Raw genomic sequence first — 72,089 nt, forward strand, 5'->3', positions numbered from 1 at the left:
TGACGTGTGACACGATAAACAAGGTTAGTTTTTCATATTTTTTGAAGATTACAGACATTTATGTAAAAATATCGGAATGCATTTAGCTAGCGATGTATTTTCCGCGTATGCACATGTTAAGATATTGTATTGCCTGATGGTGGACAATTTGATGGAAATACCATGCGACGCAGTCACTCGGGGTGGCTGGAAAACTGGAGACAACTTCTCTCCAGACCAAATTTAACATTGAAAACGTCGATTCTGGTGACGTTTTGTGCATTCTAACCTAAAACAGATGCCCACAAGACTTCAGCGTAAATTATTATCTGAAAGTCTTCATAGAAACGAAGATAATTACACCCTTTTTTGCTTTAATCCTCGCTGTGAGCATCATAACCTCGTTGTGAGCAAGACAAGCGCAGTGCGTGTCTGGTTCAAATGGCGAGAATACCATTTTACAATCTACCAAAAGCAATCAAAACGTTTTTGCACATTTTTTTCTTTGCAATATTTCTTCCTTTTCTACATAACTTGGCCAGTCTAACATGAATGAAGCTCAGGATTAATACATGCATGTTTATATCACACAGACTGTCCTCGATGTTAACTCTGGCAACACGCGAAGTATATGCAATTAAATACATAATTTACCTCCCCTTATTAGTTTACCAGCATTTGCACAAGGTGCTAGTGGCATTGATTTGACCTAAAATGTGTTTGACCTTGTTATTTATACAATAAAATATCAATATAAAAAAAAAAAAAATAGAATTTTTTTTTTCACTGTTATATTATTATAGTCTATAATAATATAACAGTAAAAAAATTTTTTTTTTTTTTAATATTATGATATTTTATTGTATAAATAACAAGGTCAAACACATTTTAGGTCAAATCAATGCCACTAGCACCTGTGGTAGGTATATGTAGCTTTTTTGTTTACCATAATCTATTAAGCTAAGAATATACTTGTGTAGTGTTAAAAGTTACAACACACTAAATTGAATAAGTAATCCTCCGCGAAAAAAGGTAAAGGCCATTCAGGGGTCAAGGTAAAAATACAGGTCCGTAGGAAGGTCATGTGCTAAGGGATGTTGTGTTCAAATATGAATCAAATCCGTTTACTAATAAGGAAGGTATGGCCAATGTTAAAGTTTTCGGACGGATTGACGGACTGACGGACGGACAGTTCAAAAGTAATATGCCTCCCTTCGGGGTATGCACAACGTCTTTCAAAATAATGCTGCTGTGCAAAAACGTTTTAATTGCTTTGGTAGATTGAAAATTATATTTTCACCATCTGAATTACATATTAAAACCAGACACGCACTGCGCTTGTCTTGCTCACAACGAGGTTAGGTGCTCACAACGAGGATTAAAGCAAAAAAGGGTATAATTATCTTCGTTTCTATAAAGACTTTCAGATAATTATTTACGCTGAAGTCTTGTGGGCATCTGTTTTAGGTTAGAATGCACAAAACGTCACCAGAATCGACGTTTTCAATGTTAAATTTGGTCCGGAGAGAAGTTGTCTCCAGCTTTCCAGCCTACCCCGAGTGACTGCGTCGCACGGTATTTCCATCAAATTGTTCACCAACAGGCAATATCTTTACATGTGCATACTCGGAAAATACATCGCTAGCTAAGACTTCAGCGTAAATTATTATCTGAAAGTCTTCATAGAAACGAAGATAATTATACCCTTTTTTGCTCACAACGAGGAACGGAATTTTACCGATGGACATTTTACACTCGTTGTGAGTTAAACGGGCGTGATATTTTGCCGTGATGTCAATTAGCGTTATACAGGTGCGCTAACATTTTATCCTATAGGCGCGTCAATGAAAATGACTTTTTTTCACTTTAAACGGTCTTTATTTTGGGTATGTGACAAATAGCGTAACTTCATTTCTGAATTTATTGAACTCGGTGAATAATATTATGCTCGCCAGACGCTCGCATAATATAAATTTATTCAACTCGTGCAATAATTTCAGTAGTGAATATATTATCATACTCGTTCAATATCCTCTATATCTTATTTTTCCGTCTTAAATCAATACACACGATTTATTCATTGGTGAAGTAAAACGTGGTTATACCTGTGCTTTTTTATTTTGGTGAGATTTGGATATCAACAAAATGTGAAAAGCGGCTATTAAAGTTTTGGAATCCAGAATAACTACGACCAATCCCAATCAAATAAAAGAAATACAGAACAAAAACAAATATTTAAATTTCATCAAAAAACGAACTTGTTTTGTAGTTAAAGGTAAATGGACGGATAGATAAAAAAAATATGATGCTTATAACAATACAACGCAATAGTTTTTTTTAGACCAATACAAAACATTGCGCGACGTGTTTTACGTTAGCCTGTTTCCACGATAATAATGAGGGTCCATCCGCCAGTTAAGACACAAAATGCAGCTTTCGCTGCCGAGTACGGACTCCGGAAATGTCACCGGTCTTGCCTTTTTTTTAAAGAGTTAATTTTGAAACACAAAATGGTGATAAGTAACCTACATGCAATTTCCACAGAGTATCAAATGGAGGTTAGTCATGAAAAGATCTGTTTGTGCCGGCAAAGGGCACCGCCGTTTAAGCCGTTTAGGTAGTACCTTTTCTCATCGCCCCTGCCTGCCTTCTCTGTCTCAGAACATCGGCAGATTGCGATATAAAACTAAACCAGTCCTCCAATAATAAATTGAGCCGCGTCATGACAAAACCAACATAATGGGTTTGCATGGATGCATGGATCCAGACCAGCCTGCGCATCCGCGCATCCATGCTGTTCGCTTATATGCCCTTTTACAAGTAGAGAAACTGATAGCGAACAGCATGGATCGTGATCAGACTGCGCGGATGCGCAGGCTGGTCTGGATCCATGCTGGTCGCAAACGGATTACGTTGGTTTTGTCGTGACGCGGCTCAATTATATATACAATAAAGACGCTCGGCTCTTAACCAGTCAACGTGTCCTGCACATTGGATTGACATGTGTATGTTCAGAATTATTCACTACATGTATTTAGCAATGAAAATTAGTAAGCGGTCGGATATCTCAATCGGTAGACCAATCTTCCGACGGTCCCGGGCTCGAGTCCCGGCCACGCTGCACATTGTTCTCATCCTGTGACAGACTTGACCCTAACTGATGAATGTTTATGTCCATAGCACAAAACTTCATTTATTACAAACTTGAAATATTTTAACAAAAAAAAATATCATTTTTCTCAAGCCGTCACTTTTAGCCCCCGTACAAATATTTTATGAAATTGCGAAACGAGATAGTATCTCCAGTAAATGGACAGTTATCAATAGCAATGAATTTTCCTTAATTTGCGAAACATAAATATATCAACGAAGATTATGATCCTCCCGTAGTAATCAGTAATTTTTCCATTTCTGCAGCAATCTGTCATCACTGGCGCAACTAATATGGCGTGAGTCTAAACATAGTAAAATACATGTCTGCTCTTTTTGAAAAAGCATAGTGTGCCTTTAAAGGAAATAAACTTTCGTCCACATTATCGATGAAATTAAGCCCATCAATGCACATTTAAGATTAAACTTACATTAGATTATCATGGTGGCTGATTTGTGCCATTCGTGTCGCCAAGCGAAAAGTCATTAATAAACAAGTTAAAATGGCGGGGCGCGGAGCGAAAACACGCTAATTAGCGAGGGCGCGGCGCGAAGTTTAATAAATAAAACTTTTCCCCGCGGGGGCGCGGGCGAGATTAAAGAAATTAAACCACGCTTATTATCTCCCCCCCCCCCGCTAATAAGCGTGTTTTCGCTCCGCGCCCCCGAGGGCGCGTGGCGAAGTGTTATTTATTTAACTTCGCCCCGCGCTCCCGCTAATTATCGTGTTTTCGTCTCGCTACCCCCCGTTTAATTTCTTAAATCTCGCTCCGCGCTCCCGCTGGACGAAGTTTTTTATTTAACTTCGCCCCGCGCCCTCGCTAATAAGCATGTTTTCGCTGCTAGCACCCGCCATTTTATTTCTTAAATCTCGCTCCGCGCTCCCGCGGGACGAAGTTTTTTTATTTAACTTCGCCCCGCGCCCTCGCTTATAAGCGTGTTTTCGCTGCGCGCCCCCACCATTTTATTCCTTTAATCTCGCTCCGCGCCCCCGCAAGGCGAAGTTTTATTCATTAAACTTCGCCTCGCGCCTTCGCTGCGCGCCCCCACCATTTTAACTTATTAATTTTCGACTTTTCGCTTGACAGGGTCGCGGGACGAAAACACGCTAATTGGCGAGGGCGCGCGGCGAAGTTTTATTTATTTAACTTCGCCCCGCGCTCCCGCTAATTATCGTGTTTTCGTCTCGCGACCCCCCGTTTTATTTCTTAAATCTCGTTCCGCGCTCCCGCGGGACGAAGTTTTATTTATTTAACTTCGCCCCGCGCCCTCGCTAATTAGCGTGTTTTTGCTGCGCGACCTCGCCATTTATTTCTTAACTCTTGCTCCGCGCCCCCGCGAGGCGAAGTTTTATTCATTAAACTTCGCCCCGCGCCCTCGCTAATAAGCGTGTTTTCGCTGCACGCCCTCGCCATTTTAACTTGTTAATTTTCGACTTTTCGCTTGGCGGGGTCGCGGGGCGAAAACACGAATGGCACAAGTCAGCCACCATAGGTTATTGAGAATACAGGATTTACAGAAATGTGAAAAGGAAATGGGCACATGCTGTTCATTTTTAAAGGAAGTTAAGTTGACTTGTGTATATGAGCAAATATTCCAGTGCATCCGGGCGCTTTAATTGTGAATTATTATTATAAGAATAGAACAGAACAGAACATTTTTAACTATACAATATGTCTTAAACCTAAATGCAAACATACACATTTAACATTTTGATATATCGTAAGATATTATGTGATTCACTCAACTCACTCGATTTCTGCTTTTCGGGTTCTGAGATGCTTACCAATCTTAGTTTTATTTAAAAGCCTAAAAAATACTACATAATTTTTATTCAGTTAGAAAGGACAAACATGAATTTAATAAAGTTCAAATAATGGTTCGAGAGAATGTTAGATGATTGTTACCTGAAGACAGTAGCGATAAATGTGAAATATTTTGTCATAAAAGTAGCAAAATGTAAACAAATGACAATATACAACATATTTATTTGATAATAAGGCAATAATCATTTAACGTTCCACGATTAACATGATTTGATATACCGGTATACATGTACATGTACAAATAATATGGTATATATTAATATCTGTGGGCGTAATGTCTGTATCGTTGTATCCCAACTTGAACTCAATAATGTGCAAAAAATTATTCAATTTTGTTCAGCGTATACATTATGTCTCTAGAAATTAATTGTACTTATTATATATAATTATGTATGTATATTTTTATTCAGGTTTTTAAGTGAACAATTATAACTGATAGGTAATTCAAAATGCAAATTAATTAAGATTTTACAAGTTTAAAAGTACTTGTTTGTTAAAAATACTTTTTTTTGTGAAAAAAAAATCATCATCAAACTAAAGTTTGCACTTCAGAAAACAGTTGATTTTTCTCTTCGCCAGAACCATTCTAAACATCAATTGATACTCCCTTGATGATATGGTCTTAACAACACTAATCTTTGGTTGTCGGCACCGAAAAGAAAGTGATTATACAGTTTAATTAGGATATAGAAAATGTACATTAACCCCCCCCCCCTCAAGCAAATAAAAAACCATTGTATTATCACATCATGGTATGGGGAATACTTTGTTTTTGAGTATATGCATTACCAACTGCTAAAATTCTGTGTCCCCTCTTGATAAATGTTTTTGATCCGCGCCTGATTCAGACACTCAGATACTTTAAAACATCTGGTGACGTCATCAAACATCGGAATCGTATTTAGAGACGTCCCTATCTCACAATGATCGCAATTTTATCAGTATTAAATGAACTGTCAGTACATCATCGTTAACTTGAAACAAAAAATAAAGACGTTATGTATACGGGATATATACGTGTACACGAGTATCTATCAGTCCACGCCTGATGATTTTTTTGCACCCACACACAAAAAAGTAAGTGAATATCAAAACTTTGATCCATATATTGAAGGAAAATGGGCTCTGATCCTACCCATGAGCGAGTCCGGCACGGAGTTGGTGGTCAACTCATGACCCATCTTTTAATTATTTGCCTACTAAATGCAATTGAACTTGAATATCAAATGACTTTTCTTTGATGAAAATCATACAAAAGCTTGCGAAAATCCGCAAAATTTTACTCATGACGGTAAAATGCGCCCCACCCCCTCTCAATATTTTACGACCCCTTCTGATAAATAAATCCCGGTGACGCGCCTAGCTGCAACCTTGATCCGCGCATGTCACCGAATCTGAACACAATAAAAGCCATGCTGGCGCACGTAGAATTTATTTTAATTAAATGTATTTAAATTAATAATGTAGATCTATTTTAAAATTAACAGTCGGCTTGTGAAAGCTACGTAACTCGTACCGATAAAATAATTATACTTTGACCAAAAGCACATTTTATATATTTTTATGCGAAACGATCAATTGTGCTAAATTCTGTTTAATTTATTCTCATTTTACATTCTTACATAACATCTGAAATGAAAATACAAAATGCGCTTAAAAACACCTGCACAACACGAACGCGTCTTTTCTACTTTCGTTTTAGTCGCTGCAGCCGTGACGTTACCTCCTAATTTGCATAAAGATGCTTCGCGGATAGTTTTACCAGCATCCCAGCCTCGTTATCGAAATCACGAGATGCTCATTTCCGTATTGGAACAAGTTAACAGTAGCGAATGAGTGACTTCCTACAACCATGCAATGAATCGGATAAAAATGAATATGGAAAATGACTTAAGTTTAAGACATCTTCAACATATACTAAACTTCTTTTTCGATATAGTCTAGCAGCCAAATTTGGCGCAAGAAGACAGGTGTCTCCATGAAATGCCGCAGTGAGTACGCGACCTCGGAATCGGGATCCAAGATGGCGGTGTGTGGAGAGGAGGCTATGGACAGAAGTACTAGCTCGGCAGGCACATACCCGGACTTTGATGACCGAGGCCACGGGCATTTTTTCGTGAAAAAGACTTTTCACAAGCCAACATACTGTCATCATTGCACAGATATGCTGTGGGGACTTATAGGACAAGGACTTGTGTGTGAAGGTAGGTCCGATTTTTTCTTGGATTTTAAGGAGAAAAGATGCATATTTCAACATGACAGATCTGTAATGTACTTGAACTTTCTATTCAAACTGTAGTGTTATCAATAAAAGCTTTGTTTGGTTTTTGTAAATGTGTAAAGCCCATACAGTGTGAAATATATGCTCGGATTTTGTATGCAATGAACAAACTGCTATGGTTATTGATTTTTCTAGGCCCTGGCCTTGATTTTGTCAGTTAAAGAGACTATTAACAGCCAGGGATTAAAGGGACTTGAAACCTTTTCCATTCACTATTTTAACACATTTTACCTCTTAACACAGTATCTGACCGACCACAGAGAAATAAATATGCAAGAGAAATACCTGCAACTGGTTTTAAATTTCCGGTTAAGATTATTGATAAAATGTCTGTATTAACATGGTTCGTAATTTATGTGGATATATAGGAAACAGGTCAACACTCTGTATATTGAATAAAATAAAGACATTTTTTTATAAACAGAATAAAAATTCAGATTGAATATTGGTAAGAATAGTAATAAAAAGGATGACAAAAACGGGTAAAATATTTCTCTATAACAGCATAAGTTGTATTAACGGAGATATTGGATTTTTCAATGGGGGAAAAGCTGAATTGACTAATGTGTATAAATGATGTTGTCAGATAATGAGAAAGGAGATCAATAAAGTAGTTTTATTCTATCATTGATAGAACTATAGCTCCATTCAAACATACAAATATCATACGAAACTCAAAGACTGCTCCTGTGACCATACTTAATACAATATAATATTCATTTTAGGCTTTTGATGCTTTAATCTCCAATATAATTATGATTATAATTTATATAGACCAAACACTGCAAGGTTTGTGAATTAAATACTAGAAGCATAGTTACAAGCTTAACCTGTACTTTTGAATGGAAACCATTTTGTTGATTCCTTCCTATCATAAATCTGGGTGTACATACTTTTCTGTTTGTTTTAGAAAATATTTGAGTTGAAATTACATATTTTTGTAAGTAGATCTAGCAAGATTTTTATATTTTTAAATTTATGAAATGTTTAAAGTGAATTGGCCAGTAATACCATAAATATTTATGTTGATAATGTTTCTAGTACTGTATCATACATCAAACACTTGTACATGAAAATAAACTACAAATTTATGAATATCATATTGGTGTTATTGGTAAGTATGATGTGCAAGCAGCATAAGCTACATATTATACTTATATAGATAATAATGAATTGTTAAAAATTATTAAATATTATTTTTAATCAAGAAAATGTTCTGAAACTCTTATGAACATTATTGTATGAAGAAATTTTATGACAATATTCAGATGATACATTTCTATCCTTTTCATCAATATTTGAAATGCTTACTATCTTAAGAAAATATGGCTAAAGTCCTGCAGACAACTTTTTAAAGGGGCTCCATTTTTCTTTTTTAAATTCATAATAGCTCCAGATAATTTTTTTGGCCAAGGGGTTTTTACCACTTAAAATCTAGAGTGAGTGGTAAAATGCAAATTCTGAAATATGTAAGGGGTAAAATCTGTAAAAAAAATGCATTTTGCATTTTTTTATAATAAGCAAATTAACTCATTTTTTTTTCTTTTTTTTTTTTTTTCTTTTTTTTTTTTTAGAAAAACTTTTACAAATAAAATATTGATTCAATGTGAAACAAGACAAAACATGTAAAGGCAGACTTCCCAAGGCTAGAGCATACTGGTTCTCAAGTTTAGAACACACAGCAAAATTATATATTTAATGTCATTATTATTTTTCTTTTTTTGTTCCATGATAAACAGCTGAATTTTTGTTCAGGAATATCATTGTATTAAGCTGAAATTTGCATTCTCAGTAATTCATGATTACTTTATTTTTAATTCATGATTTCTATATTTGTTTTCCTATTTTCTCTGATTGTTCAACTTCTGTATTTAAATTGAAAATAGAATATTGTTAAATTAAAATACTGGTCCTTTTTGAAACAGTATAAATATCATTGGTAATTTTTGAAAGGATAAATAAATCAGGGTCTTCAGAACTGTAGCACTAGTTATCGATATCCAACACTAAATGGTCAGGGCTCTAGCAACTGGCCGATTAAGTCACCTACAGTAAATGAACTTGGGCGAATTTGAACATCAAAGCAAAATCGACTTCTACGCGCTTTTTTACTTACTGCATAAACAGTTCCTTACCAAATCACATAGCGCTTGACTATAAATTAAATCCTTGCCTCTGGGCGTAAGTAAAAAGCGACTGCCGATAATTCAGTCATCAAATTTAGCACTGGCCCGGTGGCCCATGGTGAGTGTAAATTAGTTTGGGCCAGTGTAAATTTTAAGAAAAAATAGTTAAATATATAGTAGAATAAATCCAAAACTAGAATTCGGGCCAGTAAATTAACTGCAATTAACACATCTGTGTGACATGATATGCAGCTCTAATGATTTTCCTGCTTATGTAACAGACTCTGATAAAAGGCCTCTTCCCAATTGAAATTTTCTTTACAATCATGCAGTTTTCCTAAAAATCTGAACTTAAACCTGCCTGTATTCTTCCCAAATTAGCAATTTTAGCGATAATTTTCCCCAAAATCAAGAGGTTAAAGCCTCTTCCCAATTAAGTGAGAAAAAGCACTGAGCTCCATCAGACATATTGCCAACTAATTTGCCGATGTAAACAACCAAATTAATAATGCATAACTTATATAAAGGGGAAAATATAGTGTGATAAATCAGAAAGAGGGGGAAACCTGAAACCAAATTCCAGCAACTGAAAATGGAATTTACCTACAATTTTATGAGAGAAAAAATAATTTCAATTCAATGTAACACACATGGTACATAGCATCTAGCAATTTATAGGGATTATAGCTTTCTGTCTTGTAGCTGTTAAAGTCAGATGCATTTAAGTCATGGTTCTGGTAAGGAAGAGCAGTGTCTATTCTAGGAGGGGGATGGGGGGATTCACTCATATTTTTGATATTTCCCCACTATTTTTTCAAAGACGGGGGAAATTTTACTTGGAGAAAGAAGAAAAAAGTCAATAAATGTAAAAAAATTCTCACTTTTCGATACAAATCCCCCCTGTTTTTCAAATCCTAGAATAGACACTGGAAGAGCATAAGGCATTTTAGGGGAAAACATTAGCATTTTTAGGGGAAAATATACGTATTTTGAGCTAGAAACACATGGTCATATAGACTTAAATCTGAGCATGAGGACCATTAATTCATAGAATGCTGCTAAAAATTAAAGATAGGGAGTAGGGATAATTTTCATTCATGATATCATTGATATGTTGATGTCAAGGTCTCAGAATATTTATTTCATAAACAATAACATTTTCATTTTCTCAACTTTTTTATTTACATGTAAAAGGGATATGGAGTATAATTAACATCACAAAGAAGCTTGAAAATTACTTTAATTTAATAATTAAATAAATCAAAATAAGATTCCTATAGAAAAAATAAATACATAATGAATAATGCTGCTCAAATGCTTTAAAAGTATTGAGTATCGGTATTGATAAAATACCGTATCGTGTTTCACAAGTATCCGTATCGTATCGTATCGTTTCCTTCTGAAAGATATCCAACCTAACAGGTAGTAAAGATATATCTTTATATATATCAAATATATTCATGAAAACATTTCTTGAATGTAAACAAATACATATTATTTCATTTGTGCCAATGGTGAACAACATTCTGAACTTCAAAATCACACCGGCAAAAGCAGGCAACATCAAAAGACAAAATCAAAAGATAGTCTTGCATACCTATAGGCATTGGCGCTGGGCGGTAAAGGCTTGGCCTTTTATGATTTAATATTCTTTTAAAAATCAGTAAAAAATCAAGCCGCAATTACAACAAATACAAGCCACGCAATCATTGTGCAACAAAACAATGATCTACTGGTGCCTGTGCTTGACTTTTCTGGGTACTTAGCGATACTCGTTTGACAACTGGTGCCTGTTTGGGCTCCAGTCGGGGTTCGGGCTATGTCCACTTGGATGCCTTTAAAATCGGACGAATTATCCGACAGCACCCACCCAATGAGCAAGTATTTCAGCTGCTGCTGTCCAATTGTCACGGTGGCTTGTCTGATGCCTGCAGATATTACGATTTTTTGAGAAATAGACGCCTGTCATTTGTGACTGAGGCATTATACTATCTGCAGACAATCAATGGTGGTGATTGTACATTGCAAACAATCTGATATAGAATAGATACGAAGTTAACGTCCGGTTATAGCGTAACAGACGAAAAATGCCCTCCATGAGTGGTAAATTCTTTGTGAAATACCTGAAAAAGGGTCATTTGGTTTATTCCGTTTAGATCTATTTTAATTTTCATTTTTAAGAAAAAATACACAATTAGGATATTTTTTTTTCCACAATTGTCATGGTACCGAACCCATTCACAATATAAGGGAAAAATATTTTTTCGACTCACTTTACAGGGCTCATCCGGAAGGGCGATTCAGGCGATAACTTCGCCGTGTATATTCCAATTTCGCTCTCCCGATTGATCAAAGAGAAGTCAACATCGCCGATAAAATCTTAATTCCCAAATAGTAATTACTTAGCGATGTAAAGAGCAGAGATTGTATCCGCCCATATGAAGACCGCTAATTATCATTATCCAATCAGAGCGTCGCTTTATACTACCCTTCTACCTGTAAGCAAAGCGATAGACCGCCTACTCTAAACAGTAAATAATGAGAGCATCGGCCCGAAACGGTATGATAGTTTTGCGAGATTAATACGGGATTTGGCGATAATTATAGATTGTTTTTTCCCCGATTATCTAAACACGTGCAATCTTCCCTAATTGATATACACGATGCACTTCGATGGTGGGTTTTTAACCCGAGTACAGGGCGATGTGTAATGGATTTTTCACGGCTATCACAAAACTGTTAGTCAATTAAAAATAATCAATTTCATTAATGATCAGCGACACGATTAAAAACTTAATCATAGTTTTGAATGATTTCCGTCTGTTAACATCAATTTTTACTGTAAAATTGTTATGTCGCTCACGTCATGGCTACAAGGCGAATTAATGCCGAAACCGAGCAACTTAAGAAAGTTATGATTACTGATTCTGAATGATAGTTACACCTACGCGAAAATTTAAGAAAGCCAATTCGCAAAAATCTTGCGATTGGTATGTTGTAGACAGTGGGTTGTTCTCTTTGTAGAAATGCCAAATTTGACACAGTTTACGCATGTGGGCACGACATCCCGGCTAAACTACATATCGGTCGTATATCATGTAACGTATATAACAACACAATTTGTCAGGAAAGAAGTGTTCTTTTTTTTCAATATATATATTTGTTTTAATGTCGTAAATTACGGTAAATATGATGCTCAGATTAAGATTTATCAATATTGTAAATTTTAAAAAAGCATTATTTATAAAGATATTACCGAATTTAACATTTCATGAAAATAAAGGGAGGTAATTAGAAATTAATTTTCTACAATTTCTCAGTCAAATTTTTCAATAAGAAATGAATGTATGTAATTTTAGTGATCAAATATAATGTGCACAAATGTTTGCAGTACATATTTTACATATTATTTGATGTTTGAAAATTGTTTTATAAGCATAATTATATGCATATAAATGTGACATTACAACATTCAGGAATTTGAAAGAAATTTCTGTCATTTGAATAGAACAGATATTATTAATAAATATCCAATGTGACCTCAACTTCTGTTAAAGAGTGAGGAAAGTAAAGAATATAAAATTGATTTTATCATCATATCTTTTCCTTACACATTATCATCAACAAATCTACATGAAAATATATAAACACATATTTAGAGAAAGCTTATAAATAGCTGATCAATAGATATCAAAAATAATTTTTTTTATTCATATTTGCAGCTCAAAAACATTTAGATGCCATTGCCAGATCTACTATTGATTAATCTACTATTAATTAATACTACTATTAATTAATCTACTATAACTATTAATTAATAAGCTGGAGAAATATTATATGTGATGTTAATTGTGTTTATATCATAATTAAAGGATGTATAGCCATGCATGTTAATGCATACACATTGGGTTGTTTCCATTTTCGCGAGGAAGTCACTTCTCCCTAAAATTTCCCCCCAGGATGAGCCCTGCTTTATCGGTCTCTATGCACTCTGCCTGTGATACTGCAGATAAATAACAACCAAAAATAACAGTGTAGCTTTTTTTTTTTATGCCATCGCAGCATCTGCGATGCGGTGGCATATAGCGATTCACCTGTGTGTGTGTGTGTGTGTGTGTGTTTGTTTGTTTGTGTGTGTGTGTGTTATATAGATTATATAGTGAACTTCAAAAATCTTTTTGTGAAAAACCACTAGTCCAATTTCAACCAAACTTGGCAGGATTGATCCTTGGGTGAAGGGCTTCCAAAGTTGTTCAAAGAATTTCATTCCATGAAGAAATCTGGTTGCCATGGCAACCAAAAGGAATTATAAGAATAAATTAAAAAAATCTTCTTGTAAAGACCCAAAAGGCCTAGAGCTTAGATATTTTGCATAAAGCATTGTCTGGTAGACCTCTACCAAGATTGTTCAAATTATAGCCCTGGGGTCAAAATCTGCCCCGCCCCGGGGGTCATTGATTTTCACTATATGTACATATAGTAAAAACTTAAAATACCTTCATGTAAAGACCCAAAAGGCCTAGAGCTTAGATATTTTGCATAAGGCATTGTCTGGTAGACCCTTACCAAGATTGTTTTAATTATAGCCCTGGGGTCAAAATCGGCCCCGCCCCGGGGGGTCATTGATTTTCACTATATGTACATATAGTAAAAACTTAAAATACCTTCATGTAAAGACCCAAAAGGCCTAGAGCTTAGATATTTTGCATAAGGCATTGTCTAGTAGACCTCTACCCAGATTGTTCAAATTATAGCCCTGGGGTCAAAATCGGCCCCGCCCCGGGGGTCATTGGTTTTTCTTATAATTTTTTATGTATACAGTAAAAACTTATAGTAAAAACTTAAAAAAAAAAATTCTAGCAATTGACAAATGCTAGAGGTTAGATATTTTGCATGAAACATTGTGAAGTGAACCTCTAGCAAGATTGTTCAAATTATAGCCCTGGGGTCAAAATTGCCCTCGCCCTGGGGGTCATTGATTTTCAATATAAACATATAGTAAAAAATCTTATTGTCTGAAGGTACAAGGCTTAGAGCTTTTATATTTGTTAAATGATATCATCTATAGGTACTCTACCTAAGTTGTTCAAATTTTGCCTCTAGTGTCAAAATTAGCCCTGCCCCGGGGGCCATAGGTTTTCCTTATATGTATATAGTAAAAACTTAAAAATCATCTTCTCTAAATTTACAAAGGCTAGAGTTAAGATATTTTGCATGAAACATTGCGTAGTGAATCTCTAGCAAAATTGTACAAATTAAAGCCCTGGGGTCAAAATTGGCACAGGGGTCATTGATTTTCACTATGTACTAATTAGTAAATATAGTAAAAAAAAACTTCTTGTCTGAAGGTACAAGGCTTAGAGCTTTGATATTTGGTATATAATATCATCTATGGGTCCTGTACTAAAGTTGTTTTAATTATGCCCCTAGTGTTAAAATTACCCTGCCCCAGAGGCGATAGTTTTCCTTATATGTATAAAGTAAAAACTTGAAAACTTCTTCTCTGAATTGACAAAGGCTAGAGGTTAAATATATGGCATAAGACTTTATGAGGCTTGAACCTCTACATAGATTGTTCAAATATAGCCCTGGGGTCAAAATTGGTTCCACCCCAGGGGTCATTGATTTTCATTATGAACATTTAGTAAAAAAAAAAAAAATATTTTTGTCTGAAGGTACAAGGCATAGGGCTTTGATGTTTGCTATATAATATCATCTATAGGTCCTCTACCAAAGTTGTTCAAATTTTTCCCTTGGTGTCAAAATTGGCCCTGCCCGGGGGCTGTGATTCTCATTATGTACACATAGTAAAAACAGAAAATAAAACAAATGTTTTCTGAATGGGAAAAAGCTACAGCTTAGATATTTGACTTGAAATGTTGTTTGGTGGACCTGTATCAAGATTGTTTTGAATTAAACCCTTGGGTCAAAATTTTGCCTTGCCCAAGGGGAAAGTGACCTACTTTCTTGTCCTTTGATGTACAACAATGGAATTTTGACCATGTGCACAGTTTAAGTTGTAAAATTGAACTTTGATATCAGGTGACCTAGATTTTGATGATATGACCGACTTTCTTGTCCTTTGATGTACAGCTATAAAATTTGAACCATGTGCACAGATTAAGATGTAAAGTGAACTTTGATATCAGCTGACCTAGATTTTGACAAAGTGTCTTACTGTGTTGTCCTTTGATGTAGTCATGATATTTAGGCTGTGTGAAATATGACCTTCTCCACCAAATTCACCAGACTCAAGTGCATTGATATATTCCTACTCTGATCTTTTATTGGATTAACAATAGATTTAACCACTAATCTGATAATAAGAATTAGATAGGTCAGGGATCTATGCATAATGACAATCTTCAATTGTATAGAAACGAGAAAAAAATCTGTTCCTACACTACTATTTAGTGTTGTATTAATGCGGTGGCATAGCATTTTTCTCAAATGCAATCTTGTTTTTGGCATGCAGTCGTTTTAATGTAAAATAAAAATTTCAATTTCTAGTTCTACACATTCAACTTTTATGTTTTACATATGGATAACTCAAAAGAATGCCTAGTTCATGGTTCGGTGATTTTTATACGCCCGTTTAAAAAAACTGGTTGCTTGTATTACAGTTCCCCCCTTGGCAGGCGGGCTGGCAGTGGTCGGCGTCCACAATATGTCCAGAGCATATCTCCTACACGCTTTGAGGAATTTTAATGAAACTTCATACAAATGGTAACCAATATGAGAAGTTTTGTCGCGCACATAAACCAGCTCTATAGGTCAAAGGTCAAGGTCACACTTAGAGGTCATTTAAAAATGCTTGTCTGGAGCAAAGCTTCTACATGCATAGAGGGATTTCAATATAACTTGGCACATATGTTCACCATTGTAAGGTGGAGTGTTGCGTGCAAAATTTAGGTCCCTTCGGCCGATGTCAAGGTCACACATCATTGATTTTTTTTCCAATTTTCATCACAACCTGTGCCTTTCTGAAGGGGAAAATATAGTGCAATAAATCAGAAAAGGGGGAAACCTGAAATCAAATTCCAATAACTGAAAATGGAATTTACTCACACATTTTATGAAAAAAATTAATTTCAATTCAATTTAACATGCATGGTACATAGCAGAGGCTATCTATAGGGACAGATTTCTGTCTTCTAGCTGATGCGCAGCTGTTAAGTCATGGTTCTGTTTAGGAAGAGCACAAGGCATTTTAGGGGAAAAAATAAGCATTTTTAGGGGAAAATAGGCCTATTTTGGGCTAGGGGAAACATCCTTTATTCAGCTGTAAAATATGGTGAAAAAAATCACTGCTCATAGGGGTCAGAGTTCAGTTAAAAATATGAAAATGTGTATTTGGACACAAATAGTCATTATCATGACTATGGGTGTGAAACATGTAATTTAGGTTAATATATGCAAGGTCAAGGTCACTAAAGATGATTGAATAATGAATATAGAGATTTTGTCCAGAGCATATCTCATACAAATATGAAGGGATTCTAATGAAACTTCATAGAAAATCAAATGTTCATCACTTTGAGAAGCAGTGTCATGAGCATGGACCAGATCTCTAGGCCAAATTTCAAGCTCACACTTGGAGATCATTGAAAAACACTTATCCGGAGCAAAACTTCTACATGCATAGAGGGATTTCAATATAACTTGGCACAAATGTTCACCATTGTAAGGCAGAGTGCCACATGTGAAATTCAAAGGTCAATAGCACACATAAGGGTCAAAGTTCAGATAGAAAAAAGAAATGTGTTTTGGGACCATTAAGTCATCATTTATTGAGGGATTGAAACACAAGTGGTTATTATCATGACTACCATTGTGAAGCTTGGTATTGTGCACATAATTCAGGTCCCTGCTACCAAAGTCAAGGTCACATAGAGGTCAAAGTTTGTGTACTCATCATCATTTATTGATGAGTTGTAACACAAATGTTAACTATCATTACTACATTATTAGTGTGACACATTATTTGTAAGGTCAAGGTCACTAGAGATTATAAAATATCTAGATATTGTTTGAATATTTCCCAGAGCATATCTCCTATATGCATATCTATAATGCCCACATCTCTGACAAAAGCTTATGTCAAGGGCGACAATGTTGCCTTTGTTGGCAGTTTTATGCCAATTAAACTTTAAAACAAGTAATAAATTTTCAGTTTCCGTTCATTATTTCTCCAACAGTTGTACACATTCAACTCAAATTTGACATACACGTATGGATACATTATAGGAATTAAAGCAGGTCAAGTTTGAATTTGGTCATGGTTGATGATTTTGGACAAAGTTATCTCTATTAATGTTGGAAAAAAATTGTGGAAATTTTCATTTTCGAACTCTCAATTTACAGTTTCTGCTTTTGTAGGAATGTACGAGCTTGACATAGCATGTGCTGGTGTTTGACCAGAAAATACAAGTCAAGTTCTAATTTAATCATGACAGTTATACCCGTTCCACTTGGAAAAGATATAAAAATTCACAATTTCTTGTCATTATATCAGCTACAAATATGCACTTTGCAAAAGGTTAACACTGAATAGTTTCAGGGCCTTGAAATTTGTATAAAAATGATTTTTATTAAAATGATTTGTGTAAACATTGATTTAGTTTAAGAGCCTTGAAGTGCAAACAAATCTGGAACTAATTGAACTAAATAGTGTTAAAACATTTGAAATTTTGACGTACAAGTCTTAAGTAAACTAGATGAAAAATGTTTTGTAAACAATATTACACTCTTATAAACAAAAACAAAAATTAATTTATAAAAAAAAAAATGGGTAAGAAAATAATTTTAGAGGCAAAACGCTTGCAGTATGAAGTAAAACGGGTATGAATATTGTCAATGCGGTTATACTTGGTTTTTATCACCTATCACATGCAATATTTATCAATGTCAGAGGGGAATTTGGGGAAAATGTCAGATTATAGAGGTGGAAAGGGAAGGTCTGTGGGTTGGGGAGATCCTGGATATTTGGCATATAAAACAAAGTCAAAAAAGGGGAGTTAACAAATATAAGTGTCCAGTGTGAGTCAATTACTGTCGCGAGTGTTGATTGTCAGAACTGGCAAAATTAAAGTAAATTTTATAAAACAGTTCAGCGTTTACAGTAACCTGGTGCTAAACTCTAAAAGGTCATACAGTAAACTCAGCTGATAACAATATGCAGGGGACCGCCAAATTATATCATATAGATATATATTTTTATTTAAAGCTACAGTCTCACTGACATCCAGGCAGAGCCCTGGTAGATGTCCGGGGTGATCCGGGAACAACCGGGATACATCCGTAACTTTGCTGGCAACGTCCGGGATGATCCGGCATTTGACCCTGGATGGAATAAGATATTAAATATTACCGGGGTGGGCTGGGATGATCCAGGAAGTATAGCTTTGCCAGCTTCATCCTTAGCTCTGCCGAAAACATTGGGGGTTACATCTGGAAGCACCGTAGCTCTGCCGGCACAAACCGGGAATGATCCGGGGTATGATATAGCCAGTAGAGCTATGGTAGAGCCCCAGTGAATGCCGGCAGACCCCCCGGAATATGCTGGCAGAGCCCCAGAGGATGACAATGGAGCTACAGTTAATCCCTGTAGAGCCCTGGCAAAGCCCAGTTCATTTAAAAAGAATCACGACAATTTGCGATGATTGCATTGATTGTATTAAAACTCTTCCCATTTCCCTTCTATCCAGTCTTGCATAAGGATTTTTCAGAAAATCATTATGAATTACTATTCTGGAACAATATTATATTAAATAAAAATTATGTATCAATGTATCAGTAATCATTTTCGCATGTTTTCAATCCACCAGGGTTCTACTGGGGCTGTGCCTGGATTGTCCTGGGCTCTGCCTGGATCGACTGGGGCTCTGCCTCGGTCAACCGGGGCTCTTCCAGCGTCATCCGGGAACGACTGGGGAAGCACCGACATGAACCGTAGCTTCACCTGGACTCTGCCTTGATGATCCTTGAGCGCATCCTGGGTGGTTAGTTAGGAATTACTATAGTATTGCCTAGGTTAGTGTAACCGCAACAATAATTTCACCCCGGATCATCCCGGTAACTTACCGGGATGGTCCTGGGCTCTGCAGGGAGTGAGACCGCAGCTTTAGACTCAAATTATGATATCAACAGACTGATCTCGACAAGTTATAAGTTCAATAGTTTGATTGTTTTAGAAACAAAAGTATTACACACGATAAACTCTTGTTTTTTTTTCAGTGTGTAACTTTGTAGTACATGAGAAATGTTTGAGAACTGTTGTATCTGCCTGCTCTAGCATAGCGGCTACCCTCATCAAGAACCCTGTGGCACACTGCTGGTCAGAACCAGCCCAATTTAAGCGGAAATTCTGCAATGTTTGTCGTAAGAGGCTTGAAGATTCACTAGCTGTTAGATGTGAAAGTAAGTCAGTTTTTTCTCTCTCCTAGTCTTAGTTTAGAAATTGATTTGATTGAAAAGAACTTTGTGCTAACAGATGGCAAAACTTGGATTGAAAAATAAAATTGATAGAAATTGATTTGATTGAAAAGAATTTTGTGCTAATAACTGACAAAACTTGGATCGTTAATGAAGACCAGGGTTCCAACGTTGTAAGAGAAAAGTCAGGTAATTTTGATTATCTTCTTTGTGGGAACCCTGAAGACTAAAGCAAACCTTGAGTATATATATATATATCTGTGTCCAGGGGACCCTAGCACCAGAGGCCAACTATTCACTATAATTATTTAAAAAACAGCTCTTAGGTATGTTTTAATGAACTATGATGAAATATCTGCTAAATATGAAACACTTATATTACTCATTTTATAGCAAATTATACTAAAATGATTTTTTGTGTGTTTGCTTTTACAGTCTGTGAATATTATGCACATTTGGACTGCCATGATTTTGTTGTCAGTGACTGCAAAGAATGTGCCACATACTCCCCTACTATCACAAGGGTAAGTTCTCTTTAAAAAAAAATAATAAAAAAAATAAGAGTATTTTCTGAGACTGTTGTTAAATTGTATGCTAATTGCATGTACGATTTGTTTCATTGTGTTTTATGAATGGACACGTATATAAAGGACATTTTTACAAGGGCGTCTGTGGCTGAGTGGTTAAGGTTGTTGACTTCAAACCATTTGCCTCTCACCGCTGTATGTTTAAGTTGCACAGGCATTTTCAGGTTCTTTCATGTGTGAAAGCTATCCAGCTAGCTTACGGAACGTGGATGGTTCTACTTAGTTGCCTGTTTGAGCCTGAAATAACACACAGAGTGGCAGCTGAGGTCTTCCTCCACCAGTAAAGGTGGAAAAAACACCATATGACCTGTAATATGTTGGTGTGACTAAAAATCCAATAATGATAAAAATACATGTATAAATGGTATTTCACTGAACAAGCTATTATAGTAATAAAACAATGATATATGTTTACTTTTATTGTTTATACTTAAGTTTTGAAGAATATATAATTATATTTGTTTGTATTGAATAATATTTAGCCTAACAGAAATTCTTTACCAGATATCATTGTTTTCTTTGGTATACATTGTTGTGTTACATGATCTTATGACTGTATATTGCTTTAGGCATGACTTTCAGTAATATATATACACATGTATCATGTACAAGAACAGCAAAAAAAAATTGATGGCAATTATTTGTTTAGTCCTGAGGGGTAAAAAACGCATAAACAAAATGGCAGTGTGATTTTTTTTATGTTTTTAAATAGCCTACATGGACAGATAAATGACTTTGCTACAGTTTTTCTTAATATAATAAGACTTTGGTACAGTTTTTCGTCATCTGGATAGAACAAAGATTTAGAAGATGAATATTTCATTAAATTTTCAAGTTGCAAATATGTCATATAAAGTTATAAATGAATATTTCAGTCAATTATTACTTTGTTATTAATTACAGGAGTCTGTTATACATTATCACCATTGGCGAGAAGGTAACCTTCCGGCCAATTCTAAATGTTTGGCGTGCAAGAAAACATGTTGGTCATCGGAGTGTCTCGCTGGTATGAGATGTGAATGGTGTGGATTAACGGTGAGAAACAACTTCTATTACACTATTGATGTATACCATTTTCTATTAATGTGCAGAGAAGAGGTTTTTTTCAAACAAAACTTTTGGAAATAGAAAACTGTGATGAATTCCTTTCCAACTAGGTTAAGGTTTAGATGTCTATTTCAAAAAGGCCTGTATTCAGCTCATGGAAGTTGGATATCCAGTTAATTGATGGAAAGTTTGTGGTTATTTACAGATGCATTTTTGTACTTAACATTTATGGCACAAGCGACACAACACATACTTAACATTTACAGCACAAGCAACACAAATGTTTCTGTTTTTGACTTGTTTGCAAATGTCCGTACTTCGACAATGTTGTAATACATGGAGATTGAAATTTTAATCTTGCACATTCCTTCTCTCTGTGATACACAGACATTTAAAGCTGCATACCTAAAGATGAGCAAAAATATTTCGATAAAATCAAACCTGAGAAAAATGTACGAAAAGAATAAAGATTCAAAATTGTAGTAATAAATTACATGTTATTACATGAGATTAATGACCAATTTTTCAGTATTTATAACTGTATTTCTCCTGCTTTACTAACACAGTAAGGGCTATTTTTGCCTATTTTGACCTCTTTATGGTAATTTACATGGGTTGTAAGTGCCATTGATAATGTGTAAATTGCATTCATTTGGTAACTTCACAATATTATACTTTTAAATACATTTTCAAATTTTCATGAAAATAAGCATGAATCTGGAGGTTTGCAGCTTGAAACCATTTAAGTAAAGCTGTTGTTTCTTATGTTACAGGCCCATGCGAATTGTTACCGACTTCTTCCAGCCGAGTGCAACTTTGGTAGTTTACGAGAAATAATGTTACCTTCTAGTTGTCTGTCAATGCCACGAATGGACCTCAGTGTAGAAACCATGATGGGAATGAGTAAAAAAACAAGTGAGCATCATATCTATAATATTTTTATATTGCTGTTTTTATCTACTTGTCATTTTAAGCCCTGCAAATCCCCTCCTACAGACACGCAGCAGTGGGGGAGGAGTGAGAAACAAGTTTTAAACTTCCTTGTGGCCCTACACTGGCAAAATAAATTTGATGGTTTTTTGTTCAACATATACATATTTCCAAGTCATACTGGGGTGTGGGGTTGGGATGGGGAGAGTATATCATTTAATTTACCATCTGTCTGTCAAAGCAAATCAGGATTTGGTTTATGCTATGAGCTCTTGAATCTGTTCCTAGAACAAACCAGTACTGAGCACGTGAGTGTGAAGTTTCTTGCTCAAGGAAACAATGGCTCGCCTCTGACAGAGATTGAAACCAAGAAAATAGTAATCCTGAGATAACTAGTCTCACATGTTAACCAGTCGGCCATGCAGCAACTTGATAATCCAAAATTCAAAGTCCCCACAATTTCTTTTTGGGATTTGGTACATTATTAGATATAGTTATTATATTTGAAAAAAAGGACAAAATGAACCATCTAAATTGTATAACTGTATGTGTATTAGATGTTTGAGTTCTTTCATCTAAGGATGCTATCTAGCTAGCTTATGGAATGGTAGTGATGGTTTCGTCTGTGTGGCTTAAAAAATAACTTTGGTGTTTCTACTTAGGTGCCTGTTTGTGCCTGAAATAATGCATAGATGGACACTGCAGGCTCACAACTGTTTGGTTGCTCAATTTTTGTATTATGACCATTATTGCAGTGCAGATGTGACTTAGACCTCCTCCCTGTACACCTCCACCCCCCCCCCCACACCACACACACACACACACACATGCAAAAAAATGGGGGAGGGGAAAAAAAAAATTATATATAAAACATTGATACTGAAATAACTTAATTTGAATGGACTGTTCCAGATCAAAAGCTTGGCTAATACATCACTACATACACATTCACACATGTTTCAATTTCAAATCTGTAACATAACATGTATAAATGATGTCTTGTATTTCTTTGAAAATGAAAATATAAGATCAAACATTTTTGTTTTGTGCTTCCTGTGGATAAAGATATACCAAGTAAGTATTTCTTTCTTGTCATCAGAGAATTGTACGCTGTAATGCTGTTTTAAAAATTCAAATTGCAGATGTTTGAAAATTTGACTTATCTGCCCTACTTGACCCAACCTTGATCAAAAAATTATTGAAACTTAGTTTTGTTGTTAGTGTGTATGTGTAACTTTTCACAGTTGTTATTATAGTCAGTAACTTTCACTATAAGCCAAAAATGTTTGACCTGTTGTGAACTGGTCCTGAGACACAATATCTCAAGGTCAAATCTCATGGAGAAATTACCCTGTCTGAGGATCGAACCTGGCTAAGGCTTTGAAAATGTTGTGTGTAAAAAGTATTGTATAATAGTACATAGATTCAACATTCAGCAATTGAGTCATGTGATATTGTAAATTGAAAATAAAAAGAATAAATAAAATCTCAAACAGTAGGGAAATTTTGAGTATGTAATGTGTGAACATTTCACATATGAGCCGCGTCACGACAAAACCAACATAATGCGTTTGCGACCAGCATGGATCCAGACCAGCCTGCGCATCCGCGCAGTCTGATCAGATCCATGCTGTTGGCTTACCAACCCTTTTACAAGAAGAGAAACTGATAGCGAACAGCATGGATCCTGATCAGACTGCCCGGATGTGCAGGCTGGTCTGGATCCATGCTGGTCGCAAACACTCTATTTTGGTTTTGTCATGACGCGGATTACTTGTTTTACTGTACAAAACACCACATAGTAATTAGTATTTTCTAAGTTTTGTTTGCGCAAATATGTATAAATTTGATTATTTTCTTACTGGAATAGCACGAACAATCTCAGAAGACTGGTCAAGTAGCGGAGACTCGAGAAACGATGAAGAGGATAGAGAGCATCGATCTCCGCGTGATAAAGATGGCAAAGAAAAAGATAAAGATACTGAATGTAAGTGTAGAATTCTTCATCAATATAGAGCTAGGTCTGCCAGCACTCGGTCCGTCTGACCTGACTCTATGCTAATAGAGCTGTCATCCATAGAGATGATATCAATGTATCGTTCTTTTTTTTCTGTCAATCAATAATCGAGACATACATTTGAAAAAAAACGTAGGTTTTGATTAAATATTAAAATGCCTGGAAATTATAAAAATTCACCAAAAACATTGGCCATGTCTAACACTAAGATGTTGTTACATAATGGACACATGTTATAGCAGTGATGACAAAAACTGGTGAGATAAAAATCATGCAAAGATCATTTTTAAACAGGACACAACATATCTGTACAAAAACGACATGTATTTTACTAGAATCATTTAAACGGTTATGAAAGCAAATAATAAACAAGAAATTAGTAGCAATTATCGATAGACAAGTGTGTTGCCAGTATTTTCATCAGATATCTATGTATTATCAATATGCTTTGACAACTCTATATGCTATACACTGGCTTTATAATTAGGCAGTCCTTGCAATACGTACGGACTGTCTTGTCATAGCAGGATGAGTATGTTTTAATTAAAAGTTCAGCTACGTATGTGTTCAGAAAAAAGCTGTTTATTGAGTTTTTTATGTCACTTTGTAATCTTGAGAGATCAATATTAGGGATTGCAACGTTCAATGTTGAATGATCTGATTGTTGGCATGTAGAATTTTAATATATTAGGGTTTTTTTTTACACTTTAAAACAAGGGGTCTTTGAAGAAGGCTCATTCAAAATTTAAGAAAAAAAACTTGTAATCAAAAATTCTTTCTGCCATTAAACATTATTGCAACAAAATTGCAAAGTATATTTAGCTGTATATTTTCACCTTTATATACCTTAAGGTATTCCAATTTACAACAATTATAAAATCAGAGCTATTTATAGGTTGAATGCCTCAAGATGAGCCAAAAAATTTCAAGAAAATCGACTTTTGCAAAAATGAACTAAGAATTTAAAAAAACTAAAAAATAGTCACAATTCAAAAAAAAAAAATTACATTTTATATGCAATGTATGACTGATTTCACAGCACTATTCACCATATTTCTACTGCAAGACTAATGCAGTTAGGGATATTTTTGCTTTTCCATTACTTGATATTTTTAAGGGATTAGTAAATTTTCTAGTGTATCTTTTAATATCTGTCAGACTATGGAAATATGCATTGGCTGAACTTAACATTTTCAAATGAGTTTGGGCTCAATCCATCAGCATCCTGATTACTTTGTTTATTGTACCAGCCTATATTTTTTCATCAATGGGCAAGACCCTTGATATACTGAGATTAGCATCGTAATTATGGGGGTCAGCTTAAGTAGCATGTGGTGTAACAATAAGTATAAATTCTAAGATTGATAAAATGGTTATATTTCCAGTGAAGAATTAGGGGGAGGGGCATAAAGTTTTGCCCTTGTCTGTCCGTCCTTCCAGTTGTCAATCTGTCCATTAAAAGACTGTCCATAATAAATGCAGTTGCGGGCATTTGTGACCTACGAATGTATTTCTAGTTTTTACTGAATAAAATTAGGTCTTTTGTCAGACGCCATTAGAATAGAGTTAATCAGTTAGAATAGAGACCCTTTTTTATGTGGCCTTGCAGTTTTTTGAGTTATGATGGTATTTGATTTGAACTGCCACTCAAAGACTTTTCAAACTTTTGTAGGTTTTCATCCCACCTGTAAAAGAATTCAATTCTCCAATTCAATTGGTAAATATTAATTAGGTTTATACTTTTGATAGACCAATAAAAAATTCTTGCAATGGAAGTGATATGTTTCTGTGAAATCAGTTCTTAGAAAGAAAAAAAGAGAGATTTTTTTTTTCATTTTCAATGCACTGTGTCCTCTATACCAGATTTAAAAGATTTCACCATTTTAAAGAGCAATTGACATTTAATTTTTGCATGTAATTTTTCTTGGTCTACAGAAATAGTTATTTGATATTCGATTTTTTTATATTTTTTTTCCATGAAGATTTCTGGGGAATTTGTTGGTTGTTCCGTTATATTCAATCACTTATTTATTTACAATAATTATATAATCTTCCATCATTTCTTAATTCAAATTACTGGATACATATCAATTATTCTGAAGAATACAATTCTTGTGATGAACTTAAGAATCCAATCCGATACTTTTGATTCTTTTATGTGTGGAAACTAGCTTACAGAAGGTTGGTGGTTCTACTCTGGGTGTCCCCTTGTGCCTGAAATGATGCATGACACTTGAGGTCTCCCTCCACCAGGACAGTATCACCTTTGAAAAGTCATTGTGATGACAAACCAATCCAAAACAAACAAAATACTAAATTATGGTCACAAATTGGACCTGCACTTATAGAAATAGGAACTTAATCTTATGTGAATATTTTAATGTATGAATTTAAAACGCTTTCTCTTAACTTATATCTAAGTCAATAGCTTTAAAGCTGTTTGTATTAAATTTTATGCTGTTTATGCTATTAGTTGTTTTTATTATATAGAGCTTTAAGAGTTCACTGTTAGATATGCAGAATTTCTAGTAGTTTGGTTTTAAATGAGTGTAAGGTATGGTTCCCATGTAAGGCATGGTTTCCATGAATATGGTAAAGGTGCCAATATTAGGAAATGATAAGGTCTTTTATCGATACTGTGAAAGTGAAACATAGAATTTTTGGTATGTTATTTCTATCAGTTCTGTCACTTAAAAAATCCAAATACACTTTGAAAATTGAAAGGTCCATTATGCCCCAGAAATGCTTTTATTTTCATTTCTCAAAAGCTTTTTATGCCCCTACAAACAAAGTTTAGGGGGGTATATAGGAGTCAGCTTGTCGATTATTCGGTCCTTCCTCAGTCGTTCACATCATGGTTTCTTGATAATAACTAGAGTTAGGAATGAGGTATTGTAATCAAACTTGGTATATAGCAACCTCTTGTGGAACCCCTTGATGGTATTGCATTTGAACCCCATGGGGTCAAGGTCATAATTTCTATAAATAGAAAAATGGTTGCCAGACAATATCTCGAGTTAGGAATCAAACTTGTTTTATAGCAATTTTATATGAAGATCCTGGTTGGGATTGCATTTAATTAAAGTATTTTTTGTACACAGTTGATAATTCATTTATTATAGGTTAAGTTCAAAGTTTTTTTTCAGACCATGTCAAAGTTGCTGGTTGGGGTATTAATCACCTTTAGTGATAGCTCTAGTTATTGTGTCGCCTTGAAAAGGTGACATATAGGGGTTACTTTGGTCGGCGGTGTCGGCGGCGGCGGCGTCTGTGTCGGCGTCGTTGTCGTTGTCGGTGTCGGCGTCCGCTAAAGCTTGTCCGGAGCAGAACTCAGTCACTATAAGTCTGATTGACTTCAAACTTGGTATGCATGCTTCTTTCAATAACCCGAAGTGCAGTGCACAAGGACCGGTACTCTGCAGTTCTTATTTTTTGAGTTATTGCCCTTTGTTAATTTTCATACTTTAATTTTGTCCGGGCCATTTTCTCTTCAACTAAAAAAGCTATAGACTTGAAACTTCATAGGATGATAGATCTCATTAAGAAGAAATGCAGTGCACAAGAACCAGTACTCTGCACTTCCTAATTTTTGAGTTATTGCCCTTTGTTAATTTTCATACTTTATTTTTGTCCGGGCCATTTCTCCTAATGTATAAAAAGCCATTGACTTGAAACTTCATAGGATGATAGGTCTCATTAAGAAGAAGTGCAGTGCACAAGAACTGGTACTCTGCATTTCTTATTTTTTGAGTTATTGCCCTTTGTTTATTTTCATTTTTTAATTTTGTCTGGGCCATTTCTCCTTAAGTATAAATGCTATGGACTTGAAACTTCATAGGATGATAGATCTCATTATTAAGAAGTGCAGTGCACAAGAATCGGTACTTTGCATTTCTTAATTTTTGAGTTATGGCCCTTTGTTAATTTTCATACTTAATTTTTGTCCAGGCCATTTCTCCGAAAGTATAAAAGTTATGGACTTGAAACTTCATAGGATGATAGATCTCATTAAAAAGAAGTGCAGTGCATAAGAACTGATACTCTGCATTTCTTATTTTTGAGTAATTGCCCTTTGTTGATTTTCTTACTTTATTTTTGTCCTGGTCATTTCTCCTCAAGTATGAAAGCTATGGACTTGAAACATCATAGAATGATAGATCTTATTGATAAGAAGTGCAGTGTACAGAAATGCTGCTCTGCACGTATTATTTTTTTAGTTATTGCCCTTTGTTATTTTTCATATTTCATTTTTGTCCTGGCCATTTCCCCTAAACTACATTGTTCACAAGGCGACACATCCGACTCGCGGAGTTCTAGTTTTTGGAGTTTTCAGTACGTGTAACATTGGTCAATTACCTGAAACCATCTTTTGCCTCAGTTGCTTTTTTGGTTTTGTATGGAAGTCAAAATACTACTTTATTTACATTTTATTGCTTTTATGACTAATAATTTCTCATTCAGTGCTACTGTTTTTTAGGTTACATTTCTAAGTACTAGCCCTGAGGTTATAAACAAATTTCTGAGCTCCGTCTCTAATCTTGGGATCAGTCTGTGCGAAAGTCCGTCTGTCCTCGGCTGAATAAAAATCATGCGGTCCGAGATAAATTTCCGTTCCGTCAGTCCTCATGTCCGAATAAAATTTCAAAAAGTTAAAAATATCAATGACCTGATTGATAACAAGTTCCCTGTGATGCATAGAATTTATTAAAGAAGATATTGACCAACTTTAACCCTATTTTGTACATGTCAAATAAATACCAGTCAACTCTGTCTTCAAAAGTTTCATCAACAACTGTAAATTTTGCCATGAATTACAAATTTGAAAATTTTGTTTTACGATGCCTGTTGAAGTAGCCGAGAGTAACAATCTTAAAATAATAAAAAAATATTTAATCTAATTTAATCAAAATCAACAACAAGCAGAATTGTGAATAATTCTGCAGGAAACAAACATTTTTCAATTGTCACATATTTTCGCGATGCCACTTTTTATAATTAAAAAAATTATAACCAAAAGTAAGATATGTTATGTTAAAATGTGTGTAATAACACTTAAAATGTAGTTTAGGAATTAAAATTACTAAAGATATTGTTCACATTAGTTGAGATGGAGGTATTTAACCAGTATGTGTTTGTCACATACAATGAATATTTTCTTATGGGAGGGGGGGTGTATGGGAAAACAGCATAATGGTCTGATGGTGTAGGGTTTTTGAAATTTATTTCAAATCTTTTCAATCAGTTTTATAGTACAGTGTTTTCCATTTGGCCCATATAACCATTTTCCTGAATAAGCTTTTTCTCTGTTCAAACTCCGACTCCCCAACCCCTTACTCAACTATATAAGTGCAGCAAAGATGACTTAACATATTAAACGTGATCTGGAACTCCTACGTTTTTGTGCTTGGGAGTCCCAGGACTCCTACTTTGAAAATCCTAGTGAGAACCCTGATTGGTCAGCATCTTCTTTTGTTTCAATATGATGGTCACACTAATGATAGTCACACTAATTTAAAGAAAGACAATCATTTTTACATTCAACTGAGTTATTATAAAATAATGCTTGAAATATCTGGGCCGGAAAAATATCATCCGCGCCGAAAATAAACCTAAGGGTCTTGGTCCTTGTGGCCTGAAAAAAAAATTGACTTTCGCACAGACACTGGGATGTTCATTGATCAATGTACATTTTGTGTTGGTTTCTGATCAATCAAATACTTGAGATCTGAGTCTGAGCTTAGAAAATTTCTTTATGACCTCCAAATCTGGTTATTGATATCTAACCTTACCCACAATTGAGCCGGGTCACGACAAAACCAACATAATGGGTTTGCGATCAGCATGGATCCAGACCAGCCTGCTGCGCGGATGCGCAGTCTGATCAGGATCCATGCTGTTCGCTTACGAACCCTATTACAAGTAGAGAAACTGATAGCGAACAGCATTGGTCCTGATCAGACTGCGCATCCAAGCGCAGGCTGGTCTGGATCCATGCTGGTCGCAAACGTTCTATGTTGGTTTTGTCGTGATGCGGCTCAATTATCTTTTATAACAACTAACTGTTACATGTTAATGTCTAACTTTCTTGTATAATGATAGTTCTTTCTTTTGTAATCCATAAGTTTAGTTCCTTACTTTTGTGAATTATTGTTTGCAATGTTAATCTTATGGACCGTTCAGGTGTTTACAGTTTAATGTAAATTGGCTAACTTGCTATCCAATCGCTACACTGAGATAATACATAGTCACTGGTTGACCTGGTTTGCACAAAAGAACAAGTGCTTATGTTTGTGATATTGTTTGTGAGCAGTTGACCTAGCAATGAATGAAAAAGGTGTGGCTAAATGTTCCGCTACGAAAAACCGGAAAGGTCCATTGTAATGCTTTCCCACCCAAGCAGTATAATACTTGGTTAATTCTGGTTATAAATGGTTAAAAATTATTGCATACTGAAGATTGTGAAGAACACAAAGTTCTCGAAATGACCAATTTATTACAATATTGCCCGATAATAGAAAATTTTTGGCGTGAAAGCATTGCAGTAAGACTTCCTTAAGTGTCTGCTCGGAAACATACACATTTCTTAGAAGCCAGACTATTATTTAATAGTCATATGCTAATAAGAAAAATTGAAACATGATTTGAACAGAATAAAAGGATTGAGTGACTGACTGTAGCTGGTTAATGGCAGTGTTGTTTGTCCTACTTTTTGTATGTGTTCAATGTTTGTCCAAATAGTGGAGACTTTGATGAAATGAAGAAATGGCCAATAAGTGATAGCTTGTCAGAAATTTGGTAATTTTGGCTTTCTCAATGAACGGAAAAAAGTAAAAGGCTCACAACAATGTTTAAATGGTTTGAAGATAATGTTATTGTATGCAAATGTAATTGTTAAAACTGTAATTGATGCAATTTTCACAAATGAGTAGTAGTTATAAAGGGGATGAAGAAAAAGGGTCAATAGATGGCCATCCAATGTTTAAAATTTAAGTTATGGACACATAATGAAAAAACAATAACTTCTTTTGATACTTTTTGTCTTCTTATTTTCTTGTATAAGTAATTTCAAGGGATTCCTTTTGACCAAAAAACTTTTAAAAAAATCCCACCAACAACATAATTACAGATTGACATTTGGGATTTGAATGTTTGTCAATTTTGAGACTGAAACCATATATTTGTGTTTGCATTTGGAATGATTGAATTACTAAATTACTAAATTCAACAATGGATGTTACAATTTTTATTTAGTTTAAGTCTGACAATATATTTGCAGATGAAAGATTAAAAGTTGAAAGATTTATATTTTATGTTTTGTTGTTTGTTTTTTTCAGGGGAGGTTATTCGTGTGTTTGATGGCAATGCTTCCATGAAGAGGCGTTTATACAGAACAATTTCTGTTCCTAAAAATGCCCCAGCCCAGGCAATACTGGTACGTAGCTAGCTCTTGTTCATCATATCTGTATTTTACAACAAGCATAATTGAAGTGCACAGAGGTGAACTTTTGTGATTACAGTGGGTCCTTTATCTGTCTTTTGTCGTCCATCATAATCCACAATTTCTTAAAAGATCATCTCCTTCTTAAATATTTGATGGATTTTTACCAGTGTAAGAAATTAGGATTCGAATCCACTTGGCTGGTCGGGCTACCAGACTGGAATATTCACTAGCCCAAAAGACATTTCACTAGCATGATTCACTTGTTCAAAACGGTTGTTAATATTGCCTCTGAAAATACAGTAGTCTGGTCGGGCTTGTTGCTGTGAAAACTTGGTAGCCCGAGGAGAAATTTAGTAGTCAAGGGCTATAGGACTACTGCTAATTTCGAACACTGTTTTACCAAAGTTCAAAGGAATTAAGATTATGTGGTTTTCTAGAAAAGTTAATAATTGATTCCAGTTTACATAGGCTTATATAGGAAAATACATGAAACTGCAGTGCCCAAAGCATAGAATTTTGGCCTGTAGCTGGGCCAAGTGGACCTCTACACATGTTTTATCATTGCCCTGGGGTTACTTCTCCCTACATTTTTAACTTCGCTATTAAAAGCCTAGGAAGAGCTATTGTACTCACCCCAGCAGCAGTGGCACACATCATTTAAGTTTTCGTATACAGGTCATTGTCTACAAAGATTCTTGATGCAGTAGTTGATTATCTAACACAATGGGCACAGGTTCCATGACTATGATTTAGCTTTTACAGAGTTATGCCCCTTTACTTTCTGCCTAGCACTTGGAATAATGTAGCACACTTTCTTACTAACAGCTTTTGTTCTGTTGGTAGTTTGTTACTGCTAAAGAGTCACCTTGAAATTACAATGTACACTGCACTCCATATCAGTTAAAAACTACTAGTTAAACCTATCAGATGAAGAACAGTAAAACATGCTACTTTGGGCATGGAAGACATGAAGTTTTACATCATTTACCTTGGATGTTTCTTTGGCTTAGTAAAGTGGTCAGTAATGCACAAAAAACTTGTGTTTACTGGTACAGAATCGTGTGAAATTGCTTATTCAGCAACTTAGTGTTCTAAACGAACGGACAATTAAGTGCTAGCAGGGATATAATAATGGCCCTAATTGCCACCAGTATAAATGTTTGCCGACTGACCTGTCAGTGTACATGGCTGCCCAATCTAACATTTAGATATTCAGCAATATCAATGTGCTTTTACAATTTGCACCAGTATAAAATTGGTTTTAAGGAACTTTAATAGCCAAAAGAAAGAAAAAGTATGTAGACATACTTCGTTAGTGTTTCTAATTATAAGATTGTTTTCTGAGAATTTTAAGCGAAAGGTATCATTGGGAAAACTTTAATTAGTAGTTTCTAGTAGCAATAATAACATGAATATGCAGACAACTTGCATGTATTTGCAGTGTGACTGGATACTTTCTGTTGATTTTTTTTTTTTTTTTTTTTTTTAAAGATTTCACATTTTGATACTATAATTATAATATGAAATGAAAACTTTATCAGTTGTGTAATTCTGTATTTACATTGTGAAGCTTTCAGCTGATATTTTGATTTAATTGTTACCTGTGGACTATATCGTGATGAACATTATTCATTAATGGGAACTTGCAAAACACGCAAGAAGAGTTTTGCAGTAATTCAAGATAGTCAGTAAGGTGGAGATCATGGGGGTCATGTAGGGTGGGGTAAAGTAAGGTAGGTGCGGTAGATGTTTTATTTTCTGGGTCTTGTCTATGGATTGAAGATGAATTGAAGATGGAGGTGTAAGAGGGGACAAAGTGGTTTATTATTTTGGTATAAGGGTGGTGGGGGGGCAGTGTATAAGATATGATGCTAAAATTGTCATTTCATTGTGCTTACAGGAGGCAGCTTTGAAAACATTCCACATATCTGACGATCCTAAAAATTACTATGTTGCCGAGGCATCAGAGTTTGGTAAGTTATACTTTCATTACATAGTACAACCTCTGCCAAGCAACACCCTATGGGAGGCAAAAATTTTGGTAGTTGTGGAGAGGTGTTGTTATAGAGAGGTTAATTTGACTAAATGGAAAGCTTGACTTCTACATCTACAACTTGGTGAATAGAAATATTCTGGTTACAAACTATGGCAAAAAAGTTGTTCAAACAGTGACGCATACAAACAAAATAAAGAAGTTGGCGCAAATAACTGGTAGAATTGTTAAATAAACTATGACCAATCAAATTCAACAACATATTACTATCCAATAAGGATGCTTGCTTATAGATAGAAGAAATACTGACGGTTTCAGAACTGAGAAGCTGTCATCGATAATTAAATATTTTAAAACATTGAAAAAAATATCTGTTGCTGAAACTTGTTTTATATATAGAGGGTGTATTTTGAAGCCTTTTTTTAAAAAAATAATACTGTTGCAAAGAGGTTATTGGTCAAAAGAGGGCCTCGGCAGTTGCACTGAATATCAGATGGCCAAGAGGACTGCTCTGTGACAGAGTTGTTTTGACTCACTGACCGGACGGCTGTACAACTAAGATCCTGTGTGTAAGGTTCAAGAATGGATATAAAATGTATACAGTCCTGGCTGATGTGCAGAATGGCATTATCCAGTTGCTCACTTTATGAGTGAGACTAAAAAAGGATTGGAGTACCACACTAATTACCGTATTCCGGTATTTACCGGGCAAGGCGCTTGAATGATTAAATGCTAAAATTTTGCCTTTTTACCCAACGGAATGAACTTTAAAAGGCCTAATTCATCTTTTCACACCGACTTATGTATGATAGTAAATGAAAAATGTAAAAATCTGCGAAAAAAAACGATATTTGTCTATTTTGTGATCATGATTTCTGCAAGCGTCTAGAGGTACTGCTCCAGTCCTGTATAGAGTTAAATCCTCACCTGTAATCTTGTACAACTAATAAAGTCTATCTAGCTTAAATATTCTCGCAGTCTAGCTGTATTAATTCTGCTGGCTTCCTAATTTCGGTATCCGGCTAGATAAGGGACTAGAACGTCAGTAGTCCTTAACAGGTGCCAGTTTTCACCTTAAAAATGTACAAAAGGGCACCTGAGGTTTTCTTTTATCAGTAAAGCTGGAAAGTCGCCATATAACCTATACTGTGTTGGTGTGACATGAAACTCATTAAAAAATACTATTTGTATTTAATCACTTTGGTTAGTGTTTCTACAACTGACCCCTGTAATTTTGGTAATGGTATAACAAATTGCTAGATTGTATTATTATGATAAAATCTAATAGCTTATCTGAACAACTTTCAAAGTTCTCAACCTGAAACTAACTATAAATGTTGTAGTATGATGAAACATTATTGTAGCACTGTTAAAGTGCTGAACTTATAATCCCTGGGCTGAGAAGAAGATACCTCAATAACTTGACAACATCGTCTTCTAAAATCTTAGTTTTGTATTGCTACTCTGGCTTTTAAAATTGTCATAAGGTATCAAATGGACTCAAGTGAGATTTTTTGACATGACGACACTTGAAATTTTTTTTTTTCGAGACTTATGTTCTATTTGATGTAGGACAGGAAGAATAACTTTGTAAATTTGTATATCCTTCCCTAGTCCCGTTTTTTTAGAACCATCATTTTAATTGAGCAAAATTACCTAAAAATGAAAAATCTTGTACAACTCTTTTTACACAAATCTGGCTGAATTCACACTAAAAATTAGATTTCAATTTAATTCCAAGCATATTTGAGCCGTGTCTTGACAAAACCAACATGATGCGTTTGCGACCAGCATGGATCCAGACCAGCCTGCGCATCCGCGCAGTCTGATCAGGATCCATGCTGTTCGTTTACCAACCCTATTACAAGTAGAGGAACTGATAGTGAACAGCATGGATCCTGACCAGACTGCGCGGATGCATGCTGGTCGCAAACCCATTATGTTGGTTTTGTCGTGACACGGCTCAATTTTCTTTATTATCCTTTGCAGATTTTTTTCCATAATAAGTAAGTTCTTCACTTGTTTAATGTAAGAAGTTCAAATTTGATGCTTTTAGATTTTTTGGAGCTCCTTAAATATTTCATTATTGGTTGGAAGGTTAACAGTTTTGATTACTATTATTTTTCATAAATGTTTATTAGAATTGACAAAAGATATTCATATTTCAGCTATGTTTGTAGGTGAAAAACAGCTGGACGAAACTAAACCAATTCGTTCACAGCTCACAACTCCAGACGGCAAACGTCCATCGATTTTTCTGCGATATAAAGAACAAGACCCTGATAGGGGCCATATAAAGGTCTACCCTGGTGGTCTAAAGTATGTATATAATGTTATTTTATGTCAGTTTTTAAATGACCAATTTTTTGTTGATTTTGGTATAATTTTTTGTTTTAAATGAAAACTAAAAATATCTTTTTGTTTCACATTGGGCAAGATTAGAATTAGTTGTTTTTTGTTGGAAATTTAAAATTTACTACTTGAAAATAAAAGAAAAAAAGACTATTTATGATCTGATAAATTTCAAACTTCAATCCATAAAAGGCAAACTGGCAAACATGTATAAGTAATGAACAACTAATATATTAAAATAGAATGAATATCTGTAAAATTATGTATATAAACATTGTATATGAACCTTTTACCATGCGACGGGTGTTGTTTGATTTAAATCTTTTGTGAAATTTTCTATTCAAAATTTGACTTTTTTGGCTCGACTGTTGTTATTGCCTCTGAGTTTGAATTAATTACCCCAACCTCATTGTGATTCCTATTTTGTTTTTAGAACACTATTCAGTGAGATTGCTTCTGCTTGCGTTCTTTCTGATTTCTAAAAATGATGCACATAAGAGGTACTGAGTGCCCTTCTCGGAGTAAGTCAGGAAAGTTGCATATAAAGTGTCTAAAACAGTGTAGAACCATTAGTTACATTAGTATCACAGTAATGATCTTTGACCCTTTATCTTTTTTCAGAGTATCATCTGGTCATAAGAATATTACAGTGTCTAGTGAATCCACTACAGAAGACATTATTAGAACAGCTCTCAACAAATTTGGTATAGAGGTATGCCTTCCCTGTTTTTGATTTGTTTGTTTTAAGGCTGACAGCTCAGCTCAACATGGAGAGTACCGGATTAGTAATGCAAGGGTCGCCAGTTCATTCCTCACCAGCATCCTCTGGTGGTGCAATATTAGTTTGAGATTACTAAGTCTAATGGTTACTGTGATTCTTACTGTTTGGTTATCCAGGAAAGCCGGTCAGACAGACTAACCGCTGAGATATTACCAAAATATGTTGAAATTAGCATGAAATCCAGCAAAAACCACAAATAAATTTGCTTCTGGAATGAGTTTTAATTCCATATTTAGCTTATCTACTTTTGTAGAGAAGTTCGTTTTTTCTCAGGGAATGACCCTTTTTTTCATTGATATTCATTCTACCAGAGGTACACATTCTTATTTCAAATAACAATAAATATTAATTATTTTACATTTTTTTTGCATTTTAAAAAAGAACCAGTAAATGACTATATTTTCACATTGTCAGAGATGGTAACTAAACATTGCCTAGTTTATTTTATGTCAAAAAAAAAAAAAGAGAATGAAGTTCCTGCAGATTTTAATGTATGATTATTTATTTTGATCTAGGACACAGAACCGGCACGGTTCAGTTTAATAGAAGTTTTATTAGATAAGGGTGTCTCAGAACGGACTCTGGATCATTCTGATAAACCCTGGGAACTCATCAAAACTAGTAGGAAGGTAAGTAAACAAAAATTGCTGATTGTTGTTTAAAAACAAGGGGAGAGAAGTCATGGCTGTAATGGACAGTTGCTGATAAATGTTACTGACATTTGAGGGAAAAGGTTTCATACTAAGGGTTATTATGAACTCGGAACATTTCAAAACATGATCAGTGGGATATAACATGGTTAATATGATAAAACTTGGTCAATATGATAAAACTTGGTTAATATGATAAAACTTGGTTAATATGATAAAACTTGGTCAATATGATATAACATGGTTAATATGATAAAACTTGGTCAATATGATATAACTTGGTCAATATGATATAACATGGTAAATATGATATAACATGGTAAATATGATATAACATGGTAAATATGATATAACATGGTAAATATGATAAAACTTGGTCAATATGATATAACATGGTAAATATGATAAAACTTGGTCAATATGATATAACATGGTTAATATGATAAAACTTGGTCAATATGATATAACATGGTTAATATGATAAAACTTGGTCAATATGATATAACATGGTTAATATGATAAAACTTGGTCAATATGATAAAACTTGGTCAATATGATAAAACTTGGTCAATATGATATAACATGGTTAATATGATAAAACTTGGTCAATATGATATAATATGGTCAATATGATGAAACTTGGTCAATATTATATAACATGGTTAATATGATAAAACTTGGTCAATATGATAAAACTTGGTTAATATGATAAAACTTGGTTAATATGATAAAACTTGGTTAATGTGATAAAACTTGGTTAATATGATAAAACTTGGTCAATATGATAAAACTTGGTTAATATGATAAAACTTGGTTAATATGATAAAACTTGGTTAATATGATAAAACTTGGTTAATGTGATAAAACTTGGTTAATATGATAAAACTTGGTCAATATGATATAACATGGTAAATATGATAAAACATGATTAATAAGATATAATATAACTTGGCAAATACGATATAATTTGGTCAGTACAATATAACATAGTAAAGATTATATAACATGGTCAATATGATATAACTCAGTATGATATAACCTAACAGATTTGTAGGATATGATATTAAAAGAATTACATGAAAAACTGGATATACTGTTATAAATATTACAGCTGAGCATGTTCAGTAGGATATAATATGATAAGCATGATGTAACATGAGAAAAGATAAATCATAATAAATGTGATTTAACATGGTCACCATTTGATAATATGAGACATATAATATACCATGCTTAAGAACTGTGGCTTGATTTGCTTGAATTAAGCACTACATCTACCATCAAAGTTTTTATAAACACTTACCACAACACCTATGTGAACCGTTTACTTTTGTACCTAAAATTGTTGATCTTGCTATGAGTTTGTTTAATATAAATGATTTTACATTTACTTTGCAGGAGTCTTTACGGCAAAATCAAATGACTCGGTACTACCTTCAGCAAAAAGAAGATCCTCATGGCCCCAGTATATCATTATTTGTAGGAAATTTACCCACTGGCTTGTCACAACGACAGTATGAGAAAATATTGTTGGACATTGTTGGCAAAGGTAATAGGAAACTTGATGGAATAATTGTTTGGAAAGTTTAGAAACTTCTTATTCAGAGAGAATATTTGAATTGAATGAATTGAATTGTAAAAAGTATGCTGTTGTGATGTGATTGCTTCTTCTGACAAGATTTGTATTGACAATTAAGTTAAATGGTTGTTTCGAAAGTTGATAATTATCTAACCACCCCTACACCATTGTGTTTTCGAATCACGACAGACTGGATTCTTTCATGTGAGGAAGATACCCAACCAGCTTGTGGAACTTCTGTGGTTCTACACAGGTGCCTGTTTGTGCCTAAAAAAGTACACAGAAGGGCATCTCAGGTCTTTCCCCACCAGTAAAGCTGGAAAGTCGCCATATGACCTATACTGCGTTGGTGTGAGTTAAAACCCAACAGAAACAAAACAAAAAATTACTTATTAATAAATAACAAATGTTACAAAGTTGATAAGAGACAACAGTATAAAGCGGAGTTAGACAAGATAGACATACAGGCTGGCCTGGTGCTGTATTGGCCAGTTCCACTGCAAAACATTGTAAGCACACTGTGATGCAAGTTGGCATTTGACCTTTTTAAAAATGTCTCCAAACTCATTGGGAAATAATTTGTCAAAAGATATGACGTATAAACATCCTCTACTTTTTGAGCTCTTAAAAATAAAAAAGATTGACTATTCAAAATGGCTTTGTTTATTCAAATCAAATAAAAATTTGACCTTTCTCATGACAATAATGCCTTCATCCATGCAGTCTAACCAGGCTGTATACTGTGTGTAGCTCAAAAATTGTATTTTGATATTGAAGACCCATAATTTTTAAATGGTCTGATTCAAATTTCATAGCAAGGCATGTCCATAATAGAAATTTAGCCGGTTGAGGGTTAGTGAATACTGGGCGTGCGTATTTTTATAGAACATAACTATGTATTATTATCATTATTATGAATTTACAGCCAACAAGTGGGTGCGTTTTGATGTGATATACTATGAGTATGGTGCTCTTGTGTTAGATTTTTCCCAGGCTGACAAGGCAACTCGTGTATTCAACATTCTCAAAGACGCTGTATTCGACGAGAAACAGCTTTTAGTGCTTTTATTACCTAATATTCAGGTAAGATCACCTTTGTAGCTTTGGCTTAGGCTATAGTAAATTAGACTGCTACATTCACACCACTTCCTGCTTGTTAAACTCGTTACTTTAACATAAAATGCATTATCCCTGAAGATGAAAGTATCAAAATATTATTAAAAAAGGAAAATTCAGTGAAATTTCCATGGTTGATCATGTTAATTTATCTACATAATGTAGATAAATGTTATTAGGTGTTGTAAGGGAAATAACTGTGATAAAACATGTAAACTGGAACTTTGGAAGTTGTATCCCTTTGCAATAGGATCTTAAAAACAATTTGTTTGATTCTAATAGGTTATACTGTGGAGAAACAATTGAGGTCTATGACGACTCCAATTATTATTAAGAGAAGGCTATCCTGCCAGAGCTTATCAGTGGTGTCTACACAGTTGTTCACTTTGTAGAGTAATGCATGGAGAGGCAGTAAGAGTTGTTATCTGCAATTTGACTGTATCAGTATTGCAGTGTCTATTCTAGGACGCGCGATTGCGCAATTCACGCTAGTATTTAACAGATCGCGCAAAATTCAAAATCATGTGCGTGAAAATCGCGCATCTATAAAAAAGTTAATAAAACCGTAAAACTTCCATCCCGCATTATATTTGGTTGTTTTGTTTACATTTACACCGAAAACCGAAGGGAGGTAACTGTAAGCTAATTATAATAATTTAGTACTGTATGGTTACGTGGGTTGACGGAAATTAACGGAATGTTCCGTATCGACCGGAACTAGTGTGCTAGGTCTGACAGTTGGGCGCCATTTTAGTGTAGTAAATAATCAAGAAAAATGAGGCAATTCCTAGCTTGGCTACGATCTAGACGTGAAAGATAGTTCGATTATTTGTATTGCCAATCCCTTTATAATCAATCGCGGCAGTTATGTAATAATTTGTTTTCGTTTAAAAATTAAGGGGGGACAACTTCTGCTGCCTTAAATAAATATTATCATTTTAATTATTTCATCGGTTGATTGCCTCAGTGTAATCTTAATGCAGACGATTTAACATTGGCAGTTTACATTGGCACCCTTTGATTTTGAAAATCGCCCCCTTTTTTGAAATAGAGGGGGGAAAATCACCCCTATTTTTCAATTCCTAGAATAGACACTGTATTGCAAAAAGTCCATATACTTGTCCTTTGATATTGAAGCTGCTCTTCTGAGTGATGTAATTAATTTTCTGATTAATGTTGTAGCCACACATGATACCAGATAACACGAACCCACTTTTAGTGTTTGTTAATGTAAAGAGTGGTGGATGTCAAGGCTTAAATCTGATCACATCCTTCAGAAAACTTCTCAATCCTCATCAAGTCTTCAATCTTGAAAATGGTGGCCCTCTTCCAGGGTAAGTATACCTATATGTAGTGAAGATTTTTTTTACATATAACACTTGTATAGTGACAAAGTTATATAAATGTTAAAAAGAACAAGGTAGCTCTAGATTGATTCAGGAGGTTTTAAAGACACCTGTCCCCTACCCCACACTAAAAGCAAAAAGTAGTCTAGAAAAACAACTTTTACCGTGTTTGCATTACTTTAAACTCTTGCAGTTTGTCTTGTGCATAAATTGTCACCTTTTTAAAAATCATCTGACAGATTTTCATGTTGTATTTGGGAAAACTTGAATATTTATGGGAAAAAAAAGATCCTGTAAAAAAAAACTTGGTACTTGTATAGACATTGGTTTGATTTGGATGCTTTAAGAATTTGACCGAGGGACTCCATTAATAAGGGTAGCATTTTGATGCTCCATTTTGTGGTCCATTTTAAGGCATAACTATACAAACGGAGTGCATTCAATTTATTGACTTAGAAAAAACACTTTAGCTGGTGCAAATCTTTAACATTGTTGATAAGGATAAAGTTTTTCACATTACCTGTCAAAAAAATATTGATTAAAAATACGATTTTCAAAACTTTACTTAGTGATTTTATGTTTTCAGTTGATGTTTTCTGAAATATTCTCTATCTTACACTATTTTGCTTTCAGTTTATATGTGTTCCGAAATGTTCCCTTCTACAAGATACTAGCCTGTGGTGGGGACGGTACAGTTGGCTGGGTACTATCGTGTCTCGATAATGTTGGACAGGATGCCATATGTCAATCACCACCTCTTTCTATACTTCCTTTAGGCACTGGTAAGTTAAACCTTTAACCTGCTCAAACTGAAAATGATAAGCCTTTGCCACCAATTTACAGGCAGGCCAGCTTACATGTGTCTGTGCAGTCATACAAGGCTCAATTTGTGTACTTAGATATTGAAAAACAATTAAACCTTGAATGGACTGTTTCAAATTCAAAGCAGGATATATCTGTAAGTTGAATTCAGCAACAAACTAAAATTTAGGCATAATAAGTGTTTTGTATGGAATACATGTGGGAAAGATAGGGCTGTCATATTTCACCTTTTCAATCTGTTAAGGATGCCAGGCTTAAGAAACTTGTATTACATTAGTCAGCTTTCTAAACCTTAAGTCCGACCAGGGTTTACAGTATATTACTATATTGCAGGTAATGACTTAGCACGAGTGTTACGCTGGGGACCAGGGTATACGGGTGGTGAAGATCCTCTTAATTATTTGAGAGATGTTATAGATGCAGAAGATATCAAACTTGACAGGTAATTCTTACATGTATAAGAATAAATGAGACAAACATTGTATCAAAATGTTTCTAAGATAAGCCAATATGTGCATTCTTAATCTTGTTTATTTCCTGAATTTTATAAGCCAAGTGTCAAATTTGTTTGATCAACTGGAGACTATACAGCTTTTAAATGCATCAAAAAAAAAATACAGCTCAATATGTAGATATATTAGTCCGTGGCCGAGTGGTTTAACTAAGGTTGTTGATTTCAAACCAGTTGCCTCACATCGCTGTAAGCCTGAACTAGTGTCTTCAGATTCTTCATGCGAGGAAGCTATCCAGCTTTCCCTGAAATAATGTACAGAGGGGCACCTAAGGCCTTTTTCTACCAATAAAGCTGGAAGGTTGCCATTATATGACCAATAGTATGTTGGTGTCATATAAAACCCAATTAAGATAAATGTCTGTAATGACCAGTATAATTTGTATGCTTCTAGATGGACCGTGATATTTCATCCTAATGAGAAAGAACAAGATGAGACGAAGGTGGCCATAGCAAATGATACAAACTCTGCAAACACAAATGAGGACACCACCACCATCTTTGTCATGAATAATTACTTTGGTATAGGTATTGATGCAGACATATCACTTGATTTCCATCAAGCCCGAGAAGAAAAACCAGATAAATTTAATAGTCGGTATGTTTGTTTTTGTTGCGTTTTCTTACAAATAACTTGGTTATATTTACTGGGGGCTGGACCTTGACAGGGATGTTAGAGTCTTTGTGAAGAATATATTAGGTTAGTGGTTCTAATGCCCGCCTAATGCTAGAAAGCCAGAAATAATATGTAAGCATATTGTAAGAGAAGTTTGTATCTTTAAGGAGCTTAAGAAAAGAAAAAATAATTTAATGATCTGTAAGTAAAACTTGAAGTTATTCCATGTAAGGTTGTGGTATGCAGAAAAAGGTCTTTACCTGAATAATTAGTCCACTTGTTCCCCACAATTTACTGAATTGCTTTGATATAAACAACAAGGACTATGAGGTATCTTGTTTAATTGTTGAATATTTTGACATTTCACATTGATGACATTAAGAAAAGTTGTGTTCATGTGTTCTAATACATGAGTTTAGCATTTATTTAGAGTGCATGGGCCTAGTGGTTAAGGTAATTGCCTCTTAACCTAGAGACTATAGGTTTGAACCCTATTATGTATCTCATATGGCACCAGAACTTGTCAATTACAGGCAACAAATTTGAGACTGGTGAAAAAAACAACAATCTTTTTTACTCAAGCTTTGAGAATATTAAATGTTGGATGCAGCACAATTAAAAAAAAAAAGAAGTCTCTTAGTTAAGTTTGTTTACAATGGATTTCTGCTATCTTTACTTTAAGAGTAAAATAGATATGACGAGGTAAGCGAACTTCTCCGTAGAATTACTTAAAAAGTCTGAAGTGGTTTGTTTTGTTTGATATTTCAGTTTACATAATAAGAAAGTATATGTGCAAATGAGTTTACGAAAGATGGTGAAGCCACACACTTGTAAAGATCTTCACCGCTGTATACGTCTTGAAGTGGACGGGAAATTAGTTGATCTACCTCCATGCGAGGGAATTATAATTCTTAATATTTTAAGGTATGTTACATAAAAAAATTTGAGATCTTTTGTTACTTTTATGAATCTTTAATTTGTCCTCTAAGTTTATGGATTTTATTTAACTACTTTGGCAAAGGTAGATAAAGTAATGCTGTTTACCACAGAAATTTGAATGTTTTTAAATTTTTTTTAACAGATATATTTGGTCAATAATTCCTCAATAAATGTATAACAAAATTGTTTCGTTATATTCATATAGTATTCCATATAGTTTGCTTAGGTTTTGTAAAAACTATTGTGTTTTAGAATGAAAATGGGAACCTTTTATTGGTAATCATTATAAATGTAAGACATCTTTTAAGATACAAACAACCCAGTACACTACACTAATTGTCAAGAACTTTCTTTCTTAAAAGCTGCTATGATAAATATTGACATATTTTTAGTGAAATTTAATTAACAATCATATTCAATGATTTGACCATATATGATGATATATTGCAGTTGGGGCTCAGGGGCTAACCCTTGGGGCCCTGAGAAAGAGGACCAATTTCAGAAACCCACACACTATGATGGCAACCTCGAGGTGGTGGGCATAACGGGAGTTGTGCACATGGCACAGATACATAGTGGCCTACGAACGGGTATCAGGGTTGCTCAGGGTGGTCATGTAAGTAAACGGTGTATATTTTGGTAAAGTTGTGAAATGGATTTGCACAGCTTTGCATTTGGAATTGTTCATTCAAAGTTTAAGAGATTTGAATATCATAATACAAAAATTGAGCTATCTACAGTATAGAACTTAATTAGACTGCACAGATATGCAAACTATCCTGGATCTTTAAATAAACAAATACATCACAAAAATGAAATTTGTTTTTAAAAAAACAATTCAATTGGTAATTTAAATCTGAGTTATTAGAGATGGAACTACCAACCTCTGGAATTGAAGCTGTGTAAAAACATTTATTTTCTAAATACTCAAATCAATGCCTGAATTGCAGAGTAAATAGAATGTTAATAATAACCTCCATAGCAACAATTGACTTGCCTTAGCAATTTGTGACAATGTTACCATTTTCAGCTGCAGATTTGAATTTTGATGTCAGTCATCCTAGATTTTAACTTATCTGCTAAAAATATTAATTGTCCCTTGTCATAATTTAGTGCCTTAATGATTGATAAGTGCTGTAAGGGCCATTATAGCCTTCTTGTTTTATGTAAGAAACTGTAAAAGTAAATATTTATTTGTTATAGTAAGTTCCTGTCATTTTAAGAAATGTTCAGGGGCAGAAAAAAAACACCCAAAAATTCTTGCTGCAAATGTATTATGATTAGAATGGTTGAGTCTGATTTGCTGTATCATTGTAGGTTATGTACATGGTATTTGTCTTTATTTTAGTTACGGATCACGTTACTTCAAGATTTACCCGTACAAGTTGATGGCGAGCCGTGGACACAGCCTGCAGGTCAAGTTGTAGTTCTACGCTCAGCTTTAAAGGTATTCCAGTACTTATTGTTAGAGCAGCATACATTTCAGATTTTTGTTGACTTTTATGAAAACTTGAAAATTGTTCAAATGAGTAAAAAATGCTTTGATTGTGTAGCAATTAAGTGTTTTTACAAAGCTTAAAGATGTATTATACTTGAATTTGATATATGAAAATATTAATAATTACTAGACAGTCCCTTTATAAAGGTAAAATAAGCTTGTTTTGAATACACCTAGACTATTTTTATAACGTTTTAAACTTTACACTCTACAGGTGAACACAGTATGAATATATAGTTCAATTAAAAAATCTGGATGTTTTTTGTTGTTGTTTTTTTTGTCTCAAAAAATGGCCTCTTTCACTTGACTAGTAATTGGGAATGCAGCATCCAATTCACAGTTTGTCCATTATATACTTCAAATTAGACATATTCAGAAATAATAATTTGATAGATTTTAATAAATTTCTGCAATAAAGTATTTTACTGAGATGAGCCTTGTATTTTTAAGGCGTTTACTTTCCACAGAAATGATTATTATTGTAAGTTATCAAAATATGCATTTTTCCTTACTCTTATTAGTTATTGTATAACTCACATATATGCATTGCTTTTTGAATTGATGAAGTTAAAGCAGCTAGTTTTGGCATATTAAAGGTTTCTGTGTATTTTGAGTTTAGAGAATCCAGTATCTCATTGCTTTGCCGTCTGGGTTTGAATCTTGCTGTGGGACATTTAATAGTTGAAATGAAACTTTCCAGCTAGTTTACAGAAGGTCTGTTACTCTACAGAAACTATGTGCACATATAAAATAATAAATAAGGAAAACCAGGGGTTGTCCTCCACTTTAGAATTGCCATATGTACAATAGTATTGAATATGTTTATAAATTATTCTCAAAACCCAATAATGGTAAATTATGATTGTTAATATAGATTTGTTGTTAATGCTGAATATATATATTGTTTTGCAGGCAACAATGTTAAAGAAAAGCAAGAATAAGATCCGAAGACGCAATACAGAGCCCAGTATATTTTTCCCAGAAAATGATGGCTTAAAAGCACAGTCTCCCAGTGATGAAAATAGTACTGGCCCTCTTTAACATAGTAAGTTTTACACACAAAATAAATACTATTGAACTATTATAATGTCTTAACCAATGCCAGGAGTACAAAGTCAGGTCAGTATGCACTTTAATGCAATCAGAGCTGACTATATGCTGTTTGGTAGATTGAATTTAGTGTCATTAAAAAAACAATAAAAACTGAGCTACCAACAGTATAGAGCCTGGTATGTTCAGGCTAGCCTGGCTCTTTACTAATGGCAAAGGTTAATTACCTCTGGTTCCGGCATGGTAAGGGGCAATCTGATAACTGTTTCAGTAGTCGGGACTCTCTAGAAGTGAGGTATAGGTTTAAGTCATATGGCCCTCATTTTTGGGTTAAAAGCAAATATTCTTGTCTATGGTTTAATTTCAAATGTCCGAAACCTGCTTTGCTTTAAATCACATGCTGTCTATGGTTACAAACAGGACAGTAAATTATTTCCTGTTAAAGCAGCATGCCTCCAGATTCATGCTAATTTTCATGAAAATTTTGAAAATGTTTTTGAATGTGTAATATTGTTAAGTAACCAAAAGGAAGCAATTTACACATTATCAATGGCGCTAACAAACCACGTAAATTACCAAAAAGTGGTCAAAATATGCATAAATAGCCTTTACTGCATTAGTAGAAATTTAGTTGTAAATCTTGAAAAATCCGTCATTAATCGCACATAATATGTTAAATATTACTTGAATCTTGAAACCTTATACTTTTCCTTACATCTTAGTACATTTTTCACAAGTTTGATTTTATTGGAATATTTTGACTCATCTGGAGGTATGGAGCTTTAAGAAAAGTAGCCAGTTACCGTACAAACTGTCAGTGGTTTAATGTAAATGCTTTAAAGACAGTGTAAAACAGCTGCCTCTAAACTTTTTGAACAAGTATGCTGCCTTATGAAATAAACTGTGTTTTTTTTAAAAATCAACAGTAAAATCAATGTGCCTGAAACATTGGACATATAAGCATTTTGATTTTTATATCTACCTATAAAACTAATATAATGCCATGTACTATTGTCCATGTTACATAACTAAATAAAGTACATGTTTTCTTCTTTCTCTTTTCAGATCTGATCTTTTATTGATTTTATATGTGTTAAACAGTATACACATGTAAATATTGGTTTTTCTGAACTTGTGATGACAGATTGGAACAGCATATGTGTTAAGTGTGATTAAGCTGTGTACAGCATATGTGTAATTGCTATCATTCAGCATATAGTGAATATGTGTGTATGTGTGTCATTTTTTATATTACAGAAACAAACAAAACTATGGACAAAGTTTATATACTTTGCTCCGAGTTCATCTACAGTAGAAATATTGAAATGTTGAAAATATTTATCGACTATGTCTTTGAATTGTGAAGTTAGTTTTTAGACAATACATTACAAGAATTTACAATAGATGAAATGTATCAGAAATCCACTCAGTGGATGATTGTATATGTAAATGCAAAAAGTATGAATGGCTTTATTTAAGAAAAAGAAAAAATATTGTGCAATAGTGTCTCCAAAATCCAATTTGCTTAGTTATTACATATACATTTCCAGTTCATTGTTTTATTTTCTATTTTATTTTGTTTTTAAGGACTCGATGTAAGTGGAAATATTTTTTTGATACAAAATCTTATATCTTGATTTATCTGAAATCCTGGCAATGTGTGACAGAAGAAATTTGACATTCTTTTACTTAATTGAATATATCCCATAGCCCTGGTAAACAGTAGATATTAACTCTATATTGAACTTTAGTGTAGAAGTAAGTCATACATATAGTATATTTAAACCAAACTAGTCTTTAAATTTGTGAAAGTTCATTCTGGTCTGTATATTCTCATTCTCATAGCTGCTTATTTTCAGTGAAATGTAACTTGAAACCCCTAGAATTTACAACAGACTGTTCCAAACTTGTAAGTGAACCATTCCAGTACAGAAACTGGGGAGTGGGGGGGGTGCTGATTGAAATATGAATTTAGGGTTTTAGTTATCTTTAGCCCTTAGCCTGCAGGGAACGACGGAAAGTGATTAGTCTTTGCCACCAGTAAGGGGTTCTGGCTCTATACTGTTGGTAGCTCGATTTTTGTATTTTGATATTGAAAACCCTAAAACTTAAAACGGATTGTTTTAAATTACAAAGCAGGCAAAAAAATCCAATAAACAAAATCAAAAGGTTCTATCTATATTTTCTGTCGAACCCCGCTCAAGGACGTAGACAGTTGGCACTTCAAGTCAAAAAGATAAGTAATTAAGTCAAATAAAACTAGACATATATAAGATATATACATTTAAACATAAAGAGTTAATTGTTCAGAAGGATTTAATATGTTCCAAGATATAAGAAAAATACTGGCAAATGATTTAATATTCACTTTAAGTGAAGAGTGTAAGTTAACATTAGAAGAACTGTGTAAACATGGGATTTAAAATCATTCAGGTTGTATTCTTGATCATGCATAGATTCTTGTCTGTTAAGATTCTTGTCTGTTAATGAATACAAGGGGTTGATTTCTAGGTAGCTGCATCTTTGAAGTGCAAGAAAAATGAATATGATCCCATTAGTTTTCAAGGTAGAACAACATCAGAAAACAACCGATCCTCAATTTGACAAGGTGATCCAAAGACATCCTATATAAAAAAAATGAGACCTGATTATTGTTAAATTTTAATCCTGCAATTTCCCAGTATTAGGTAAAGCATTGCAAAAAAATCCTGTTGTTTATGTTCCTGTAATAATAGGGAAAGAAAGTTTGATTTATTAAGGAGATTGGGCAGATTGTGATAGCTTGTTTAAGAGATGTTTGCGTGATCATATTTTTTTATTATTTTTTTTGAAGCAAGGTTTAAAGGGTACGATGATTAGATTAGGACAAAATAGATATATCATAGTATCTTAGTGCATTCTGAAACATAGGCTATGCTCCAAAACGAAAAAAGAGTAATAGATTTTAGGATAGTATAGTATGAAAGTGTACCATGAAAGAATAGCCATGTCAAGAGAGTGGTAACTGAAATTATAGTTAAGGTTACACTGAAACTGAACTGAACCATATATGTTTGAGTTATGGTATAATTCTGCAACAAATTGACACAAGGTAAATCTTGGAAAATTCTTAATACAAATTCAGAAGTGTAAGAGAAAACTGAAAATTGTCATAAAAATTATTTTCGTTTGTTATTGCCTTTTTGGCATACTTATTGTACGATACCAAATATTAAGAATTGTGATTTACAAGATTTTGGTTGTGTTACCTTTTTTTACATAAATGCTTTATGCCTCAAACATTCAACCTATTTACGATCTTTTCAACTCTCGTAATAAATAATATAAGATTGTCTTGTGTTACATAATGAACAATTGCTGTTTACCCCCCATCCAAAGAAAATTATGCATTTTATAAAAAAAAATTTTAGTATGATTAAGATAAGTTAATAATCATATTAAAAAGTCCAAATATAAGGAAACTATTACGTTTTGTGCTTTCATATTTATTTTTTCTGAAGATTTTGTTAGAAATATTTTGCATGATCATCCAATGTATTTATGTAGCATATTGTCGAGATAGTTGTCAACACCTATGTGTTTTTATTTTTTGTTTATTTTATGATTTTGAAAACAATTTGTTAAGAGATATATATTTATGAAAATTTTTTATTCAGAGCATATCATTCTTTTACAGTTTTGAAATAAGCATGTGGTAATTATAGAAAATAATTTGTGATGAATTAATCTTATGAGCTAGTTTATTGTCAATATACTACCTGATGTGAATATAATTAGCATTATTATATCTAAACCAATGAGAAAACAAAATCTTGTGTTGTCACAGTATGACTAAGGGTGACCTTCACACATGCAGATAGGAAGTTTTCTACTGCTAAGGGCAGCTTGCTCGTGTGTTGACAAAGAGGCTAGCCATTGCACATAGGCAGCCAGCACGCGTGTTTATTGGGTATAGGGATTGCTAAGTGCTCAGCTCGTTTTGCACATACGTGCAGAAAGGAAGTTGTTAGTTGCTTAGGGCACCTTGCCTATGTGTTGATAGGAGATTAGCCACTGCTCAGGGCAGACGACACATGTGTGTTAATAGGAAGTAGTTAAATGCTTGCTGGGCTGGCAAATATGTGCTGATAAGAAGGTTTTAACTGCTGCAAAGGTCAGCTACCACTTGTGTGCTAATCAGAAGCTGTGTGCTGCTTAGGTTGGCCATCTTATGTGCTGACAGGAAGCTGTCTTAAATTCTTTACTATGCTAGCAACAATTGTATGAGCCGCGTCACGACAAAACCAACATAGTGCGTTTGCGACCAGCATAGATCCAGACCAGCCTGCGCATCCGCGCAGTCTGATCAGGATCCATGCTGTTCGCTTACCAACTCTATTACAAGTAGAGAAACTGATAACGAACAGCATGGATCCTGATCAGACTGCGCGGATGAGCAGGCTGGTCTGGATCTATGCTGGTCGCAAACGCACTATGTTGGTTTTGTCATGACACGGCTCATTTTAATATTTAAACTTTAGAAGACAACAATTGACAGTTAAAGATTTAAACTTTGGCAAGTCTATTATTATACACTTATATGGGCTGATGTAACTGAGATTTTGTGATACATTACCATAAATTGGTGTACCAATATGATAATTGGCAAGACGTTTATCACATGAATTACCACAGCTTTCGTGAATGGCTAAATTTTAAAATCCTTTAAATAAAGGGAGGTAATAAGAACACATTGTTAAATGCCCGAAAATAGTTAATGTTAAAAAACAATTATTTGACAAAATGATTTAGTGGTTAAAACATGTTATGGGAGGGAAAAACAAGAATGTGTCCTGTTGAAAAAAATAGGTGCTGAAGATCTTGACTGTTTACAACTTTCATAAGAATTTTAGTCTTAAATCTGATATTTATTTCATAGGATGCTTTCACTCCTCATTATGTAACATAGTCATGTGAAAAATTAAATAAAAGTTATGTTAAAATACAGTAAATATGTATTTAAAAAAATGTTTTCTTTCAAAGAACAGATTTTATTTCAGTATGTTAAATGGCATGGTATGGCCAATAGAAATATATTGATTTAATATATGATTGTAAGAAAGTAGATGCTTATATGTTACACATGTATTGCTTACATATTTTGTTACTAAAAACAAGATGATAGATTCTGTGCAATATATTTGTTAAATATTAGGGCACATTGGTTTTTGTTGTTATTATTATTTTATAGAGTTATCTATATATATTTTGTTGTTAAATTATAATATTTTTACAGTTTTTACGAGAAATTTGGATTTTTTTGCCCAGTTTCATCTCCCGACCATTTTCCTATTTTTCAGAAAAAAACTCCTTTTGTTTATTTAATGAAATGATCTTTTCTGTATATTAGTCTCCTTTGGATGTAATGCATTATGAAATAACAGATGCAGACCAGTCTAAAACGGGAAACAAAATTTCATAGGCTGGTTATCTGTTTAACACTTCACCTGCTGGAATAAAAAGTGATGAGCCTTTGCCAGGTCAGTCTACACCACTGTGCAGTCTGACCAAGATCTACACTGTGGATTGACTGTTACATCCTGATATCCCTAGAATTGATAATGGACAGTTCCAAAACATAGAAGCTGGGCAAGTCTATTTAAGAAATTCAGTAGGTTGAGTGTTAATATAGACCAGATTATATAATGAAGTTTTGTCACTTTGGTTGCGTATGTGATGGTTTTTTTGTACGGAAAAACAACAACTTGTGTCCGACTTAATCCAAAATTGCTGTCGATAGGATTTGTTTCTTTTCAGTTATATATTAATATATTACAATGTAAACTTAAAACCTTTTCAATAATTCTGCCTTTACTACCTAGGAAACCAGTTTGAGAATTACTAGTAAATGATGACTTTTGAGAATTACATATCATTTTTTTTTTGTGTATGTCAGGCTGTTTGTTTGGAATGTGTTTAAAGAAAAATAAAGGTCTGTTTGAAAATAAAAGTTTTATGTAGATACTAATGTTATACAATTTATGACCTGAGTTGATTTTCTTGCAATTTTTTTTTTTTTTTTTTTGACCTTTTAGAGATGTTTTAATTAGTGTACTTTATATCAAGTGATAAGCTGATGATATGAAAAAATTATAGAGAAAGGTTGACATAGAGTGAAAATTAATTTTGGTTAAAAAAAGATTATTTACTGACAAATACAGTGTTAATTATGGTTGTTTAGAACTCTTGTCTGAGAATTTTTAAAGTTGTTTAAATAAAAAATATTATAAGTATATTCATTTATGAGCTTTATTTTAGATGAATCTCCAAAATGAAGTTTTTTTATAATGCGTTTTATTGTAAGTTACCTTCATTTCTTTACTTTTCATCCCTGTAAAAAAGGAATAATTTAATTACAAACCACTTTTAATATGTTGATCATTGCTACATGCATCTCGGAAATGTTTGTGTATAAATGTTGAATCTGTACATGTCATTCTCAGGGGCGAATTCCCCCATCAAAAAAACACCCACTGTTAATCCACAAAAATTGAATTTTTATTTAAAACCCTTTACTCCCATTGGTTTTAATTTTCGTATATGAAAGTTTTTTGAAAACAAAATAATTAAATATAAATATTTTAAAAAAAAAAATAAAACCTTTGTAGAAAATTTAAATAACAAAATTATCTTAACCTAAAAAAAAAAATTCACAAAATTTATTTATTTAAACCCTTTTCACTGTAATATCAAAAAAATATTACAAAAATAAAATGTAGATTTAAATTTCCCCTATTTTAAGAAATTCTGCATCTTTTTGATTTTTTTTGGGAAAAAGAAAAATTCAAATTTCCGGGTTTTTACAAACAAATTCCCTAAAAAAATGGTTTAAATTTAAAATTTGTGCCAAAAAAAAGATGAAAATTTTCTTTTTTAATTTCCAAATCACAGCAAAATTTGGCCCGACCCCCAATTTTAATTTTTTATGGGATGTACAAAAATATAAAATAAAATAAAAATTTTGGGTCTCCTAAGTAAAAGAAAAACCTTTTTGACAATATTCAAATTTTTAAATTTAAATTTTAATTTTTTTATAAAAGGAAAAACCAAACTACCTGTTTTAAGGGAAACAAAAAAAAAACAATTTTTCTGAATTTAAAATTTATTTTATGTTTTAACCCCCTGTTTTTTTTTTTTAATCTATAACCTGCGAAAACAAACCCCAGATTACCCTTTTAACCACCGTTAAAAACCAGGGCCCCCCTGGGCCCCATATTTTTTTCAAATTTAAACCCGATTAAAGAAAACTCTAAAACTTTTTAAGAAATGTTCCCCCAAATTTAAACTGGGGGAACCATTCAAATTCAGCAGGTTTAAATTTAGTACCCCAAAATTTATTGAAAAAATTTAAAAGGCTCCTTTTAAAAAAAAAACCTTTTTCTGATATGTATTTAAAAAAAAGGGAGGGAAAAAGTTTTTGTCCCCCCAGTCCCCCTGCTGCTTATTTCAAAAATATTAAAAAAAGGATTTTTATTTTAATCAAAAATTTTAAATTTTTACTCCCCAAAGGGGGAGGGAAAAAATGTTTTTATTTTGTAGTTTTACCTAAATTGTAGTCAAGGTCATCCCTGCAGAAAAAAAAGAAATATTTCAACAGCTTTTAAAATTTTACTAATATACCATTAAAAAAAGGGGTGGCCCAAGGGGCCCAAAAAATTTCCCTTTTTTCCCTTTTTTTTTACTTTTGATTGAATTTTATCTTTATGGAATCGGGTTTCTGTTGAAAGTGGATTCTTCATTTAAAAAATATTCCCCTTTTATGATTTAACCCTTTCCCGCTGAAAAAACCAAGGGAAAAAAAAACCCTTTACCCAAGTATTTTAAACCAAGCCGCCTGATTTTTTTGATGGCATTCGCCAGGCTCGATACTTGGGCCTAACGATCACCTGTTCAAAAATTTTAAATTTTTAAACTAATCCCTTTAAAATTATAATTGGGCACTTCCAAAAATTTTTAAAGGGAAAAAAGCCATTTTTTAAAAATTTCAGCAGGAAGGGGTTTAAGTTATAGAGTTGTATAAAAAACATGCATTAAATGAAAAATTGTGATAATATCTAAGCTATTTTCTAAATTTTTTTTGGGAATTATTTATATGGATATGACCTTTTTCATTTCATGGCAAAAAAAAAAAAATCTTTTTTTATTTTCTTTTTTTTTTTTTCCCTGTATAAACATGTTTTAATTTAATTTTTATTCTCCAGTATTTTTGATTTTTTTTAAAAAATTTTTTTTTAAAGGGCCCCGGGAGCCCTCTGCATTCGGGGCATTTTAAGCATTCACCTTTTTGTGGTTTTTTGTTTGTGTGTTTTGTTTATATAAATTTTATATGAACTTAAAAAAACTTTTTGAAAAAACCCCTAGTCCCAATTTTTTAACCCAAACTTGGCAGATTATCCTTTGGGGGAAGGGGTTCCAAATTTTCAAAAATTTAAATTTCCCTGCAAAATTTTTGGGTTTCCATGGCAACCGAAAAGGGAAATTTTAAAAAAAATTTAAAAAAAACTTTTGTAAAAACCCCCAAAAAACCCAGAGCTTTTGATATTTTTCATAAACATGTCTGGGGAGAAAACCTTTTAAACCCAAAATTTTAAAATTTTAGGGCCCCGGGCAAAATTGGGCCCCCGCCCCCGGGGATGGGTTTTCCATATGACCTTTTAGAAAAAATAAAAAAACCTTCTTGTTTAAAAACCCAAAAAAACCCCAAGTTAGATATTTTGCAAAAAGGGAATTTTCCCGGGAAACCCCTAACCCCGATTGTTCAAAAAAAAAGCCCTGGGGGCAAAAAAGGGCCCCCCCCGGGGGGGGATGGGTTTTTCCTGTATGTACATATAGAAAAAATTAAAAATACCCCCCCCCCCCTTTAAAGCCCCAAAAAGGGGTAGGTTAGAATTTTTCATAAGGCTTGTCTGGGGGAAACCCCACCCAAAAAGTTTAAAATTTTAGCCCCGGGCCCCAAAAAAGCCCCCCCCCCGGGGGCATAGATTTTCACTAATTACATATAGTTAAAAAATTAAAATACCTTCTTTTTAAAAAACCCCAAAAAAACCTAGAGCTTTTGATATTTTGCAAAAAGGCATTTCTGGGACCCCTACCCGGAAATTTTTCCAAAATTTTAGCCCTGGGGGCAAAATCGGGCCCCCGCCCCGGGGGGATTGGTTTTCCGTTTTTATATGTATTTAAAAAAATTTCTGTAAAAAACTTTTTTAAAAAAACTTCTTTTAAATTTAAAATGCTTAAAATTAAAAAATATTTTCATGAAACATTTGTATAAGCTCTAGGGAAGATTTTCAAATTATAGCCCCGGGGCAAAATTGCCCCCCCTTATTTTTCACATAAAAGATAAAAAATTAAAAAAACCCCCTTTTTTTGAAGACAGGGTTAAAAAATTTATATTTGGATAAATATCATCTTTGGGCCTCTTTCTAAAATTTTTTTTAAATTTTTGGGCCCCCAGTTTGAAAATTTTCCCTGCCCCGAGGCCCCTAGGATTTTCCCTTTTTTATAAAATAAAAAAATTAAAAATTTTTTTCTCTGAATTGACAAAACTAGAGTTTTAAATATGGCATGAACTTTTCCCAAGTAAACCCTACAAGATTTTTCAAAAATTTTTGCCCTTGGGGTCAAAATTTTTCTTTCCCCGGGGGATTAATTTTTCTTATGTTTTAAATTTTGTAAAAAAATAAAAAATTTTTGTCTGAAGACAAAGGGATGGGGCCCTTTAGTTTGCATATTTAAATCACTATAGTCCTCCACCAAAAACTTATTTAAAATTTTTCCCCTTTTTGTCAAAATGCCCCCGCCGGGATGATTCTCATTTTTTACCCCATAGTTTAAAAAAAAGAAAAAAAAACAAATTTTTCCAATGGGGAGGGGGCTTCAGTAGATATTTTACTTAAATTAAAGGTTTTGGGGCCTTTTTACAAGATTGTTTTGAATTACCCTTTGGGGGCAAAATTTTGCCTTGACCCAAAAAAAGTGAACCCACTTCTTGTCCCTTTGAAAATACACAATTGAAATTTTTACCATGCACATTTTTTGTTTTTAAAAATTGAACTTTATAAACACATTTATTCATGACCTAGATTTTGGGTAAATTTTTCCCCAAATTTTTTGTGTTTTATTTACAGCATTAAATTTGGAAAAAATGTGCCCCAGTTAAAATGTAAAGTGGACTTTATATCAGCTTAAAACCCAATTTTTACAAATTCCACTGTGTTTTTTCCTTGATTATCATGAAATTTTGGCTTTGAAAAAAGAACCTTTACCAAACCCAAAAAACACTTTGACTTCCAAATGCATTATTATTCCTCTTTTATCTTTTTTTTTTGATTAAAAATAGATTTTTCAAAATTAAACGATAATAAAAAATTTAAAAGGGCAGGATTATGATTATGACCCAAATTTTAATTGTATAAAACAAAAAAAAAAATGTTCCTACACTATATTTTTGGGTTTTTTTAAACCGTGCCCCTACATTTTTCCAAATGCAATCTTGTTCTTTTTGTTTTATTTTATTTGAAAATGTGAGACAACTCTGCAGAGCAGTGTTAAATATTATTCATTACAATGTAGTTATCTCCCTTCCTGCAGGGCAGTATATCATCAATTACCTCCCTTTGAAGAGTGTTTCAGTGAAAACTGAAATGGTGACGTTTTATTTTTCTTCTCTTCCTCAGAGTTCAGTGTTTTTGAACTGTTGATAATGATATAATGAATGGCTGTTATTTTTATTTCTATACATATTTTTTCTGTGATTTAGGTTTCCTACTGCTTTAAAAACTGGTTTTCATGTGTTAGAAAATCATGTAGATATTTGGAAAAAATGAATTGTATGATTTACATTAAACTCAGAATTGTTAGTTGCCCCAGTTTGAATTCAGTTATTTCAAGCTTTTTGGGAAATAGGGTTTTTTAATGTCTAAAATTTTATTTTTAAATCTGCCCCCTTTGCGTTTTGGGTTCAAAGGGCCCCCAAACTTTAAAATTCCTTCCTTTAAAAGGGAAAATGTTTAAACTTGTTACAGTACAATTTTTGGTTTACTCCCAAAAAAAAAAGTTGGTTTTTAAAAATAAAATTTAGGCCCCATCATGGGCAAAACCATTTATAGTCGTTTCGACCAGCAGGGGGCCCGACCAGCATGCGCAATTCGTGGGAGTCCCATCAGGATCCACGCTTGGGTTGCATCCCTTTTTTTACTTTTTAAAGGGGGTTTTGCAACAGCATGGGTCCTGGGTCAGACTGCCCCGGGAAGGGACAAACTGGTTTTTATCCCCTGTGGTCGCCCCAAAAACCCATGGGTTTTTGTCCCTGAGCCGGGTCAAATTTTTTAAAACATTTTTGTTTTTTTCAGGGTTTATTCAAATGGAAAAAAAAGCAAAGGGGAAAACCCCAAAACACAGGGAAAAATGTTTTCCCACTCCCATATGCTGTTAAAACATTTGAAGGGGTTTAATGGGAAAACTGTAGCATTTTTTTTCAATTTTTTTTCATTCTTGCATTTAACCTGTATCAGTTTCAAATAAAAGTCTTTAAGGGGATTTTTGTGTTACTAAAATTTTTTATGAGCATTTTTTCGTTTCCCCCAAATTTTTTTTTACCAGACCCGATAGGAAAAACTATACTACAAAAATCATTAACTTCTGTGATTTCTAAAATTTATTAAATTGAGTAAATCATAAATAAATATGGGGAACTAATAAGAAATACTCTTGGGGGAAAAAAAGATATAATGATTTGAAAATTCAGGTTTTAGCTTTCTAGTATTAAAATCTGTAGTTTTTAGTTGAGAGATATTCCTAGTGTTAAACAGTTTAGTCTAGTCATTTCTGGATATTGGTTTTCATTAGAAGTAAAATGGAGAAAAAATCTCATTCAACTGATGTACAGACGTTAAGGAGTATTGTACTGAGCTTAAAGACTATTTTTCAAAATGCTGCAGTGTCATTGGTTTATTTTAAATTCATATTTGAAATACAAGCCAATCAGATGCCAGGAATTGAGATATAGTCTGTTTACTATAGAATTAACTTTATTGTGAAAATTTTATTGAGATGGTCACAGAATTACCTAAATTGCAAGTTATTTAGTGGTACTTTATTGAGACTTTGTTGGGAGTTTAACCCTTACTCAGCAGGAAGCTTAAAAGATAAGCCTTTACCAGCAGTATAAAGCTAGGTCAGCCAGCACTTCAGTGTAGTCTGACCAGCCTTTACACTTAGCTGACCAATATTAAAATTTTTTATTCATATATCCCCAGCAGGATAAAAAGGATAGGGTTTAAAATGGAAATGAGAAATGTTTTATTTAAGGGAAATTTTAGGGAGGTCGAGGTTTAAAAATTTAGATGCATTTTTTTTTAAAGGGTTTTATTTCCCGCCAGAAAACTTTAGAATAGCTAGGCTGTTGTCTTGCTGAATTCTGTGGTCCTCTTAGTGTTTATACGTTATCACTAAAATGTACATGTATATTTGCTGATTAAAGTACATGTATATATAACATAGTTGAGTAATTTAATTCAATGATCTTGTACAGACATTGATGTTCATGTAAAGTACCAGAGTAGTTGGCTGAAGGTTGTAACAACAACCATAGACAGTATCTCTCACAGTGTTTATCTCTTTCAACTCCCTATCAGTAAACTATGTATACTTCTTACAGGAGTTGAGAAATAGATATTAAAAACCTGAACTCTTCTATAAACAAAAGTTCTATGAACTTGGTCAAATTTTAAAATAAATATGTGCTGAATGTTTTGTTTATATACAAAGTAAAATCTGTCTTTGAAAGTCCACACTGGGGGAGAATATTGCTTAATGTTAAAATGACCCATCATTGCAGTTCATTTGATTAAACATTATTGTAGCGATAAAAAAAAACAACCTATAAACCCTATTTTTATTTTAATAAAGAACAAAACAAAAATTTGTGAGGACATGTTATTATATTTTAGATAAGTTTTTATCTCGATATCTGAAAGCAATTATTCAACAGTGGTATAAATTGGTTTCACAGGTGGCTTTTAAAGACAGGGAGGACTGTGTTTGAATCCAAGAAAATCTTTTCAGATATCGTTTATGTCAAATTTCTGTTAGTGGTCTACTGTATACTTTATAGAAAATTGGAGATTGTGTATTTACATTAATTACTGGTAATATGTTATATAGACAAAACTGGTGAAACTTATCATTTTGAGAGAATAGCTTAAAGGATATTCTGACAATTATAGTAAAACTTTTGTATTGTATATGCTTATCTGTAAGACATGGTTTCTTTATATGTCAGGTTCCATTTGTAGTGTTATAATCTGCAGTATCTTTACTTTGCCACTCCTTCAAACCTGTTAATATATACATGTATACAAGGAACACTTGTCTATGATAACTTTGAATTGTGAACTTTCATCTTATAGTATCTTTATCATGTTCTCTGAAGTTCACACAAGTCTTGTAACACAGCAAAAAAATTACACTCTAAAAAGTGGTAAATATGTGTCCATTATCGTATGTTCATATTTTAAACTACAATACTTATATTCATTGGGCTATTCTCTCAATATTCTGTTATTCTGTATTGTTCATACTTTGTATTTCAATAGAAACATTGCATTGTAAGAAAACTGCAATTTTTTTCTATGATTAAAGTATAATTTATCATCTACTGATGTTCACTTGTTATTGTCCATGTCTTTATCGTCTACCTATTTAAATGCTTGACAAGACTAGTTACTTTACCAATATGTACATGTATATATATTGACCTTGACCTTAATTTGATCTTGACCCTACAGGTAAAATTACTGAATTGTGTTACAAATAGCTATAACTTCGTTATTTACTTATTGATTTATACTTGGACAAAAGAAAAAACACTTAAAAAAACCCAGACATTTTATGACCTTGACTTGTACTAGTAAATGATATGACCGTTGCTGTCAAATTATTGAATATGGTGACCTTGAACCTGAGTAACCTCTTATTGCATCCAAGGTCGGAAGATTAATCAAAGAATGAACACATCAAAACAAAAGATTATGGTCAATAAATAAAGGATGTTAGAGCATCAGTATAAAAAAATTATATTTTTAGCATTGGAGACCTTTACCCAAAAGCCTTTGACCTTTTATCCAGTGATCCAAATCTTTATCAGAAGTTTAGGACCTAGCAAAATATTGAAGATACTGGCCAATAAATAAAATTGCTAGGTAAAACTCGAGATATATCCAACATATCTGAATAGGTTAAACATACTTTGCCACAATTATGTCACTTGCATGATGAATAATATCTATACAATACATTTTGGGATTGGGCAGAACCCTATGATGAGTTATGATCATGTATTAGGCAAAGATATTTGTGCAGATGAAACTTTAGCGATAAACAATAATGTCAAATAAGCTTAATAATACATTTTTTAAAAGTACTAAAAAGGGAAATAAGAGCCACAATTTATTGATTGGTACAGGCAGAAATTAAGATATATCTAATTTGCAACTTTAGCTCAACCTCATATAGACAAACAGAATAATGGTTTGGTTACTATGTGCATAAAAAATCAAGCTAATAACAGACTTGAGTCTGGTCAGAGTGCATTGATGAGCAGGTCGACCTGGCTCTATACTGATACTGGTTAAAACAAGAGGGCCATGATGGCCCTGAGTCACTCACCAGAAACAACTGCTTTTCATTGTCAATATGTTCTGATATTTAATTTGAGCATAGAATATGTTTAAAAAATAATTTGAAAAAATGCCATGACATGAAGTATTTAAGCTTTAGCTTAAACGGCACCAATCAAATTAATCTGAGTAAACTTGATAAAAGACTACCCAAGAATGCTACAGACAAAATTTGGTGATCCTTCATCAATAAGTTCTGTAGAACATGTTTAAAGGTTTTTCTATGTTTAGCCCTAGGGACCCCTAAAAGAGGCCAATCAAATTAATATGAGCAAACTTGATAAAAGACTTCCCAAGAATGATACAAAGTTTGGTGATCATTCATCAATTAGTTCTCTAGATATAGATGTTTAAAGGTTTTTCTATGTTTAGCTTAAGCAGCCCCTAAAAGGGGCCAATCAAATTAATTTGAGCAAACTTGATAAAGACTACCCAAGAATGATACAGACAAAGTTTTGTGATCATCCATCAATTAGTTCACTAGATATAGATGTTTAAGGGTATTTCTATTTTTAGCTTTAGCGGCCCATAAAAGGGGCCAATCAAATTAATATGAGCAAACTTGATTAAAGACTACCCAAGAATGATACAGACAAAGTTTTGTGATCATCCATCCATTAGTTCTGTAGAAGAAGATGTGTAAATGTTTTTTTTCTATTTTTAGCCCTAGAGACCCCTAAAAGGGGCCAATCAAATTAATATGAGCAAACTTGATAAAAGACTACCCAAGAATGCTACAGACAAAGTTTGGTGATCATCCATCAATTAGTTCTGTAGTAGAAGATGTTTGAAGGTTTTTCTATTTTTAGCTCTGTTGACCCCTAAAAGGGGCCAATTGAAATGCCCACTAGTTTCAGAGACGATTGTTGACGCATGACGACGGACACCCGAGTATCACCCTTTGATACTAATAGCTCACCCTGAGCCTTTGGCTCTGGTGAGCTAAAAAGGCCATTCACTGGTTCCATAAAGAATTCAATCAATAAAAGTGTCTATTAAGAAAGACAAATATGGGTATGGGTGACAATAAGAAAATCCAGGTAAAATAAAATAAATTTATTCATCATCATTATCATCATCATTGTTATCATCACTCATTTCATCATCACTCTCTTCCTCTTCTTGTTTTCTCTTTTTCGGTCGAACTGAAATATTTAAAAGTAAAAAGAATCATAAATATTGTATGTTCCTTCTATGTAAGAATGGTTTTTGGTCAAACTGAAATATTTAAAAGATGGACAAAAACAAAAACGTAAGTATTGTAAAGTCATTCAATGTAAGAATGGCTGGTCATGCCTGTAAAGGACATATACAAACGCCTTAATAATTTAAATAAACAGAGTAACAATTTCTAGTGTAAACCGAGGGAATATTATATTTATCAAAGTGCGCATGCATGAGATTGTTTGTCCAGAAAGTATGTAAAAACTGAGGCTTGGCATGCAAGTTATGCGTAAATGAAATATAAGTAATTAGTTGTTAAGATGAAATGCAAATGATAATTATATAGGATAGTGGCTTGTATATCAGACTGTAAAGAAATATAATACATTAATAACAGACAATTACACAAGATCTATGAGAACAAAATGATACATTAAATGATATTCATGATAAAATAAATATGAGCCGCGTCACGACAAAACCAACATAATGGGTTTGCCACCAGCATGGATCCAGACCAGCCTGCGCATCCGCGCAGTCTGATCAGGATCCATGCTGTTCACTTACCAACTCTATTACAAGTAGAGAACTGATAGCGAACAGCATGGATCCTGATCAGACTGCGCAGGCTGGTCTGGATCAATGCTGGTCGCAAATGCACTATGTTGGTTTTGTCATGACGCGGCTCATATCCACTACATGACAAAAGCAATGCTTCATAATCACACACCTGTTAAGTCTATACCGTGAACACAGATTTACTGTATACAGCACTACATGTACTTGCAATTTTTCCCATTTTGATTATTTGTATAACAACAAACAGCTAATAACTTTAATTGATGAGTTATGAATATGGTGTTCTACATAAAACAAGGTATGTTGAATGGACCAGCTAGAAGTACATATTGAAGAGTGCTTATCTGCGGCGCGTATGACACAGGAGTGATATAATTGACCAGAAAAAAACACTAATGAAATTTTAAAGAATTCTAATATCAACTTATAAAAACTTGTAAAATGCATAATAAAAAATCTGAACAAAACAGAAGGAATGTTTCTTCTTTAAAAATCAGCCTATGAATGTAACAACACATATTCTTGATTATCACAATACAAACAATTTTCTCACTTCAGTTTGTATTTCTATCATAACAAGAATTGGTAACAGCCAGCCTAAGGGAAGTTTTACATGAAAAACACAAAATTGTGGTATTTCAAAAGATTGAGGTATGGATCTGGACTTTCAAAATTTCGATCCATGCTAGATCTGGTCATGCAAGTAACAATAAATTCATTAAAGAAATATAATGAAATAACTTTTTTGTAACAGAAATACATTTGTATAGTTGTTGCCACAAAATGTGACAAATACAAAATCAATACAGGATATGGTCTGTTACAGGGTATATATTTCGTGTCCAGTCATTAATCAAGGTATGCGGGGAATTCACCATGACATTTTATTTGCATGGCCTGACTTGGCATCATACCCTCTAACAGACTATTTTAGGCTTTGACCTCCAAGTGTGACCTTGACCCTTGAGGTAGGGGTCAGAGTGTGGTACATGACGTGTTGTCCAAGTTATTTCAAAATCGCTTGATTGATGAAAAAGTTATAACCTATAACAAAATATAACCTATAACAGACTATGTTAAACTTTGGCACCCAAGTGTGACCTTGACATTAAAGTTAGGGGTCTGGGTGTTGCGCAATGACACATGTTCCCATTATTGTGAACATTTGTGCCAAGTAATTTCAAAATCCCTTGAACAATAAAAATAAATATGGACTGGACACAAAAAATATACACTATAAAAGACTATATTTATTTTGGCACCAAAGTGTGGCATTGACCTTGGAGAAGGGCCTGGCTGTTGTGCATGACACATGGTTCCATTATTGTGAACATTTGTGCCAAGAAATGTAAAAACTCTTGATCTATGAAAAAGTTATGGACCGGACACAAAATATACCCTATAACAGACTGTGTTAATCTTTGACCTCCAAGTGTGACCTTGACCTTTGAGGTAGAAGACTGATTGTTGAGCATGACACATCAACTTATTTTTGTGAACATTTGTGGCATGTATTTTAACATCACTTCATGGGACCAAACACGAAATATACCCTCAAATAGACAATGTTGACCTTAAATCACCAAGTATGAACTTGACCTAGGAGGTATGGGTCCGGGTGTTTCGTATGACATGCATCTTATTATAACAAACATTTGTGCTAAGATATTTCAAATTACTTTGATAAATAGCATAGTTAAGGACTGTACAGGAAAGTGTGACAGAAGGCAAAGGGACGGACAGACAGCCAGAGGGACAGAGCCTATATTTATATACCCCTTTTTTTTCAAAAGGATGATGGACATTATAGAGATTATAGATTAAAGGCAAACTAATCATTCTGAAAACGATTCTCTTTTTGGTAAGTTAAAATGAGTAGCCTCACAGAATATAGCAAACAACAAACCTTTAACTTTTGTGGGTGTTATAGTTTCTGAAACTCCTCCTTCTATTGGCTTATATGTTCCATCATTTGACCACATGCTTTCTACTGTAACATGAAATTCTGCCATTTGATGACCAAATAATTTCTGAAAATATAAATACGTAAATAGAATGTTTTAATATGAAGAAATTCCCTTAGAAAAATAGTTCAATATTAAGTAACAATTAATTTTATTGTCAAAGAAAATCATTGATTTATGAAACCGTATTATCTCGCGGGGACGTAGACATGGCTGTAGAATAGTCACTTCAGAAAAAGCTATGAGATACAAGGGAATCCGGGAACCAGTACCAGAATACTGGTACTAGAATATACCCCTTGGTTCTTCTACATGCTCAGTGTATAGCACTGATACCTGCGAGGATTACCAGGATTTCTTACCAGTACACCTCTAGTTAGGTGGGAAACACTGAAAGAGTCTCTGAAAAATATCAAGGGTGTTACCCAGGATCGAACCGGTTTTGCATATTGAATATTTTCATATTGAACGTAAAATAAGTTGTTGTAACTTCAAAGTTCTTTGTTTATAATTCTAAAAAGCTTCACACTATTCCTTAAAACAATCAAGTGCATTATTACACGATATATGCACAGCATAAAAACAAATGATTGTACATCTTCCCAGGTCCGATACTCGTGCCTGTGCAGTAAACCAAATGACGCCACTGTTAATCGTTCGATGCTTTGTAATGCCTGCAGGACAGGGCGGACCGTGAGACAGGGCGGACCATACCAGGGCGGACCGTGACTCGAGACTAGGCGGACCATATTTTGGGACAGGGCGGACCGTCACTCGAGACTAGGCGGACCTTGATTTAAAAAAGTATTTATATGTGTACTAATGTAATAATTAATATTACTCGCCATTAAAACTGGATCGGGTTCTTCCCTGGGAAAAAAAAAGAAATCTGCATGTTAAATGTTGACTTCTTTAACATGGACGAGTAATAATTTCTGCTCCATTTGTTGTCCGTGGGCAATTGGCAAAAAATCATATTTCCAGTTTACTACACCCCTGGCTTTTTCATTAATGGACTGAGAAACGTGCAATTAAAAGAACTACGCACGTTTATTATGGATATGCAACAAGAAAATACAACAAGGATCAACAATGCTAAGTAACATTCAGAGAATGCAGTCCCCACACTGGACGACCGCAAAGGCACTCAGTAGGGTACCCAACAAAAAGCAAGAGAGGGCACAAAAGCCGGAACATAGAGTAGTCGTGCAAATAAATGATAAGATTTGAACAGTACAGAAACCACTAAAATTTTAAAGCCGTATAAAACATTTTAAAAGCAAGTGAAATAACACAATGGTATAAAATTGTCAAGGAAAAATCTGTGACTAATAAATATGATCTTCGTTGAATCATAGAACTCCGCGAGTCGGATGTGTCGCCTTGCGAACAATACAGTTCAGGACAAAAATGAAATATGAAAATTAACAAAGGGCAATAACTCAAAAAATAAGAAGTGCAGAGCAGCATTTTCTGTGCACTGCACTTCTTATCAATAAGATCTATCATCCTATGAAGTTTCAAGTCCATAGTTTTTTATAATTTGGACAAAATAAAGGACCAAAATTAATAAAGGGTAATAACTCAAAAATAAGAAGTGCAAGTACCGGTTCTTGTACACTGCACTTATTCTTAATGAGATCTATCATCCTTTAAAGTTTAAAGACCATAGCTTTTATACTTTAGGAGAAATGGCCTGGACAAAAATAAAGAATGAAATAAAACAAAGGGCAATAACTCAAAAATTAAGAAATGCAGAGTACCGGTTCTTAAGCACTGCCATTCTTCTTAATGAGATCTATCATCATATGAAGTTTCAAGTCCATAGCTTTTATACTTTGGACAAAAATAAAGTATGAAAAGTAACAAAGGGCAATACCTCAACAAGAGCTGTCACAGGAGACAGCCAAGCTCGACTAATAAAATACTGGACGCAGTAAGGAGGACAAAACTATGAAAGAAAAACCAATTATGTATAATTATGTATTAAGTTATTGTAAAAAAATATCATTTGTTAACATAAATTCCAAGATCAAGGGGAATAATTCTAGAAAAAGTCATGCTAGAGTAATGAACCATTCACACAACATGTGTGTAATGATAAGAAATATATATTTGAAGTTTGAAGTAGATACCTTAAAAAGTAAAGAAGTTATAATATTTCTTAAAGAAAATCCTAAGTTCAAAGAAAGATAAATCTGTAAATATTGCTTCAAGAGTTACAAACATTGTGACATAAAATGTAATTGATGATAAGGAATAAGTATTTGAAGTTTGAGGTAGATACCTTTAAAACTAAAAAAGTTATAATAAAAAATAACAATTTTCTAGTAAAAAAATCTAAGTTTATGGGGAGATCATTCTTGCAATATTAGTGCTAGAGTTATGAACCTTGCCACATAAGATGTGGATGATGATAAGTTACATATATTTGAAGTATAAAGTTGATCCCTTTAGAAATAAAGAAGTAACAGTAAAAAATAGTATTTTTAAGGAAAATTCTATATTCAAGGGGAGAGAAATCTGAAAATATTGGTGCTAGAGTTATGAACCTTGTCACATAAGATGGGGATGATGATAAGGTACATATATTTGAAGTATGAGGTTGATCCCTTAAGAAATAAAGAAGTAACAGTAAAAAGTAGTATTTTTTGAGGAAAATTCTAAGTTCAAGGGGAGATAAATCTGAAAATATTGGTGCTAGAGTTATGAACCTTGTCACATAAGATGGGGATGATGATAAGGTACATATATTTGAAGTATGAGGTTGATCCCTTAAGAAATAAAGAAGTAACAGTAAAAAGTAGTATTTTTTGAGGAAAATTCTAAGTTCAAGGGGAGATAAATCTGAAAATATTGGTGCTAGAGTTATGAACCTTGTCACATAAGATGGGGATGATGATAAGGTACATATATTTGAAGTATGAAGTTGATCCCTTAAGAAATAAAGAAGTAACAGTAAAAAGTAGTATTTTTTGAGGAAAATTCTAAGTTCAAGGGGAGATAAATCTGAAAATATTGGTGCTAGAGTTATGAACCTTGCCACATAAGATGTGGTTGATAATAAGGAACATATATTTGAAGTTTGAAACTGATACTTTAAGAAATGACAAAGTTATAGTGAAAAATATTTTACTGCACCAAAACTTTCTGAAATCTGGACGAGGACGCCGACGCCGGGGCGAGTAGGACAGCTCTCCATATACTTCATATAGTCGAGCTAAAAATGAGAAATGCAGAGTTCTGGTTATTGTGCACTGCAGTTCTTCTTAATGAGATCTATCACCCTATGAAGTTTCATGTCCATAGCTTTTATACTTGAGGAGAAATGGCCTGAACAAAAATAAAGTATGAAAATTAACAAAGGGCAATAACTCAAAAAATAAGAAATGCAGAGTACCGGTTCTTAAGCACTGCCCTTCTTCTTAATGAGATCTATCATCATATGAAGTTTCAAGTCCATAGCTTTTATACTTTGGACAAAAATAAAGTATGAAAAGTAACAAAGGGCAATACCTCAAAAAATAAGAAATGCAGAGTACCGGTTCTTGTGCACTGCACTTCTTCTTAATGAGATCTATCATCCTATGAAGTTTCAAGTCCATAGCTTTTATACATTAAGAGAAATGGCCCAGACAAAAATAAACAAGAGGGCCATAATGGCCCTGAGTCGCTCACCAGAAACAACTGCTTTTCAGTGTTGGAATGTCAATATATTCTAATATTAAATTTGAGCATAGAATATGTTTAAACAATACTTTGAAGAAATGCCATGACCTGGGGTATTAAAGCTTTAGATTAAATAGGGCTAATCAAATTAATATGAGCAAACTTGATAAAAGACTACCTAAGAATGCTACAAAGTTTGGTGATCATCTTTCAATTATTTCAGTAGGAAATGATGTTCGAAGGTTTTTTCTATTTTTCAATTATTTCAGTAGGAAATGATGTCCGAAGGTTTTTTCTATTTCTAGCTTTAGTGGCCCCTAAAAGGGGCTAATCAAATAAATATTATAACCAAACTTGATAAAAGAGTACCCAACAATGCTACAGACAAAGTTTGGTGATCATCCATCAATTGGTTCTGAAGTAGAAGATGTTTAAAGGTTTTTCTATTTTTAGCTTTAGCCGCTCCTTAAAGGGGCCAATTAAATTAATATGAGCAACTTTGATAAAAGACTACCCAACAATGCTTCAGACAAAGTTTGGTGATCATCCATCCATTAGTTCTGTAGAAATAGACATTTAAAGGTATTTCTATTTTTAGCTTAAGCGGCCTCATAAAGGGGCCAATTCAAAATAATATGAGCAAACTTGATAAAAGACTACCCAACAATGCTTCAGACAAAGTTTGGTGATCATCCATCCATTAGTTCTGTAGAAATAGACATTTAAAGGTTTTTCTATTTTTAGCTTAAGCGGCCCCTAAAAGGGGCTTATCAAATTCATATGAGCAAACTTGATAAAAGACTACCCAAAAATACTGCAAACAAAGTTTGGTGATCATCCATCAATTAGTTCTCTATAAATAGACATTTAACGGTATTTCTATTTTTAGCTATAGAGACCCCTAAAAGCCATCTGACTTGAAGATCTCTTGATGGATGACAGAGTTGTTGGCCAGACAAGACTTCCTAACAGTTGACCTTTGACCTGTAAGTGTGACCTTGTCCTTGGAGTCTTGGTCTTTTGCATGATGCACCATCTCATGCTCAAAATATGTGTCAAATTGTTCCAAAAATCTCTTGATGCAGAGTTATGGGTCAAACAATATTTGCTAACTGCTGACCTTTGACTTCTTTGACCTTGACCCTGAAGCTAGGGGTCTAGGTCTTGCACATGACACACTCTCTTATGCTTTACATTTGTGCCCAGTTATTTCAAAATCCCTTGATGCATGACAGATTTATGGGCTGGACAAGACCTTCTTACTGTCAACCTTTGACTTCTTGATGTTGACCTTGGGGCTACAGGTTAAGGACTTGGGCATGACATACCATCTTATCATGATTGACATACATACCAAGATATTTAAAATTCATTGATGCATGACAAAATTATTTGCTGACAAGATTTACAACTGCTGACCTTTGACCTGTGAGATCTTGACCTTGGAGCAAGGGATCTTATCGTGCTCCACATCTGTGCCAAGTATTTTATTTCAAAATCTCTTGATATATGACAAAGTTATGGGCCGCACAAGTTTTTTGAGCGCATGCACTCACATGCCCACAGACAGCCAAATGGACTGGGGCATAAAAACATTGACTTCATACACTGACTATATCTACTTACCAAAATTCTTGCTTGTTCAGGTGAGAGGGTCTGATCCAAGTCACAAACTTTGAATTCTTTGTTAAGAGTTATCACCCCCTTTTTTAACGAAGTCGGCAGACCAAGTTGTCGTAACTGAGGCTCCATAGAGTGTGAGAATTCTGGTAAAGGTCCTTCCTCTAATATAACTGTCTGACACGCAACTGTTCCAGCTCGTGCAAAATCACTTGCTCGAAAATTCTTAAAATATCTGAAATATTAAACTGATAAGTTAGCTTTGTCTTAAATATTTTAAGAGTTTATTAAGTCCAAGTATGAATATTATATATTCATAAATAAGGAAGTTATAGCTCATTCTAGCAAGATTCAATGGTAAAGATCATTTGAGTGTTATTCAAATTCCTTACATGTTCAAGTACTAGACCTCATGTCGATCATTCCTGTGAAGTTTAATTAAAATTGGTTGATCTGTTTTGAAGAAGCACAAACAAGATTGTTTGTACAGATGGAAGGACAGATACCCTCAAACAAGTATGTTCACCTTACAACTCTGTTGCGCTAGGCTTAGACATAATATAATGAAACAGGCAACTGGAGACTATTTATTTTATTTAGACACAAAAACGACTATTTTGTCATGCCTTTTGAAAATAAAGTAAATGGCGAATATGAAGAGAAACATCAGCTAACTGGTAATAGATTTTAACAGTCCTTTCATTAAGAGTAAATCAATGTAAATTTTCATATAAACTGCATTAGTATATGATTACACTTGTTGATCAATGCCCTGTCAAATTGATGCTCATAAATAGAGGATATTAAATGAGTGTATAGGGTTCAATACTGAATTTATTGAACGAGTTGAATAAAATCATATTTTGCGGGCCACTGCCTTCTATTATCACATACCTAAAATAAAGACTGTTAATAGTGCAAAAGAAACATTTTTCATTGATGTGCCTATAGTGTAACATTTAGCACATCTTTACATTATGTTTGTATAATGCACGGCCGTGCGATACCATTTTTATGGAGCTGCAAAATTGGCATGCTTTATTTTTCCAGAAGTTTCTAGTCCCCTTATATTATGTCCCAGGCCAACACTATGATACTGAGTGATCACATAGACCATGTCTTAGGGGTGTGGATCGTCGGATAAGTGACGATCCGATCCGAACCAAGATTCAGCACTTACGATTCACAAATCGAACCACAAATCTTTTGTTATCAAGACACCCATAAAAACATGTACAAAAGTTATAAAAACATGTTAATTTAAGAAAACAGCAACAACACTATACATTTAAAATATAAAATATA

The 72,089-nt window shown here is 33.8% G+C and overlaps 2 protein-coding genes across 5 annotated transcripts in view; one reads left to right on the forward strand and one right to left on the reverse strand.

Annotated features, from left to right (window-relative positions):
- Positions 1–6,741: 6,741 nt before the first annotated feature.
- LOC132721531 (diacylglycerol kinase theta-like) lies at positions 6,742–49,887 on the forward strand. Of its 4 annotated transcripts, none has more exons than XM_060705852.1 (23): positions 6,742–7,159; positions 19,599–19,781; positions 20,232–20,320; positions 21,287–21,418; positions 22,204–22,345; positions 24,231–24,347; positions 26,050–26,094; positions 31,712–31,809; positions 33,719–33,791; positions 35,980–36,130; positions 36,785–36,875; positions 37,460–37,573; positions 38,993–39,143; positions 40,099–40,256; positions 41,472–41,623; positions 42,269–42,417; positions 42,791–42,899; positions 43,363–43,566; positions 44,353–44,508; positions 44,974–45,139; positions 45,872–45,970; positions 46,934–47,066; positions 48,137–49,887. In XM_060705852.1, exons 1-22 carry the CDS (start codon positions 6,934–6,936, stop codon positions 47,060–47,062), a joined length of 2,934 nt encoding a protein of 977 aa, XP_060561835.1. In that variant the 5' UTR covers positions 6,742–6,933; the 3' UTR covers positions 47,063–47,066; positions 48,137–49,887. The 4 variants fall into 4 exon arrangements, with proteins under 4 accessions (XP_060561835.1, XP_060561843.1, XP_060561851.1 ...); XM_060705860.1 differs by having other exon boundaries at positions 35,992–36,130; XM_060705868.1 differs by lacking the exon at positions 26,050–26,094 and having other exon boundaries at positions 6,743–7,159.
- Positions 49,888–62,829: 12,942 nt separating this feature from the next.
- The window catches only part of LOC132721558 (mRNA turnover protein 4 homolog), a 17,446-nt gene continuing 8,186 nt past the window's right edge, over positions 62,830–72,089 (reverse strand). Inside the window, exons 5-7 of the mRNA XM_060705887.1 lie at positions 70,791–71,019; positions 65,438–65,561; positions 62,830–62,933 (exon numbers count right to left, since the gene is read on the reverse strand). Coding sequence (XP_060561870.1) covers positions 62,845–62,933; positions 65,438–65,561; positions 70,791–71,019 — 442 coding nt within the window. The 3' untranslated portion in view covers positions 62,830–62,844. The remainder of the gene's footprint in view (positions 62,934–65,437; positions 65,562–70,790; positions 71,020–72,089) is intronic.

Source organism: Ruditapes philippinarum, unplaced genomic scaffold (genome assembly GCF_026571515.1).
Source record: "Ruditapes philippinarum isolate M1 unplaced genomic scaffold, ASM2657151v2 ctg944_1_1_1_1, whole genome shotgun sequence".
NCBI lineage: Eukaryota > Metazoa > Mollusca > Bivalvia > Venerida > Veneridae > Ruditapes > Ruditapes philippinarum.

Coding starts and splice junctions, on each gene's coding strand:
- LOC132721531 (XM_060705852.1), top strand. CDS start 6,934: ATGAAATGCCGCAGTGAGTACGCGACCTCGGAATCGGGATCCAAGATG. Junction 21,419..22,203: donor GTGAATGGTGTGGATTAACG/GTGAGAAACAAC, acceptor CTTATGTTACAG/GCCCATGCGAATTGTTACCG. Junction 44,509..44,973: donor ATAATTCTTAATATTTTAAG/GTATGTTACATA, acceptor GATATATTGCAG/TTGGGGCTCAGGGGCTAACC.